Source organism: Juglans microcarpa x Juglans regia, chromosome 5S (assembly GCF_004785595.1).
Source record: "Juglans microcarpa x Juglans regia isolate MS1-56 chromosome 5S, Jm3101_v1.0, whole genome shotgun sequence".
Classification (NCBI taxonomy): domain Eukaryota; kingdom Viridiplantae; phylum Streptophyta; class Magnoliopsida; order Fagales; family Juglandaceae; genus Juglans; species Juglans microcarpa x Juglans regia.
In genome coordinates, this window is record NC_054603.1 from 4,372,958 (window position 1) to 4,444,113 (window position 71,156).

At 35.7% G+C, this 71,156-nt stretch overlaps 5 protein-coding genes, 2 long non-coding RNA genes and 2 pseudogenes across 8 annotated transcripts in view; 7 read left to right on the top strand and 2 right to left on the bottom strand.

Annotated features, from left to right (window-relative positions):
- LOC121266820 (L-type lectin-domain containing receptor kinase VII.1) overlaps positions 1-61 on the top strand; it is a 2,550-nt gene extending 2,489 nt beyond the window's left edge. Inside the window, exon 2 of the mRNA XM_041170649.1 lies at positions 1-61. This exon is cut by the window's left edge and continues 172 nt beyond it. The gene's annotated coding sequence lies outside the window, so the exon portion shown is untranslated.
- A 12,047-nt stretch (positions 62-12,108) lies between these two features.
- LOC121266821 lies at positions 12,109-13,761 on the top strand (annotated as a pseudogene).
- Positions 13,762-15,727: 1,966 nt separating this feature from the next.
- Positions 15,728-17,141, bottom strand: LOC121266822. Its single transcript, XR_005940920.1, has 2 exons — positions 16,021-17,141; positions 15,728-15,951 (listed from the first exon to the last, which is right to left on the bottom strand). It is a non-coding gene; the product is annotated as an uncharacterized LOC121266822 (long non-coding RNA).
- A 6,936-nt stretch (positions 17,142-24,077) lies between these two features.
- LOC121266823 lies at positions 24,078-28,283 on the top strand (annotated as a pseudogene).
- Positions 28,284-38,031: 9,748 nt separating this feature from the next.
- LOC121266824 (transcription factor bHLH162-like) lies at positions 38,032-39,355 on the top strand. Its single transcript, XM_041170651.1, has 3 exons — positions 38,032-38,241; positions 38,340-38,690; positions 38,804-39,355. Exons 1-3 carry the CDS (start codon positions 38,035-38,037, stop codon positions 38,873-38,875), a joined length of 630 nt encoding a protein of 209 aa, XP_041026585.1. The 5' UTR covers positions 38,032-38,034; the 3' UTR covers positions 38,876-39,355.
- A 3,703-nt stretch (positions 39,356-43,058) lies between these two features.
- Positions 43,059-43,728, top strand: LOC121266825. Its single transcript, XR_005940921.1, has 2 exons — positions 43,059-43,360; positions 43,439-43,728. It is a non-coding gene; the product is annotated as an uncharacterized LOC121266825 (long non-coding RNA).
- Positions 43,729-52,305: 8,577 nt separating this feature from the next.
- LOC121266826 (eukaryotic translation initiation factor 3 subunit D-like) lies at positions 52,306-55,712 on the top strand. 2 transcript variants are annotated; one of them, XM_041170652.1, is made up of 2 exons: positions 52,306-54,123; positions 55,472-55,712. In XM_041170652.1, exon 1 carries the CDS (start codon positions 52,411-52,413, stop codon positions 54,097-54,099), a length of 1,689 nt encoding a protein of 562 aa, XP_041026586.1. In that variant the 5' UTR covers positions 52,306-52,410; the 3' UTR covers positions 54,100-54,123; positions 55,472-55,712. The 2 variants fall into 2 exon arrangements, with proteins under 2 accessions (XP_041026586.1, XP_041026587.1); XM_041170653.1 differs by lacking the exon at positions 55,472-55,712 and adding an exon at positions 54,536-54,862.
- A 3,813-nt stretch (positions 55,713-59,525) lies between these two features.
- On the top strand, positions 59,526-60,672 carry LOC121266827 (VQ motif-containing protein 4-like). Its single transcript, XM_041170654.1, has 2 exons — positions 59,526-59,785; positions 59,824-60,672. Exons 1-2 carry the CDS (start codon positions 59,639-59,641, stop codon positions 60,421-60,423), a joined length of 747 nt encoding a protein of 248 aa, XP_041026588.1. The 5' UTR covers positions 59,526-59,638; the 3' UTR covers positions 60,424-60,672.
- A 3,535-nt stretch (positions 60,673-64,207) lies between these two features.
- Positions 64,208-65,018, bottom strand: LOC121266828 (protein RALF-like 19). Its single transcript, XM_041170655.1, has one exon. The coding sequence runs from the start codon at positions 64,673-64,675 to the stop codon at positions 64,325-64,327; it is 351 nt and encodes a 116-aa protein (XP_041026589.1). The 5' UTR covers positions 64,676-65,018; the 3' UTR covers positions 64,208-64,324.
- Between the last annotated feature and the right edge of the window lie 6,138 nt (positions 65,019-71,156).

A 71,156-nucleotide genomic window follows, 5' to 3' on the forward strand; every position in this document is an offset into this window, starting at 1 on the left:
ATTCAATAATGTGCTTTTATTCTCTTACAATATATAGTAATAGAAACATTACTGTTTGATACTCTTTTATGCAATTTCAGTCGAGTTTTTTTTTTTTTTATGAAGAAAAACAAATAGAATGATGTACGTCTAGGTTTTTTCAATGTATATGCTTGTGTTTCTTAAGATACGTGTTTTTAATTTTGTAACCAGTAGATTTATAGAGATATGCTACTCAACATCACTTTTATCACAATTTTTCCACCATTTCATTATGTGATATTAATAATTGAAGATTATTTGTTATATCCAACTTGCAAACCAATTATTTGATACCACATCATGATACGTTAAAAAGATGATGATCAAATAAATTAAGGGTGAAAATCGACATTATCGACGTGATTTTTTTACCAAAATCGACATCGATCGATGGATGGGATTTGCATAGAATAACCGACTGTACCAATCAATGGGGAGGAGAAATACCGGCCGTATCGACTCCGGCGATTCTCGATCGGTTCTCAATCCTCCTAGCAGTGAGGTTCGTCTAAAAGAGTAGAAAGAGAGTGTATTGCAAAGGGGGGGGGGGAGAGAGAGAGAGAGAGAGAGAGAGAGAGATAAATTGAGAATTGGAGAAGATGAGGGAGGGGAAAAAGACGATTTCGAATCGAAACGATGCCGTTTGGTTTAAAATCAAACAATGTCGTTTCACTCATATTTGTTTTTAAAATGTTATGTATAAAACGACAGCGTCATTTCACTTGTGTTTTGTTTTTTGTACACTAGGTATAAAACGACGTCGTTTCACTTAAACATAAGTGGAACAATGTCTTTTTAACTATGGTATATATGAAAAAATATATATTTATTTAATCGGCCAGTTCGGCAATTTGAACTAGATTAAAATCGAAACCGAACCAGTCGATGTCAGTTTTATCTATTTTATACTGCCGGCCGACCGGTTCTCCACCGATTTCAACCGGTTCTTGACTCAGACGATTGGTCTCTGTCAACATAGGTCGGTCCGACTAGTTCTTGTTCACCCCTAAAATAGATGATAAATAGAAGTTTTCTATAAGATATTACTCTTAGTGAGTAGATTTACTTTGGCATATTGTATAAAAGGCTTTTTTGGTCCCTTCTCCACTCATACAAAACTTGTGAGATTCCTAAAACATCCAAATATACAAAGAGTTAGGTAAGAGAATATCAAAGTGCTCAATCAAATTTTGTTGCTAAAATTAGTACTCTCTTAAAGGCTTATTGTATTATTTTTTCTGAACCGTTTCCCTCCATTTTTTATTGTTCTGAATGATTGTTGGGAACCCATGCAGTCCCTACTTTTTGTACTCGATCTGGTTCATCTTCAGTAAGATATATTTGCTTAAAAAATTAGTATTGCACATCATGATATTTATTCTATAAATTTTGTTATGTACAAGTAAGTTTGCATATCAATCTGCATACTAATATTATTGTCTTCATATTCTAAATTCAAATTAGTAATGTTTTCAATAAAATCTACTTTCTGACCAATCAATTTGAATGAATATGCGTATTAGTACACAAAATCGCTTATAATTAAATTTTTCCTTATTCTATAATGTTGTCCTTTGCATACTCTTCCACTTTAAGAAACTAAAATTGTCAAGCACAGAGAGAGAGAGAGAGAGAGATGGTGAAAGAAAATCTTGGCTTGGATTTGATCGTCATATGTATACAGGAGTATTCAGTCCTTCTGCAGCTGCCAATTTTGAGTTTTACCAAACTTTGATGATGTTCTGAAATGATTGTTGTTAGGTGAGAACTTTGTAAGGGAAAAAAAATGTTCTTAATTGCCATCAATTAATTTCCTTTGGGTCAATAAAATCTTAAAAAAAAGGAACGTGGTGCGTACGGGATGAGTTTCAATACCTAGAAACCACACCGTCTTTGTCAAGAATAGTAATGATATTTACACAATATATTTTATAATATATATTTAAAAATAAAGATATTTTTATAAAATAATATTATTTTTATAGGTATTTTATGAAAATACATCTCGCTTTAAAACTTAGTTGTATAAAATATTATGAAAAGTTATGCACGTTTATCATTTTCCTACCAAGATATCAAATGAGGCTTATGTGAAAAGTGAAATACTGGGTTGTTAGGTTTTTTTAGAAATTTCAGGGGTTTGAAGATAGACATTTTGTTTGGATGGTATGAAAACATTAGAAACAAGAAGCCTTCAATTAACGAAAGACAAAAGTCACTGAAATAGATTACCAGTGAGTGAGATGGGGAGAGGAGAAATAATGAGATGCTAATGTCTCATTGGTTGGTGTAAACCCTTAGATTTACACTGGGTCCGGTCTGAAGAGGGACCCATAATTAAATAGACTTGGGCTGAAAAATCTTTATTTTTAAAGCCCAGTTCTTTCAATCGGGTCTAGTTTCTCTCTCAAACCTTTGGAAGTCCAAATTAATAGGTCTTTCAACGATTAATGGTTTAACTTTAATGATCAGAAAACCATACATGTTTGAATTTTAGAACATATTGCAATCCAAACCCAATAACATTGCCTCTGACATATATTATATTATCTCATTGATCATTATAATGTGTTGTTCCACACAGATTTTCTCATCCATTTCCCTCTTTCCTCGGAAAACTGCCACTTTCAACCTTCTAATTATTGATATAAATAATCATAATAATAAATCTCATAAAAGAGTCGTGATAATAATAATCACTTCCAGCTCCAAGAAATTACACCGTGTTGCATGCCTAGTATAATCGGACGACAGATGCATAGAGCACACACTATTAGGAGAATATAATGTTATGATTATGAGGGTTGAAAAATCAAATTAGCATCCAATAATCTTATGACTTTTGGATCAATAGTTAGGTATTTGACAATTGGTATTGAGAGACGACATTACAAGTTTAATTCATATAGGAGTGACCCATAGGCTAGATTAAAATACATTGGTACTTGTAGAAATACTAATTTTTTCCTTATAAAAGGCTTAATAGGAGGAGTGAAGTAACTCCTTATAAAGTCCAGGATGAGTTTATTACTAAGCCTGTGGGATTTCTCAACACGCTCCCTCATGTGTGGGTTGGTATTTCTGATACCATCATCGTGAGTAGGTCGTAGGAGCTCATTATCAGTCATAGGTTAACCTAGCTCTGATACCATATAGAAATACCAATTTTTCCCCATAAAAGGCCTAATAGGAGGAGTGAGGTAACTCCTTATAAAATCCAGAATGAGTTTGTTCCTAAGTTTGTGGGACTTCTCAACATAATTATGTATGAGAATGGTGTTGAATCATTGAATACTTATAATAGATGAGTGAAGCTGTTAAAACTGAAAGGCTACCATCAGATCAATGTCGATAGAGTGGGTCACTGTGGACGTCGGATTCAAAAGCATTGCGGAATGTTATGATCCCAAGAGTTAAAGACTTGATCAGATTAGTATCTAACAGTCATATATAAGGCTTTTGGATCAGTGGTTTAATCTTTAACATAGAATAACTCCAAATTAAAATTGACCTGTGACATTCCTCTTCTTAAAAATAAAAAATTGGACATTTAATGCACATGCATATATAGAGTTTTTATTTTTTATTTTAGATAATATTAAATTACTGTGAAATTTATTTTAGATAACGTAGGTGGCATTTTGGACATTTAATGCACATGCATATATAGAGAGTTTTTATTTTTTATTTTAGATAATATTAAATTACTGTGAAATTTATTTTAGATAACGTAGGTGGCATTTTGAGTCCCTGATTTACAGTGTCAAGACATACATGAATTTTTCACTTCAATTTTAGAACATTTCCCGAGCTAGTTTCTCTCTCAAACCTTTGCAAGCCCAAATTAATGGGTCTTTCAATGATTAATGGTGTAACTTTAGACCCGGTTTAGATTCACAACTCATTTCACTACTATTCACTACTATTTATCAACTTTAACTCACAAATCTCACTACTATTTACAATTCATCTCAACTTATCTCCAAATTCAAACGAATTCTTAATGATTAGAAAACCATACATGATTGAATTTATAACATATTGCAATCCAAACCCAATAACATTGCCTGACATTGATCATTATAACGTGTTGTTCCACACACATTCTCTCATCCATTTCCCTCTTTCCTTGGAAAATTGCCACTTTCAACCTTCTAATTATTGAAAATAGTCTTAATAATAAATCTCATAAAAGAGTCGTGATAATAATAATAATCACTTCCAGCTCCAAGAAATTACACCGTCTTGCATGCCTAGTATAATCGGACGACAGTTACATACAGCACACACTTTTAGGAGAATATAATGTTATGATTCTAAGGGTTGAAAAATCAAATTAGTATCCAATAATCTTATGATTTTTGGATCAATAGTTAGGTATTTGATAATTGGTATCGAGGGACGACGTCACAAGTCTAATTCATATAGGGGCAACCTATAGGCTAGATTAAAATACATGGTACTTGTAGAAACACCAATTTTTCCTATAAAAGGCTTAATAGGAGGAGTGAGGTAATTTCTTATAAAGTCCAAAATGAGTTTATTCTTAAGCCTGTGGGACTTCTCAACACGCCCCCTCACGTGTGGTTTGGCATTTCCGATACCATCATCGTGGGTAGGTCACAGGAATCCATCATCAGTTATAGGTTAACCTGGCTCTGATACCATGTAGAAACACTAATTTTTTCCCATAAAAAGCTCAATAAGAGGAGTGAGGTAACTCCTTATAAAGTCTAGAATGAATTTGTTCCTAAGCCTGTGGGACTTCTCAACAGTAATACTATGTATGAGCATGCTGTTGAATCATTGAATACTTATAGATGAGTGAAGCCGCTAAAACTGAAAGATTACCATGGGGTCAGTGTCGATAGAGTGGGTCACTATGAACGTCGGATTCGGAAGCATTGTGGAATGTTATGATCCCAAGGGTTAAAGACTTAATCAAATTAGTATCTAACAGTCCTAAAGCTTTTGGATCAATAGTTTGATCTTTAACATAGAATAACTCCAAATTAAAATTGACCTGTGACATTCCTCTTCTTAAAAAAAAAAAAAAATTAGACATTTAATGCACATGCATATATAGAGTTTTTATTTTTTATTTTAGATAATATTAAATTACTGTGAAATTTATTTTAGATAACGTAGGTGGCATTTTGAGTCCCTGATTTACAGTGTCAAGACATACATGAATTTTTCACTTCAATTTTAGAACATTTCCCGAGCTAGTTTCTCTCTCAAACCTTTGCAAGCCCAAATTAATGGGTCTTTCAATGATTAATGGTGTAACTTTAGACCCGGTTTAGATTCACAACTCATTTCACTACTATTCACTACTATTTATCAACTTTAACTCACAAATCTCACTACTATTTACAATTCATCTCAACTTATCTCCAAATTCAAACGAATTCTTAATGATTAGAAAACCATACATGATTGAATTTATAACATATTGCAATCCAAACCCAATAACATTGCCTGACATTGATCATTATAACGTGTTGTTCCACACACATTCTCTCATCCATTTCCCTCTTTCCTTGGAAAACTGCCACTTTCAACCTTCTAATTATTGAAAATAGTCTTAATAATAAATCTCATAAAAGAGTCGTGATAATAATAATAATCACTTCCAGCTCCAAGAAATTACACCGTCTTGCATGCCTAGTATAATCGGACGACAGTTACATACAGCACACACTGTTAGGAGAATATAATGTTATGATTCTAAGGGTTGAAAAATCAAATTAGTATCCAATAATCTTATGATTTTTGGATCAATAGTTAGGTATTTGATAATTGGTATCGAGGGATGACGTCACAAGTCTAATTCATATAGGGGCAACCTATAGGCTAGATTAAAATACATGGTACTTGTAGAAACACCAATTTTTCCTATAAAAGGCTTAATAGGAGGAGTGAGGTAATTTCTTATAAAGTCCAAAATGAGTTTATTCTTAAGCCTGTGGGACTTCTCAACACGCCCCCTCACGTGTGGTTTGGCATTTCCGATACCATCATCGTGGGTAGGTCACAGGAATCCATCATCAGTTATAGGTTAACCTGGCTCTGATACCATGTAGAAACACTAATTTTTTCCCATAAAAGGCTCAATAAGAGGAGTGAGGTAACTCCTTATAAAGTCTAGAATGAATTTGTTCCTAAGCCTGTGGGACTTCTCAACAGTAATACTATGTATGAGCATGATGTTGAATCATTGAATACTTATAGATGAGTGAAGCCGCTAAAACTGAAAGATTACCATGGGGTCAGTGTCGATAGAGTGGGTCACTATGAACGTCGGATTCGGAAGCATTGTGGAATGTTATGATCCCAAGGGTTAAAGACTTAATCAAATTAGTATCTAACAGTCCTAAAGCTTTTGGATCAATAGTTTGATCTTTAACATAGAATAACTCCAAATTAAAATTGACCTGTGACATTCCTCTTCTTAAAAAAAAAAAAAAATTAGACATTTAATGCACATGCATATATAGAGTTTTTATTTTTTATTTTAGATAATATTAAATTACTGTGAAATTTATTTTAGATAACGTAGGTGGCATTTTGAGTCCCTGATTTACAGTGTCAAGACATACATGAATTTTTCACTTCAATTTTAGAACATTTCCCGAGCTAGTTTCTCTCTCAAACCTTTGCAAGCCCAAATTAATGGGTCTTTCAATGATTAATGGTGTAACTTTAGACCCGGTTTAGATTCACAACTCATTTCACTACTATTCACTACTATTTATCAACTTTAACTCACAAATCTCACTACTATTTACAATTCATCTCAACTTATCTCCAAATTCAAACGAATTCTTAATGATTAGAAAACCATACATGATTGAATTTATAACATATTGCAATCCAAACCCAATAACATTGCCTGACATTGATCATTATAACGTGTTGTTCCACACACATTCTCTCATCCATTTCCCTCTTTCCTTGGAAAACTGCCACTTTCAACCTTCTAATTATTGAAAATAGTCTTAATAATAAATCTCATAAAAGAGTCGTGATAATAATAATAATCACTTCCAGCTCCAAGAAATTACACCGTCTTGCATGCCTAGTATAATCGGACGACAGTTACATACAGCACACACTGTTAGGAGAATATAATGTTATGATTCTAAGGGTTGAAAAATCAAATTAGTATCCAATAATCTTATGATTTTTGGATCAATAGTTAGGTATTTGATAATTGGTATCGAGGGACGACGTCACAAGTCTAATTCATATAGGGGCAACCTATAGGCTAGATTAAAATACATGGTACTTGTAGAAACACCAATTTTTCCTATAAAAGGCTTAATAGGAGGAGTGAGGTAATTTCTTATAAAGTCCAAAATGAGTTTATTCTTAAGCCTGTGGGACTTCTCAACACGCCCCCTCACGTGTGGTTTGGCATTTCCGATACCATCATCGTGGGTAGGTCACAGGAATCCATCATCAGTTATAGGTTAACCTGGCTCTGATACCATGTAGAAACACTAATTTTTTCCCATAAAAGGCTCAATAAGAGGAGTGAGGTAACTCCTTATAAAGTCTAGAATGAATTTGTTCCTAAGCCTGTGGGACTTCTCAACAGTAATACTATGTATGAGCATGATGTTGAATCATTGAATACTTATAGATGAGTGAAGCCGCTAAAACTGAAAGATTACCATGGGGTCAGTGTCGATAGAGTGGGTCACTATGAACGTCGGATTCGGAAGCATTGTGGAATGTTATGATCCCAAGGGTTAAAGACTTAATCAAATTAGTATCTAACAGTCCTAAAACTTTTGGATCAATAGTTTGATCTTTAACATAGAATAACTCCAAATAAAAATTGACCTCTGCTATTCCCCTTTTTTTTTTTTTTTTTTTTAAAGAAAAAAATGGATTACCTCAAAGTCCTAATCCAATATCAATACCGTCCACATACATTAATGTAACCCTACTCTTACTTGCTGCAATAATTAAGCTCCGGAGCCTAATTGGTTTTTCTCATTTGAGCTTTGAAATTAGGATCCTGCGTGCATCAATTAGGCGTATGAACAACCCCTTAACAGAATTTGTTGTTTCTGGGTGATCAGGTTCTCTCCTCATAATTGGAGCATTTGACAACCTAAAAGTTTTGTCCCTGCAAATACCAAAGGATGAGTACTAAAAGTATTCAAATGCTTTGCTATTTTGGACATTTAATGCACATGCATATATAGAGAGTTTTTATTTTTTATTTTAGATAATATTAAATTATTGTGAAATTTATTTTAGATAACGTAGGTGGCATTTTGAATCCCTGATTTACAGTGTCAAGAGATACATGAATTCTTCACTTATATTTTAGAACATTTCACGAGCTAATTAAGGAGTGGTTTGGATTTAGAGATGAGTTGAGATGGTTTGTAAATAATAGAATAAAAGTTAAATATTTATTATATTTTGTATGGAAACTTAGGAAAGTTGTTTTGAAATTTGAAAAAGTTGAATTGTTTATTATATTTTATGTAAAAATTTAGAAAAACTGTAATAATGAGATGAGATGAATTGAGGTAGATTTTGAATACATACACAGCCTTCCATTGAACCGAGAGTTCTTCTATTTTTAAATTGTTGTGTAGAATATACTATTCACATATATCATTTATATAACAAGAATTGATTTGTAAAATTAAAAAATTAAAAAATTTATTTTTTAAATCAAATAATGCGACATAAATACTTTACTTAAATACTTTAATTAATGTATTATCTTATAAATAAAATTTTCCTTCTACCAAATTAAAGAGAGCATAAACGTCTTAAAACATGACACCAACGTCCTTATTTGTCATGAAAGCTTTCTTGACGTCGATTTTGCATTAATTTAGGACCACAAGGCTGTGCAGTTGGGACTCGGGAGTTGTCACCGGAGAGATCTAGTACCGTCGATTCCTTGAGCCCTTGTTTAAATTTGAAGATAAGTTGAGATGAATTATGAATAGTAATGAGATGGATGGTGAATAGTAATAAAATTTATGAATTAAAATTGATGAATAATAATAAATAGTAATGAGATGAATTGAGATAGATTGTGAATCCAAACCAGAATGATGCTATCGGGTCACACATACGGTTTGGGCCAATATTAAAAAGAGTTTCTAGTCCGAGTAATATACACCAGATTTTACTTTCCTCTCAAATGTGACATTTTTATCACATTAAATGAGATGATGATACTTTATTTTTAAAAATTATATAAAGATTAATGGGTAATGCTGAAAGTGCTATGTGAATATGATTTTTTTTCGTTCTAGTACATATAAAAAAACATTACTACGTACGCGTACCATAGTTATTGTTCTTTAAACAAGACCAGCCTGGCATGCATAGATTAATTAAAAGGTCTTTTTGCAATGAGTGCACTACAGAACAAAGATAAACACAGTTATCCCTTTAATTTGTTATTAAATAATTTATGTTGATCTTATCTGATCTTTAATTAGAAGGGTAGTTTTATCATCCATCATGTATAAGTTCTGAGCATAGTTTGATTGGTTCTTTGCTGTACACCTGTTTAGATATGATATCACGTGAAGAAATTCAATGACCAAGTTCTTCTTCATTATACATGAATGCATAATTTGCTCGTATGAGTCATCGATCAAACAAAAGATTATGATGGTATAAATGTAACATTTAGTCTGTAAATTTTATATTTAACCACTTTTCTAAAATTATAAATATTATTTATTTTTTATAAAAGTAAACTTATAAATTGACGTGTCTTTACATGATATGTTAAAATTAATAATTTGATTTATCACATTATATTAACGTTAATTTATGAATTTAATTTATTTTAAAACATTTTTTTTTAAACATTTACGGATAATGTGAGAGTTGACGTTATGTTTCAGGATCTGCTGGTAGAGGAACCTGACAAATGAATTGTGAGCAACGTGTCGATCTTATTCATTACGTTTTGAACAAGTTGTCGATATTAAAATGAGAAGCAAGTATTGTAAAGAATGTGGATCATGTTTAGCAATATTGTTAATATCTTTCATCCTTGCTATATTCAACTCTTTACTTTGTCCTTTTATGTTTTGACAGGACAGGGTAACAACTATCGAAATTTATCAAACCGAGGAGATGTCTAGTAAGGAGTTGTGAGTTTCATTCATCCACTTGTAGATGTTAATATGTTATCGTGTATACATATATAGATAAAACTTAAGAAATCCATAACATCAAATTGGATATATAATGCTGCTGACAAAGCAAAGTTTAGTTTATCTAAATGTGTAGTTAGATATAGTTTTAAAATATAAGGCATCGTTTAGTTATACAATTTAAATGAGATGAGATGAGATGAGATGTTTTATTAAAAGTTAAATAAATATTGTTATAATATTATTTTTTACTATTACTTTTATTTTAAGATTTGAAAAAGTTGAATTGTTTATTATATTTTGTGTAAAAGTTTAAAAAATTTATAATGAACATATGAGATAAAATGAGATAGTTTAATTCTGTATAATTAAATTAGCCATAAATCTCACATATTTTTTATAAAAGAAATGTATAATATACTATTCAAATGTAAAATTTGTGTATTTTAAAGTTATTCCTTATTTAAAAGAATTTGTGAAATTTGTATATTTTAAAAATTTCAAAGCTTATTATTGTCCACAAGATTTTAATTATTGACCGAAGTAGGACACGACACGTCCAATGGGAAGTTGCGAATAGAGAGAGAAAAAAATAGGTACCATTCACGCATACAAAAGACGTCGCGTTTTTTGGTTTCTTTTGTTTTTGGTGCCAACAGAAAATGAAATAATTGGAGTTAGGTGAGTGACGTGTGGGTCCCGTCCATTGGATAAACTCACACATGGCCCTACCTATTACCAGCAACAATGGTTGTCCCGACATCATGAAGATTGAAGATAGGACATCACTCTCTTCGATTAAATATTATAATTTCTTTTTTTTCCAAACAAATTACATTTTGTTATTAGAAACCCATATGGTGTAAAAAGTTATCTGAGAATCGGAAAATCGGTTCGAACCCGTTCGTTCAGTTCAGTTTTGTTTTGGACCAATTCATTCGCATTTTAAAAATCGATTAAAATCAATCTGATTCCGATTTTACATTTTTTGGTACTGGATCGGACCCATTTTTATATATATATATATATAATTAATTTTTAATATTATTATATATAATATTTTTTATATTATATATAATTTTATATTATATATAATTATGTATGGAATAATGTTATATTATAATTTATAACATAAAAGTTAAATCTTAAACGAATATTTGTTTGATCATATATTTTAAGAATAAATATAGATAAAAGTCACTATTGAAAGCATCTATTTTGTACATATAATATGACATCATTTAGACCATACATTTCCCTAAGTAAATGTTGAAAATAATCAATAAGAAGCAGCCATGCAATAAGTACAAAGTGTGCACTACTACAATAACTTCTCTCTAGTATTATTCTATTAATAATACTAATACCAAAACTAGAAAACCAATCGAACCGAAATCAATAAAATCAAAAATACCAATTTAAGAAAATAATCAGTACGATATCGATTTTTAAAAATATAAAATTAGTATATACCGATTCAATTTCAAAATTTATACAAATTCAAACCTTACACCTCTAGAAACTTATTAAAATAAAAAGGATTGATAGTTACCGTCTGAGTGTATAAATATCGTATAATTGTTTTAAAAAAATAAATAAATACGAGATATATATAATAAAAAATTAATTTTTTAATATGTACTTCATTCATTTTTAATATAATTGTATAATACTTACATAATTTACTATTATATATAAAATTAATTTAAAATAAAACACGTGAATAGTAGAGTATATCCGGATGGGATTGGTGTGGATCGAAATTATTGAACCGTGACTGACGTGGATCCTTGCTGTTCACACCACATGGGGAATAAAAACTAACCCCACATGCGCGGCGGACCGTTCTTCTCTGTTGTCTCTACGTGGGTCCCACGCTAAATCCATTCTTTGGTCTTTATAAATAGACTTTAGCCCCTCATCACATGGTCCATCCCAACCGGTTCACACATTTCTGCTTACTACTAACTCGAGTCCTCGACCATATTTGTTAAACATCATGGTTGGCCTGTCCCTCGCTCGACTTCCGGTGGACAACCACCGGGATTGGAGGTATAATAATAATAATAATAATAAAAATCGTAAATTTATGCCGCCTACGCAGGTGGCGGCGAGTTTTTCCGATATGATTTTTGGATTTTTGGAAGAAGGTGATCAAGATTTGCCGGAAAGTGTTAGCAGTGAGGAAGGGTCTTCGGAGATGGAGAACGGTCTAGAGGTGGAGGAAGAGAGAGAGAATAATGGTAACAACATGGAGGAGGATAAGAGTTTCTGGGAGAACCAGCACCAGATTTTGCAGGTAATTAGGATTTTTCTTATATGTTTCCATAGCACTCTGTAATCGTACGTTACAATTAATCCTCCAAAGCTAGAAATTAAAAGCTCCTTGGCAACCTTATTAAATGAATTATAACCTTAAGATCTTGAATAACGTCAAAGCTGATTTCTTAGCCAGTTATCCAATTTTTGCTTATTTTGGTAGATTTGGTTAACTATTTTGGGTCCATAAATCTTACATGGAGTACTGCTTTTTGCACGAATGCATGAGCGTGATCTCATCGATTTCTTTGTAATGATTTATGTCCGTGTCACAGTCTACCCTACACAGGAGCAACTCTCTGGAATCAAAGATTAGGAGTGCAACGAAAGAAGCACTGAAGGAAATACGGACTGCGAATACAGTCTGTGCTTGCGGCAGACCCTTGGCAACCGGCTGCCGGAAATGCCTGATGGTGGAAGTTTCCGGTCGCCTCCGAAGTGCTGGTTACAACAGTGCCATTTGCAAGTCTAAGTGGAGAAGCTCCCCATATATTCCATCAGGTAAATAAACAAAGATTGTTTGAATACTTAACACAAAAGAAGTTCTATTGAGATCATGACTTTGTATCCTATGATTATTTTCAGACCCACTTTCCCATTTCTTTTTGTTTGATTACAAATTATTATTGTTATTGTAATTCTTAATTTGTGGCTACTTTTGCCTGAAGTTATTATTATTCTATATGCTACAGGAGAGCACACCTTTTTGGATGTCATAGAAAACTCTAGTACTAGTTCAAAGAAAGGAGAGGTGAGGATTATAATTGAGTTGAATTTCCAGGCCGAGTTCGAGATGGCAAGAGCAAGCGAAGACTACAACAGGTTGGTCCAGCGGCTACCGGAAGTGTTTGTCGGAAAAGTCGAACGACTGAGTAACATCATCAAGATTGTTTGCTCAGCTGCCAAGAAGTGCATGAAGGAAAAGAAAATGCACATGGGCCATGGAGAAAGCACAAGTACATGCAAGCAAAATGGCTTGGTTCATGTGAAAGGAAAGCATCCACCCCACTCTTGTCAATGGATCTCTCTGTCCAGTTGCCAAAGCCAAGGGCTTCCATGCTGACGGTAGATTTGCTAGAGAAGTTGCCTAACGTGCATTGTTCAGCAGTTGAAGTTGTGTGATTGTAAGACAAGAGTACTCTTTTTTCTGGCTTGTGATCCTAATATGGTCATGATGTTTCGACTACTTGGAGGTTTAGGATTATATTTGTACAGACAAAGGGATCTCTAAGTAATAGAACCAAATACTTCGTTTTGGTTTCCAATACAGGCTGAATTTCGGATTAACTAATATTTCTTTCAAGCACGTATTGCATTAACCCCAAAACAATCGTGGTTTCTGATAGAAAATAAAATATAACATAAGAGAAGAGAGAAAGAGGGAAAGAGACTTTGAGGGTTACATTTTTGCTTTCTCAATAATTACTAAATATAAGGTATACATCCCTATTTATAGAGAAATGACATTGAAATAAGATAAGGTAAAATATTTTGAACATTATGAAAATCAAATCAAAGTGCTTTGGTAATTATGAAAAACAAATCAAGATAATATCAAATCAAATTATTGATTTGATATAATTTTCAACATCCCCTCAAACTCAAGGTGGAGAATTTTGAAATCTTGAGTTTAAAATTTGAAAGTAGTCTTCATATTCATTAATTGATTGTCGATGAGATAATGGTGCTAGTGATGAAGTACCTGAAAATTGAAACATCAAATTTATAGTTGTGGCCAACAATGGGATATATATGGCCTTGGTCAATTATTGGACCAAAATCAAAAGGCCAAAATTGAATCTGGGGTTTCAAACAATGCTCACAACATATCAAAATTCAATAAAAAATGCCTCACAACCAATAGAGATACTCTAAATGATGCATTGATTTGAGACGATACACAATTAACCGCGATGAAAATCTTGTGAGAGGTAAAACTAGCAGAAGAATAAATATTCTATATGATTGAGTCTTGCGTTAGCCAAAGGCTCTTATACTATGATAGAAAATAAGATATAACATAAAAGAAGATGGAGAAGAGAGAAAGAAGGAAATAGACTTTTGAGGGCTACATATTTGCTTTCTCAATTGTTACTAAATACAAGGTATAGATCCATTTTTTATAAGAAAATTACATTGAAATAAGATAAGATAAATATTTTAAACATTATGAAAATCAAATCAAAGTGATTTGATAATTATGAAATCAAATCAAAATAATATCAATTTGATTTGATATTATTGATTTGATATAATCTTTCAACAGTTTCTTTGTGGATTCAACCCTCTCGGTTCTCAGGCTATCGGTATTCTACAAGTGATTCCATATCAGCAGTGATAAAACGATCTAAAACTCTTTTTTTAAAGGATCTAAAACTCTTTAGTTCTTCATAAAATGTTGGTGTCTCGGTGATTTAATGCATATGTTCATGAGGAATGTATCTATATAGAAAAATACTATTTATGACCTTTATATTTGTTGTCATATCCAAAAATGATGAAATAAGGTAGAACTGTCACGAGATCAGATTCCACTCACAGATTATTTGCCACTCGTGCTAGCAAGCACACAGGACTAAAAAGTCTAATCTGGATGATGCCTCTCCCCATGCTTTTTTCACTCGCTGTAAAAGCTAAACCAAACTTTACCGATTCAAATGAAGCATAGCGCAATGATCCCTTTTCATCTCTAGCTCATCTCCTCGATATTTCCCCAAACAAGACTTACTGTAGCACCCAAATCAACTTCGTTAGGATGATCTCCGCATGTATAGCAGCCCAGCCAGCTCATAAGGAACACAGGACTACAGTGCCTCCTTCTCTTTTCTTTCCTTTCTGTTGTTTCCTCAAATAACTCTCGTTATAGCACTAACTACAACTTGAGGTTGCTCTGCACACACAACTTCAAAATACACCCGATGGTAATTTGTTTATGACTACTAAACGACTGGGATTCGGATACTTTGAACCGTTGGGTATCATAAACGAATTGCAAGCATAGAAAGTTGGTAAGGTATATTCAGCTATGAGCTGCTTCTGCAGCTGTTTATGAGCAGGATTGGCATTCGCATCTTATTTCATTTCCACTACTAATTAATATATAAAGGTAAAGGTATCTTTAGAAGATGAAGAATCTGTAAGGAGAATTACAAGACAAGCATATTTATAATTTCAGTACAGTCAAAACAAAGAGAGTGAAAATGTACAACTGACAAGCAGATTCTGAAAGAATCTTGACAATGGTACAAGCAGCTGTCATGTGCAAGTGCACTGGGAAAGTCTTTTCACTGATATGAGTTATCCACATTGATCAGTTACATACATCAGAAATAAGGTGCAATAACATAACGTTTACAAAAGAACCTTTCTCACCTTCGCTGAAGCTAGTTCATGAGCAGCTCACAATTCATCAAAATAAATCTGGAAGTTGGCCTTTCCATCTTAGCGGCAGCAACTCCTGGAAACCTTAGATATTACAGGAAATTCTATAAAAATACATAGCAGAACATGTATCTTTTGTTCCCACCAAAAACTATGTTCAAAGTCGCAGTTCGTTTCCTCCCATGCATATAATCTTCACGCATCTTTACTTGTATGGTTGAGGACCTGAGGTAGCCACTCACCTAGTAATGCACATACTTACGAACTCACTATAGCTGATATCATTGTTGTCTGGATGGGTTTTGCATCTATACCATATCTTGGACGACTTATATTTAAAAGTACATACATATTTGATAGCTGCAAAATCCCAAATTTTGATCATCATCAGGGATTAATGAACTTGTACCCTTTGATTTCTGACATGCATCAGAAACACCATCCATTTCAATCTCCCGTATCAGTAGCTGAGATTGAATATTTCTTAATATAATTGCTTGTAGACATACTGAACAAAAATATGTGATTAAGACCTCCTATTAAAATTATACCACTTTCAATTACTTTCAACCAATAAGGAGTTTTAGGCATAGATGTTGATAAATTCTGAGATTCAGTAATATACTGGAATATAGAAGATGGGATAAAAAACCCATACAGCATATTGCTTGTTTTGAGTCTGCATAGGGAAGGTAAGAAGTATAAGTCTTCGCCCTTTGTCTCTTTCTAATACAAAATCACCTCTTTACTTCTAACTGGGTAACATACAACACAAATACAACCAATAAGGAAGTTGGCAGTGTCAAAATATGAAAAATTTTAAAAATAAGTCTCACGCTGCACACCATTTTCAAACAAGAAATATGAAATATAAGAATAAAAAAGTAAAATCATATATTTTTAAGTAGTGTGCAGACTTCTGTATAGCACGACTCGTTAAGACATATAGGATTTAAGTAACTGTTCATAACAATACCTCCAAAGTCCATTGTCGAAATGAGGAGTCCCACCCTTTTCCCCAGACTTGCGAAACAGAAACCTAAGCTCTGTACAGGCTACAGCGCGCATACCCTTAAGCTCTGAAGCATTCTTGGTTAACGCCACAACATATTCAGAAAGGAATAAACAAAACAAACCGTCAACCTCATATTATAGCAGAACATCGTTTTTTCCCAAACCTAATTGAAGAAGACTTCGATTTCGCCAACTACATCCTCCTCCATGGCATCATCTTTCTTTTTTCAATAGATTATAGGCGTTTGTGAGTAAAATAAAAAATAAAATAATAATAATAAAATAAAATAAAATAAAAAATAAAAAAAGCGCGATGAACGGTGCAGTGAAAGTGAGACTGAAATTTTAGGATAAGGCCCATAGTCTCGTGATCCAAACTATGCTTGACGGCCCAGACGGCATCAATACGTTTATAGTGAGAAGAAAACCAATCTCCACAACTTTGCAAAGTCCAAGTCCAAACGGATCAGGATTAGTCTCAAGTATCCCAAGTTTTCCGTATAGTAGAAATATATGTACTTGCAAGAATGTATAGAAAAAAGCACTCACTATTTGGTATGTTAAATTATAAAATTATTTTTATTATAATTTAATATTAATTTGTTGAATTTTTTTAGTACTTCTCCGTTATTAATATGGCATGTAATTTTAAGAGATGTTTAAAAATTAAATTTCTTTGGCAAGTTATATCTTGTCTTGTCAGTCAGACTAGCAAATAAAATAAATCCAAAAAGTATAATTCCAACCAAACTCATGAAGATGAATATCCACATCAACCCATTAACCTATCATATGACTACTAATAATTAAAATGAGTAATGCTACACAACCTTTCATCCTCCACACATCATATTTTTTTAAAATTTTAAAATTTTTTAATATTTTTTTAAATTTTTTTTTGAGTTTATTCTTTTTAAAATAATTTAATTTTTCTATTTATTATTTAAATATTAAATATTTGATAAAAGAAAAAAATAATAAAAATTTAAAAAAATGTAATATGTGGAGGTTGTGTGAATAGTAAGAAATTGTGTAGATTTTTTGTAATTATAAAGCCATTTTAATTTGAATCATAAGTTGCAACTGATCCCAAGCTAATATAAACGAAGAATATGTAGGTAGTGTAGCACAATCTTAAAAGTTAAATCTTAAATGTAACACCCCGTATTTCAGTGTATTTTTACTGAAGGATTATTTTTTATTGTTCAAAAATTTATCCTCTTATTTTAAAATTGGTTGGATTTTTAGTAAGTTTATTTTTATGATTTTAATTTGGTGAAAATTATTTTTATGTGCTTTCCAAATATTTATTTATTGTTATGCATTTAAATTGCTTTTAATATTTAAATTAATTACTGTGGGATTTAATTATTTCAATTTGACTTTACCATTACGTTTAAATTATTTTATTTAACTTGTGGTTTTAAAATCATCTCCGTTGGATCATTTTTGTGACCCAAGTTATGATGATTGGACCTCATTTCTTTTCCCTCCTTTTTTCTTCCTCTCCCCCAGCCCGCCACCGTCGCGCCGCCGTGCACGACACCGCCCAGCCGACCAGCTCCCCCTCCCTCCGGCGACCTCACCTCCCAAATCTCAGCCCCTACCTAGCCGCCGGTAGCCCACACGCACCCCACGAAGCCGCGGGCCACCTTCACGCCAGCGCCGCCGTGAGCCGGCGGTGGCCCTCACCGCCCAGCCCGCTAGCTTCCCCAGCCGCCGGCGACCTCACCCCACCAACCTCACCTCCATCCGTGCCGTCGTTAACCACCAGTAGCCCTTCGAAGCCGCGACACTCTTTCCGCCGTTGCGCCGCCGTCGCACAGCCATTGGCCACCATCTTCCTACCACTTCATCCCCGACCTCTTGGCAACCCATTGGACCCAACCCCACCTCTGATCCGTCACCGGTGAAGTTCCACCATCTACATTTCCGATTTGGGCATTTTGGTCTTCTACCGCCCATTCCGCCGCCACCCACGGCAAACCACCGCCACCATTGGCTTCACCGACCTCTCTAGGCCCTACCCTACCATTTTTGGGTCTTCGTTTGTCCTCGTTGAAAAGTGGGTATCTGTGACCCACGGCCACAGTGTATTTTACACTGTGGTGTTGCTCAGAAATCACCACTTGCAACTTCGAGATCCTCCGGAAATTATTATATTGCACTGTAAGTATTTTCCTTAAAGAACTTTCGTGATTTAAATATATTTTTGCACTAACACATATTATCTGTGAATTGGTTTGTTTTGCCGGACTGAGTCCGAGGAGTTTCGGGGGTCGGATGGATTGTGGACGGAGTTGTGTGTTTGTTTGCATTGTGAATTGTGGTTGTTGGTTGTTGGTTACGGCTTGTTCATGTACATCGCATATTGCATGCATGATCATGTTTGTAAAGAAAACTGGGTTTTCGCATGATTGCATACATGTTCATGTGTTTATTGAAATTGGATTTTCATGTGAGTAAAAGGAAAAGAGACTGTAGGGATGGTGGTAAGCAGGGATGGTGGTTGTGTCCCGCCTGTGATTCCCGCCTACAATGCTCTGTTAAGTATTCATTGTGTGTAAAAGAACTGTAGGGATGGTGGTAAGCAGGGATGGTGGTAGAGTCCCGCCTGTGATTCCCGCCTACGGTGCACGCGATAGGAATGGTGGTAAGCAGGAATGGTGGTTGTGTCCCGCCTGTGATTCCCGCCTACGGTGCACGCGGTAGGGATGGTGGTAAGCAGGGACGGTGGTAGAGTCCCGCCTGCGATTCCCGCCTACAGTGTCCGATAAATGGATTGTTTGTGTGAATCATTTTATGGGAAAATGTTTTACGGATATTTTGGGCCAAAATGGGATTTTTGGCGTGTGTTGGAAATAATCATTTTTCTGGGAAAAAATGATATTTTATGGCTAAATGTATTTTGCTATATTGTTGGTTGCATTAATGTATTTTTATCCCGAGAGTTGTTTGGTTTATACTTACCTGTGGTACCATTTTATGGTATCGCAGATTTTGATGCAGATGATGATGACGAGCCTTAGTTTGGCTCCGGTGGAGGAGTGATCTGGGATTGCTCCTGTTTAGTGAGTTATGTTTTTATCAATTTATGTATTTACCTTTTGTATTATATTTGGGATGAATGTATATTTTTTAAAGATAAATTGTGTTTAAATATTTGTATTTAAATTCTGGTACTTATTTGACTATCCGCTGCGTTATTTTATTTGTACACTGTTGCATGTACACACACTGGCACTTCGTTGGGATGTGTGACCGTGTTGTCACCATCCTGACGTCACGATTCCCTTGTTTTTTGTACGTGGGAGTCGGGGCGTCACATTAAAGAAGGCCGGTGTAAGTTACAAAATGGTTGATATAGTCTCGTTTATTTTTACAACTCTTCTCAACTCGTCTAATAATTACAACTTTTTCAAATTTTAAAACAAAAATAATATTAAAAATATATATTCTAATAATATTTTATTTAACTTTTAATTTTAATTTCAACTTATCTCATCTATGAAAAAAAAGGAGGCAGGATTAAAGTAAAAGTTTTGATAATTTAAGGGTCATATTATGACAAGAATAATAGTTCGAGGATATCATGAAATTTTTTTAAACACGTCAAACTTTGAATATGATATTGTATAATTACATACAATATTGATTTATTATCTCAGATATCAAAAGCTATAACTGATCTTGTTGTAATTAGTTGTCTTAATACAATAAAAGTAGCGAAATGAAATATGATAAACAAAAAAGGAATAATCTTTTTATGTTAGGACATATTGAGTGTGTGTGGGGGTTAGGATTTTTCGAAGTTTTTAGATGATTTTGACATTTTTAAATCATTATAATGAATTTTAAGAAATTTAATATTCAACATATTTTGAATAAAATATAGATGAATACTCTTTCAATAGAAAAAATCCAAAATAGTTTAAGTAATATCAACTTAACCATGAAAAAAATATAATTGAAAAACAAAATTATCGTAAACTGATGATTGTACGAAAGTGCACTCTAAATACTCTATTGTTGGACAAAAATACTAAAATATGAATAGAAATCATAAGAATTAATTTGTATTCTTAAACTTAAGTTCTATTTATTTTGATATATTCTTAAATATATTTTTATGTTTAATTTTAAAATCTATAAAAAAGAGGAGATTGGTGGGTTGTGACACACAAAATTTAAAGTGATTAATAGTGGAATAAATCTTAACTTTATCAGGCTGGAGCATGGCTTTCGAGGGATAACGATATTTGAAGTGAGAGGACTTTCGAACATAGCAGACTTTTCAAGGAGCAGGACTTTTAACATGTGTTGGCCAAGACTTTTAATAGAAGCATGACTCTTTTCAACAATATGACTCTTCAACGCGTGGGAACTTTTCAAATATAGTAATATTAAAGTTTTGGAGGGATGGAGGGGGCAAAGAAAAAAAAAAAAGACTATATTTTTTGTGCACTCACGGAGAACTAAAGCTTAGGTGAAGTTTAATGCTAAGATTGATTGGTGAAAATATTTAGATTATGTTTCAATTCACATATTAGGCTTTATTGTTTATGATTATATGATTGAATTCTATATTTGATTTGGATATAATAAGTTTGAGACAATTATATTAAATCTTGCTATGGTTTAATTGTGTTGAGCTATATGATTGTGACTTAAACAGATTTTTCATACCATTGATGTGATCTTTTGCTACACTATTGTTTGTGAACATAGTGTCATCTTTAGATCTGATATTCATTTTTATATATGAAAATTGTGGTTTGTAAATGGAGGAATAGATTATAGAATTAAATTTGATAAATTAGATGAGTGTATTGTCATATATTCTAATTAGGAATTTTGTGTTATAATTTATAATTGTGTGTATAATTTGGATTGGAAAAATCAAAGTATTGGATCCGGTTGATGGAAGCTCGAAGCTTTACTTGCATTTTTATCCGTATCTTAATCTTATTTTAATTATGTGTTTTAGGTAGATCTCAAAATACTTTTCAGATTCCTGTAATCTTGTCATTGATATTTTCCTTTAAGCTTGTGTTCTTGTAGTGTTTCTTTCGATACCTTGAATTATACTATAACACTGCGTAGTAGTTTGGGCGTAATCATAAACGCTTAATGCATGGTTTGGTTTCACAAACCTTTCAAACTATCTTATTTTATCTCATCTCAACATCCAAACCCTATTCAAACACAAATATTTTTCAATTTCAAATTTTCAAATTTTTTCATCTAATTATTACCTAATCATTGCAATTTTTTCAAACTTTCAAACAAAATATAAAAAATAATTCAACCTTTTCAAATTTTAAAAAAAATAATATTAAAAAAAATATATTCTAACCTTCTTTTAATTTTATAATTTTTTATTTAACTTTTTATCTCTTATTTTTTAAAATTTCATAAAAATATTAACTTAATCAATTTCACTATTATTAACAAATTATATCATTACTATTTACAAATGATGCCTTAAAATCATAAAAAAATATATATATAAGAAAAGAGAATGGCAAGAAAGAAAACCACTATAGTCTATAGTCTATCCCCCCCCCCCCCATTATTTAATTATAACAATGATCAATCTAAAGATTAATATTCCTTAAAATTTGTATTTTTCTAACAACGGATTAATCTAAAGATCACTAATATTATAAAGTTAGGAAGGAGAGTAAGATAATTGAAGGTGTATAAATATTATTATTATTATATTCGCACACTACGTATCCGTGCGAAAACCGTACCGTGAACCGTGACTCCGCTGGCTAAAATTCCAACCGTACCTACTACCTCATTATTACCCGATGGAGACAATTCGATTCCCCCCTTCCCCTTCCTTCCTTGCCTTTCCTTTAATCAGACGAATTACTCGCCCTCTCTCTTTGGTCTCTCTCCTTCTTTTATGACTTTAGATGCGGTCCCCGCAGCCACACTCTAGAGTCTAGACCACATCTACCGCTTTTACAGATAAAAATAAATTTTATACATCATTCTATCATTTTATTTTTATCTTATTAAATAAAATATAATATATTTATTATTATTAAATAATTATTTATTATATATTTTTTTATAATCTAATGATAATAAATATAATATATATTAATATAATCAAAATAGAATAAAAATATAATGTATAGCATTACTCTCACAGACAGACCTCAATAAGAATATCGAGTCCATGGAATCTACTGCCTTCATTTCCCTTCGTATACAATACGTCTACTACTTTACAAACCCAGGAAATATATATACAGCGTAATTGTTAAGGATAAAAGGATACGAGTTTTACTATATATCAGTAACTGTTTCTTTTACACATTTCATATATGATGTAATTTTTTTTTATAAGATGTGTAAATATTTTTTATAAAATGTAAAACGTGAAATAAGGATTGATAAAAAGAATTTTTTAAAACGACGGAGGGGAAAAAAATCTAACAATCTTTGTATCTACTATTGATTGCTAAAGCAAGTGGTCAAATCTCACCATCACTTGAGGTGAGCTTGTGTTTCTTTTCAGGCCCTCTTGCTCTATACTTTATTGTGTATGTATGTTGGGTTGTTTATGCATATGGGTCTCTTCCTTATTTGTAATATTTTACTGGATTTATGATTGTTTTGGCACAATTATCTTCTTTCTTGCGTGATTAATGGGGTTTACAATCATGGCTGTTTCTATGTTTTCAATATAAATGAATTCACTTTTTCCGCGTTTTGGGCTTTTATATATTAAAATTAAAAATTCTGCTGTTGAAGATTTTTCATTGTTTTGTTTAGTGGGTATTTGTGTGGTATTTTTCAGGCTTTTACCCAAGGGGATGTTCACGTTGTTCATAATTCTATACCACATATTTTATATATTTTAAAATTATTTTTTATTTTATTTTATTTTTATTAAATTATTTTATTTATTATTTATATACCATATATTTATTATAAAAAAATAAAAAAATAAAAATATACATGATGTATAAAAATAGAAAAATTTTATATATTATACTATTATTTTATTTTTATTTTATTAAATATGATGTGATATATTTATTATTATTAAATGATAATTTATTATATGTGTTTTTATTATTTAACGATGATAAATATGTTATATATTATTTAATATGAATAAAATTGGAGGAGAATGTAATTAATAAGATTAGTAGTAAGAATAATATGTAGAATTCTTCTCCACGGAAGGCGTAGTATTTGCCATTTGACTTTGAAGCCGAAAAAGGGTTGGTTGGGTTTGGTCTTGATGAGCAGATTCTGATGTCTGGGAGGTCTGTTCGGTGGTGGACTATGATGGGTTTGAGATTTTGCTTCTGATGGAAATGAAATTAGTTTTTGGCACCGTCTCGTTCATGATTGGTCTTCAAGGAGTTCAATGGTTCTTTTATTTTCATGGAGGAAAAATTTGATTTTTAGCAGTCAAATTTTCAATGGTTGTTGATGGGTTTTAGGAAATTTGGTTTCTGGAGCTTCGATATTCATATAGTATTGTTTGAGGTTGACCCTTCTTCTCAGCTGGAGGAGAAGAAGAAGAAAAAGGAATTCTGTGGGTTTAAGGTCTTTTAGAGTTTCAACGGATTACCGTGACGCAGTAATGGCAGAAGAGGCTAATTCTTGGATTAGGAGAGCGAAGTTTTCTCACACAGTTTGTCATCGGTTGGACTCCTCAAGATTGGCCTCTATTCCATTCTCAGTAGAGCTTGACCGATATTCATGTTTGAAATCAAGTCCCGGAACAACTTCTTCTCGTGAGAAATCTATCCCTAGTGATTCAAAGATTCAGCGGAATCCTATGACAGTCGAGCAGAGATCTTTGTCCCCTTTACCTGAAACTGTGCTCTATGACGCGTTCAAGGAAGCAAGGTCTGAGCCGAAGAGATTCCTGTCTCCCTTTCTCACTGACCGAAATTCAGGTTCGAAATCAAAACCCGGAACAACTGCTAATGGTGAGAAATCTATTCCCAGTAATTCAAAGATTCAGCGGAAACCTATTAACAAGCAGAGATCTTTGTCCCCTTCACCTGAAACTGTGCTCTCTGATGCGTTCAAGGAAGCAAGATCTGAGCGGAAGAGATTCCTGTCCCCCTTTCCGAGGAGAAGGGAATCGCAGAAGGGATTATGAAAAAGTTTGTGAATAAGGATTTCCCAGAAATCACGGCATCCAATTCGAGCTCTCCGTCGAATACTAGCCCGCTTAGCTACTTGGCTTCGCTGAAAGTCAATGAAAAATCGAAGACCCGGAAGGAGTTGTCGTGGGCAAAGTATTTTGATCATGGTGGAGGAAGGGTTACTGCTGTAGAAACTGCAGATGAATGGACTGTTGATCTGTCTAAATTGTTTTTGGGGCTTAAGTTTGCTCACGGGGCTCACAGTCGGCTTTACCATGGGATATACAATGATGAACCTGTTGCAGTCAAAATTATTCGGGTTCCTGATGATGACGAAAATGGAGCCTTGGAGGCTCGACTAGAGAAGCAATTCAATCGGGAAGTCACTCTTCTATCTGGTCTCTACCATCAAAATGTCATAAAGGTTATCAAACTTTTCCTTTTGTCTCCTGTGATATGTTATTCCGTCATGCATACATGCTTCAGGGCAGAAACTGTCCTTTGGCTTGTTCAGTTTTTAATATTTTGATCACGAATTTGCCAAAGGTTTAAGCTTTTAATTCATCACGGCCAAAATCATCATTATTGTGGACAAGTTCTAGGATGCTGCCTTTTTAATACCTTAATACTGATGTTATTTTGATCCGTGAACACAGTTCGTCGCAGCATGCAGAAAGCCACCAGTTTATTGTGTCGTCACAGAATATCTATCGGAGGGCTCCTTGAGGGCATATTTGCATAAGCTTGAACCTAAAACGCTTCCTTTACAGAAACTAATCGCAATTGCTCTGGACATTGCTCGTGGAATGGAATACATTCACTCTCAAGGTGTAATTCATCGAGATCTTAAACCAGAAAATATCCTTATTGACCAAGACTTCCACATGAAGGTCGCTGATTTTGGTATAGCTTGTGGGGAGGCGTACTGTGATTCTTTAGCTGATGACCCTGGGACTTATCGCTGGATGGCACCTGAGATGATCAAACATAAATCCTATGGTCGAAGGGTTGATGTGTACAGTTTTGGGCTCATCTTGTGGGAGATGGTGGCTGGAACAATTCCGTATGAGGATATGAATCCTGTACAGGCTGCATTTGCTGTAGTAATTAAGGTTTTTTCCTCCTTAATTTCATGTTTCTTACAATATATATGTCTAGATTTTCAATGCATATATGTAGGTCTTTTGTGTTTATTCTCTTTTAAGTATTTTCTGAATTTTTAGCTGTGCTAAGTTCTACATGGAGAGAATTCATTTTTCTCCTTTTCGTTTTGTCTTTGTTGTTGTTTTCCCTCTTTTCAGTTTGTTTACCTTGCTATTAGATTTGAGTCTTTTTCGGTTTGAAGTGATTTCACACTTAATGGAAGTAAAACACGTACAACAAATCACAGATTGACTGTGTTCTATCTGTGTCATTCATTCTGCAACCAGATGATAACCATGTTAACCTCATTGAAAGTATTGGATGATTTTGACATATGACGAAAATTGATTTTTAATCGGAACTTAGAATGAGAATTGAAGTTAACTGCAACATATTCTTGTATCATTTGGTCATCTGGTTTTCTTCCCATGTTGCCTTACTCTTGTGGAGAACAATTTGACGGGTTTTATGGACGCAGTTCTAACACCAGTAAAGTTTGAATTTCCAGAATTTGAGACCTCCTATCCCCGGGGACTGTCCGCCTGCCATGCGAGCTTTAATTGAGCAATGCTGGTCCCTACAACCAGAGAAAAGACCAGAGTTTTGGCAGGTTGTGAAGGTATTGGAACAATTTGAGTCTTCACTTGCCAGTGATGGAACCCTGAATCTGGTACAAAATCCTACTTGCCAAGATCATAAGAAAGGACTTCTCCATCGGATCCAAAAGCTTAGTCCCGTGCATCCTAATAGCTCATCAATGCCTAAACCTAAATTCACATGAATCTTTCGTAGGACCTGGCTTTGTAGCTGACCAGACCGTTGTAATTAGAAAAAAGGTTTGTTTTCTAAGCCTAGCTTATTGTGTTATTCTATATTCATGTGACAATGAATGAATAGATTGGTAGTGATGCATTGTCTTTTATTTAGATTATTAATTTAAAGTGAATGACAAACAAATCAGTGTATCATGGCCTTGTGTTTATTTATTTTTTTTTGAGTAAGCTTTCATTAAAAAAAAAAAGAAAAGAAAAGAAAAGAAGAAGAGGATACAAAAGGATCGGGTGAGGGACCCCCTTAAAACACCCCATTACAACCAATACAGTATATGAAAATGGAAATAAAAAAGGGCAATGAAGCCAAAACATTAGTCTGGACCCATGTTTCTCAATTGGACCGAGGAAGAAATCGCTAAACAGGCAATTTCTGATGCAATACCATGGGTCCATGGGGATTACGTTATTGTTGCTGAAAGCCACATTAGGTGGTGATGGTTGCACTCAACTGCTTCAGGGCATGGAGAAGTGCCTGTACACTTCTCCATGCCCTCACCTCCAGAGCCTTGATAAATGAAGCAAGAACTAGCACCCTCTTCCAACAGATGAGAGAACATTGGGCTGTCTGTTTATCATGATGGAGGAAAAAAAATGAAGTGTTGCCAGAAGAAATGGCAGCAGATTGGGGATTTTAACTTTCGGTCGAAAGGGGTAAATGGGAGGAAGATAAGGGAAAACAAAGGAGAAGTGCTGAAAAACATGATGGCGACCAGGAAAAAGTTGGAAATGTGAAAATTGGTGAGAAGAGGATGAGAGGCTGTGGTGACGGGTGGTGCATGGCTGTCATGTGAGTAGGTGGCGGTGCATGATGGTTATGCGCCAGTGGAAACTTATAGCTGGAGGCTGGTCTTGGAAGAGTGGAGGGTGGCGAATCTGAGGTGAGGGTGCAGTTGGTTGGAAGTGGGCAGATTATAGTAAATCTAGCCTCCAAAGACTAGAACTAAGAGACAAAAAAACAAAACTAAGAAACAGAGAAAATGAGGACGAAATGAGAGATAGAGTGGAAGAAGGGTAAGGAGCTAGAGCTTGAAGAGAGGGAGGAGGAAGGCTTCAGTTTGGTGATTTTCTGAATGGGGGGAGGCCTAATGAGAGGTTCACCAGAGAGTGTACTGCTGGCCAAAGAAAGAGGTCCTTGTGTATATTGCTGTAAAATGTAGCATTTTTCTTTCGTGTGTATCTCCTTTCTCTTCCACACTGGGTTCATTACTGTGCATCTTACAACTTTATTTTCATTCCACTTTTCTTGAATCATTGTAGATTTTGTTTTATTGAATTGCCAAAAAAAGAAATAGAAATAGAGGACTGAACCCCAAATTAAAACAAGACTGGTTTTATTAATTATTAGTAATAAGGGAGTTTTGAAAAAAAAAATATTTATCAAGTTTCTTACTTCAAGTTTTCTGTTCTGACGATATACATAACTCAAAGGCAGAAAGAGAGTACAAGTGGTGTCAGACTACACAGTTGTCATTTAAATGAGTGATAGCTGAGTGAACTAGTGGTGTCATAAAATCTAGGCTAACTGATATTTTTCTGAAGAAATAGATGAGGAACGTGCATGGGTGCGTTGGGGGGGGGTCGGGGGTTGAATGGTTGTAGGGGAAATTGATGCTAGTTAGAAAAGGAGCTACTTTCCATGATGCTTGTTTTTTTTTTTTTATTGCAAATAAATAATCTCAAGATAGTCCATCTTTTGTATCGATAGCTGATCGTACCTTTTGAAATTGAAATTTGGGGTGCTAATTTCATATGGCACTTCATAAGACATGTTGACATTAGGTTTCGGTTGATGGCTTCATCCCTATGCAATAAAGTATGTTATCGGCTACCCATAAAAAAAATAAAATAGAGTAGGTTATCAACTTGGTGATTGTGGCAGTGGCCCTGTTCTAGTTTATTTACGTGAATGCACATCAAATGTTATGGTTTACTAGACATGTTACATTATGCAATTTGCAGGCAATTCTTTCTTTCTTTCTTTTTTTTGAAAAAGGTGATGATCTAACATCTCTATTCATATTCATATTGGGTTTGCTTGTGGTTACCTTTAATTTTTATTATATTTTCATTATGCTCTTTTTCTTTTTCTTTTTTTATGTGGGTGTGTGTGTCTTTGCATTTTTCTGTTCCATAAAGGCAATCTTCTTCTGCCTTGCTAAATTATACGCGTTACCTATAAACATATCTTTCATGTAAATGAATGTATAAGAGCATAAATAAACATATATATGCATGGTCTGCACAATATCTTTTCATTTCTTTTCTATGATGTTTGCCATATCAAATTATGGGTACTAGCATCTAAGATCGGAAAAGGAAAAGGGACAGGAGATGGCAGACATTCTCATGTTATCTTGGTGTCTTTTCCACAACCTTAATGCTACTATCATGTGCTGAGAGGATAGTTTCATTCTAATAAATACGAGAAAGATAAGAGGGTAATTTCACATCTAATCGCGGAGTTTGTGTATGGAATGAATGGGTTTTCTGGTTTTTGGTAGTCATGAAATTCCCCTGTTATCCTTAACTCTTTTTTGCCAGAATCACTGTGGCTCCATCACCTCCAGCAAGATATCCCAACATGAATTGTTACAGCTTGGTGAGCATGCATTTGTAGCTCACATTTATGGCACTCACATAGCATGCATGAAGACCGATTAAGAACAATTTTTTTTTTTTTTATTGGCATCGGGTGTCCGAGAACAAATTCTCGACTAATGCTAGGGTGCATATATTCTCAGCAAGGAGTTTCTTGCAAGTGCAAGAGAACAATTACTTTGTTGAAGTTGTTCTTTGATTTAGATTTTGTCTTTCAATTCTGTTGACTTGTGAATCTTGACACAACATGAGTCACATTGATGCCAGTTGAATCGTCTCAGTTCAAATACAATGTAACTGCCGGACCAACTTACGCCTCGTTTGTTTTCACAGATGAATTGAGATTAAAATTAATAGTTGAATAAAATATTGCTAGAATATATATTTTTAATATTATTTTTGTTTTGAGATTTGAAAAAAAGTTGAATTGTTTATTTTATTTTGTGTGAAAATTTAAGAAAATTATAATGATTAGATGAGATAAATTGAGAGGAGTTTGCATGCCTCGAAAGGGTGGTGCTTTAAAATGGTGCATCTTTATTGAGAAGGCATGCCAAGATTCGCGGTAAATTTCTTTGGAAATGTTTTACTTTTTATTTCGGGATGTATAGGCTATGTTTAGAGAATGTCTCATTTACTCGAGAGAAGAATCGATGAAACTACAAGGTACGGTTAATGGTCCCAGTGGAGTTAATAATCCAGAGGCACAGGGTTTGATCTGTTTTCATAGCCCGCAACTATATATAGACGTATCCAGGCTCTATATTCTATATTTATCTCAATGCAATTTTAATTAGCTTCAAAAATTTTAGTAGAGTTGTCTAAAATAAGAGAAATTATGTTGTGTCGTTTGCAAACGTGCACGTTGCAACACAATTGTGAATTTGGTTGAAAAAGCTTGTAGTAAGGGAGGGGCTTATTTGTCTTTTCCCAATCGGTGGGGATAATGAGGTTGAAAAATTGTTTGTAAAATTATTAGAGTAGTGCTTATATACGTAAAAAAATTACATAAAAGTAAATTTACAAATTAACTTGATTTCATGTGATTCGTTAAATTTACTATACAATAAATGTAATTTGATGTATTGTCAGTTTGTCGATTTATTTTTAGAGTATTACTACTATGATGTTTCATTTATTCCGTTCATTTTGTCACATTGACATGGTGACACGTGATTTCATATTAAGCAAATAAAAAAATATATATTCAAAACAAAATGACGAATGGAAACACTAAAAAATAGAGATTGAAACTTAAGGTTTTCTCTACTCATATATGTTTGTGTTTTTCATTATTTTTTAATAAATCAAGTGGTATCATGTAGTAGTGCCAAATCAATAAAGAAAAATGAACGGTATAAATGGGACAATATGGTAGCATTTTTTTTATTTGTATAATTCTTTTGTAGTTAAAATAATTATCTTATTAATGCAGACTATTTAAAGCATATAGCAATTTCAGAAATATTATTTTAAAAAAAAACGAATGCAGTAAATGGTTGGTGAATTCTGGCAATGGTGTTTCACCGTGAAATCACCTATTTCTCTTCCCTACTTTTGTTTTGAGTCCTAAAAGAAAATCTTAACAAAATAATTCTAATTATTTTTTCAATCTATCATATAATAAATAGTGTGGAGAATGAGTGACTGACTGACTGACTAATAAAAAAAAAAGAGTAGAGCAAGGAGGTGGTACCGTGGTAGTGCGCTGTTAGGTAAGATAAAAGTTAAAATTCAAGAATCCAAAGGCCCAAGTTTTAGTTTGTGCACTCACTTCTCAGAAGTTGTCTACCTACTATATATTGTTATTTAATTCCCAATCGTCTTTTTGTTAAGGCTGTAATATTTTAAGGTTAAGGGGTTGTTTGTTTTTACAATTATTTTTATTTTATTTTATTTTATTATTATAAATTTTTCAATTTTTTATACAAAATAAAATAAAAATAATATTAAAAAAATAGATTCTAATATTTTATTTAATTTTTAATTTTTATTTCAATTCATCTCATCTGTAAAAATAAACGAGACCTTAAGAAAGTATTTTATCTAATCTCATTTAATTATTACAATTTTTATATAAAATACAATAAATAATTCAATTTTTTCAAATCTTAAAATAATAATAATATTAAAAAAATAATATATTAACAATATTTTATTTAACTTTCAACTTTTATATCAACTTATCTCATCTCAATTCACTATTTAAATCTCCTCTAAATATTTTTTTTTTGCAAAAAAGAAAATCTTGAGATTTAATTGGAGATTGATCAAATTGGTAAAAGCCTCGTCATTCGAGAGTTTTATTTTTATTTTTGGAAGAAGGGTTGTTGTGGAGGTACTTTTGTGTTTTATTCGTTTTATTAGTGTAAAGGATGAGAAGCCAATCATGCTTTTGCTTACCAAACCATAAAAGGACAAAACAATAGTGAAAATCCCCACCTCACCATATTATATATGGCACATATGGTGCCCAAAAAACCATTCTGTTTTCCAATAAAAAAATAATGCAAAAACCTTCTAGAAAGTTATAAGAAAGTTGTTGTAATATTTATTCTCAATTGAATACATATTATTTCTTGTGAGATTGAAAAAATGTCTAAGATCGCGTTTATTTCTTATTTAGACAAAAAAAAAAAAAAGGTTCAGTTTTACCAATCAAGTACAAGACTCATTTCTTTCATTGTTGTAGAGAGATATACTTTGATAAAAAAAATAAATATAAATCCATAAAATGCCGTGACTTTAATCTTGTACGTCATATTATTAAATTACTTATATTATCAAATAAATTTAATATATTACATTAATTTATAAATCTATTTTTATAAAATATTTTTGTGATAAATCACAATATGAAATCTTGGTGGTAGATCTGATAAGCATTATCTTGACCATGTATATATTAAAAAAGCTGCACGTAGGCATCAGTACTTATCTTGATCAACGTGAATTGAAATTGCTTCAGTAAAGTGTGGAGTCTAAAGGCCCTCGAATAATTAATCCGTAAAGACGAGTTTCCAAGGAACCCGATAGACACAGACTACGTGATAATATATGTCCACAATGTGGCAATCATGACCCACTTAGAGATAAGAGATAGAGATAGATCAGCTAGCTAGGTCATGATCTTGATTTTATCTGCAACAGTACTTACTACTGCTGACGCAATTCATCTTTCAAATTATAATTTTCTTATATATAGCTAGCCTGCATGCGGCAATATTGTTGGAAAGAATTGATTAGGGCGAATATGCATGCATGGAAATCCAGTACCAGTACTACTAAAGATTTTTAACCCTAAAAGAACTCCACAAAAAAATATATATATATATATGTATATAGCAATCCTACCAGGTTGTAAAAAACATCGTCTGATGATTCTCTGGAGGCATTAGACGTTAAATTCCAAAGTAGGATGGCCCATGTAGTTCCTCCAAAGGAGGAGGAGAGTAATTGTCATCTTCAATTCTGTCTCAAAGATTACCACCCATTATTTATTTTGTGGCTCTGCCAATAAGTCCCAATTAAAGCTACTTTAGAGACTACGTGCTGATATCTCCTTTTTCTCCTTTTTTGATATAGTGCTCTTGACGTTTTCTGCCTGCCTGTAAACGAAAACCATTCAACTATATCATGAACACATGCAATCTTAGGGTTGGCAATTGACCACGTCCACTCTATTTTTCCTTTTTCTTTCCTCACCAGCTCTCTCACAGAGAGTCACATGCCTGATGTTTGAAACTGATGAGGGCGTAATATATAGTATGTATCATCTACGAGGATGCTGTATTAATATTGGCCTGTACTCATGTCTCATCAACCACGTGTGGCATGAGGCCAGGCCGATCAATAGAACTATATCACAAAAGTAGTGTGTGTATATATATAATTTACATGAAAATGGAGTTGGTTTAGGAGTTGGTTTACCAGAAAAGTGAGAGGTGGTGACAAGGTTAACAACTGGTTGCAAATTATTCTGGTTGGAAGAATTGGGTTGTGCTGAATTTGCAATTGCCATTTATTTGTTAAATTCCTCTGGAATAAAATAAAACTTTGGTTGCTCATTACTATTTGAATTGTAGGCCTCTAGAATGGTAATGGCAGTATGAGCAGATAGGGGTGGGCTCCGACTCCGACGGAGTCGGAGTTGTCGTTTCCGACCTCCAGCTCCGAAAAAAGTCGGAGCTGAATTGCAACTCTGACTCCGAACTGGAGTCGGAGTCCGACTCCGATCGGATGTCGGAGTTCCGATCACAGTTCGCAGTTCCGATAGGATGTAGGAGCTCCGACCTCCGATAGGAACTCCGAACAGTGGTCGGAGCTCCGACATCCGATTGGAACTCCAAACTATGGTCGGAGCTCCGACTCCGAATTTAATTTCCGAACTCCGTTCGGAAATAAATTTCTAGTTGTTGTTTTTTGTTCTTTTTTTTTTACTTAAATTTTGTTGTTCAATTTCGTAATTCTACCAACACCTATCTTACCAAAATTGATGGTGCACTTTTTGTGAAAACCATTTTAAACGCTCAGTACAATCTTCCACACACAAATTAGAAGTGATAGGCAAATAAATTTTGGCAGAACTTGGAAAATAAGTCTTTTCATACCCATCCATGTCAACATACTCTGATCATCGACATAAAGACACTACCAGCAGTTGGGTGGTTTCACTGACTTTGTTATTTGTTTTACATGTAAAGAAAACAATGCAAATGAACCAGCTTGACTCTATGCACATCTCTTGACTCTTACACATCTCTTACACATTTTATCAAACACTATGCATGCATACAAAACAAATTACAAACACATCATACATTTCATTAAACACATTTCCTTATTACAAATTTACAAAATCAATTCATAAGAATCACAACAAAATATCAATTCATAAGAGAGTGAGAGACATTTACATAAAATTAATTGATTAAACTGCTAAATTTAATTCTAGGGCTCGGAAGTTTGGAACTCGTCACTCTCATCGTATGCTGAATCTCGGCTTGAAGTCGCATGGAGGAGTAATGACGAACGGCGGCAACGGAGATGCTAGATGCGAGAGAGACGTGAGATGCAGCACGGCAGCAGATCGCGGACGCAGCAAAATCGCAAATGCCAGATGAGAGAGAACAGAGAAGTGAGAAGGAAGAAAGAAGAAGGGAAGGGGGGCTCCTGCGTTTTGGCCCCCTCCGTTCCATAAAACGATGCCGTCCCACATTACGTTTCTTTTTTTTTTTTTAAGAAAACCCCAGATGTAAAACAACTTCGTTTTACATCTGGGTTTTTGTTTTTTAAATTTCAGAGTCGGAAGTCGGAGCTCCATAGAGCTTCGAACTCCGACTCCGACTCTGAAGCTAAGTTTGGAGCTACTCCGAACTCCGACTCCGAAATCCGACCACTCCGACTTATCGAAGTCAAAATCGGAGCGGATGTCGGGCGGAGTCGGAATTTCTGAAATTTTGCCCAGCTCTATGAGCAGAAGCCACATTTCTTTTTTCCTTTTGTCCATTCCAGCCAGAGGGATAACCATGGAGTTGGAAAGATTTGTCCACTGTGTGACCATTGTAGCCACAATGAGTACAATGTAGGGCAGACTTCTTTGGTTTGTCCTTGAAAGATTTCGGCTAGTAATTCTGCTGATTGAATTGCTTTGCCATCAAAGCATGCATCTCATTATATGTAGCAGAATTTGTAAGTTGCCTCTGACTTTCTTCTTGAAGCAACAGAGAGAAAACCTTGGACATGCTTGGTAATGGAACCATTAGCAGCAATTGGCTTCTGATAGATGCATAAGAATCATTTATCCCCACCAAGAATTTGAGTACATAATTAGATTGCTGTCTGATTTGTAGAAAGTTGAAAAGTTCACAAGTGCATGTTGCCATCTTTCCACATGTGAATGTTGGAAATGGCCTATAGTTGATGTACTTATCCCAAAGGGTCTTAAAGGTACTGAAATATTCAGTAACAGATAAAGCACCCTGACTGATGCAACTCAAAGATTTCTCAAGATGGAAAACCCTTGGTCTATCACTCTTGAGATATCTAGCTTTAAGCTCATTCCAAAGATCGACAACAAATACCACAAACAACAAGTTATTTTGTATTTCTTTTGAAATAGAATTCATCAACCAAGAAAGAACTAGATTATTTGCTCTTAACCATGTTGTGTGTTTAACGAGTTGATCAGAAGAGGGAGGAACAATTGAACCATCTATAAATTGTAACTTGTTATTGACTGTCAATGCAATGACTATCAAACGACTCCATGCAACATAGTTCTCTTTATTGAAGATTTCTGATACTAACAAAGCACCAGAATTGTCACTTGGATGCAGATAATATAGACTCGAGGAATCATTTGAAGGTTGATGAGAGGGTGATTAAATGGAGAATAAATAAATGGAGAAGGATTAGTAGGAGGAGGATTAACAGGAGAGGGATTGAAAGGAGGAGGATCGCCATAACTCATTTTCAAGAATTTGTTCAAGAAAATGCAAGAAAACTTAAAGATAATTGATGCAAGAATTCCAGAGCAGAATTTCGCAAGGCAGAATTTGAGAAATCAATCAATTTAGGTTGATGAAGCGTTGTATGTTTTCAATATGATACCATGTTGAGAATCAAATGAAATCTTGAATCTGAACTTGGTGAAGACAAAAATATCAAAAATAGAGAAGGCAAGTGAACTTGGTAAACAACTGAATTGAATGAATTGAAACTTTACATCAAACTTGAGTCCTCTTTATAATACATCAACAATATAATAACATAATTAACTGAAATAACTAACTTTCCTCTTCTGACTTTCTATCTATTTTAAGTTTTTCTTCTTTCCTTTTTAATTCCATGCTTTCAATATGAGATGTAACACTCCAACACACATAATTCTAAGATCAAGTAGTTCTACTAAACAGGTGGTCCTTGATCATTTAGCTTTTGTTTGATGATCAAATGTTCTTGATCATTGATCTTTAACTCGACTTTTTTTTTTCTTTTTTGGTTTGATCAGTGACTAGAGTACTACAGAATTTCAATTTCAAAAGTAAACATAGATTATTCATGTATGGAGCATATATGCTACAACAAACAATGCATTAACCAACTAGCTGAGCTTACTTCCATTCCAATTCATTCAAGCAATATTTGCAGTACCCTAGCAAATTTCCATGGATCGATGAGTTAATTAATAATATTTGAGAGCTCACATATATATAGAGGTTTCTATTGCATTTTAAAAATTCTACCTAATTAAGAAAAGATCAAGTTCGTTCTAGTCGACTATCATGTATACCTATATGGAAAAGCATAACACAAAGGTTAGATGCATTTTCCACACTCTAAGTAGCAAGTGTTTTATATTTGGTGTCCCAAATTAGGAAAAATGACATTGCAAATTCCAATTATATATCACTTTGTTTTTAAAATAGCACCCTTTGTCCAAGTCTAACTACTGCTCATGCATGAGACGACAAAAATAGATGTTGTATAATATATATATATATATATATATATATATATATATTTATAGAGGATACTCATGATCATTTGGCGATAGTCGCGCGCATGCAGTAGGAGGTGCAATGTGCATGCATGCGTAAGTTTTGTATTTCGGAGTACATGCAAGGAGTAGTAAAACAACTATTAGTTGAAGGGTACTGCAAGAAAGAGTATGCCATTAATATGTAATGATTTTCTTTTTCTAACATGATCATATAATATACTTTAATTTGAAAAGCAATGTGATTAATTCAATTTCCATGAAATTTAACAGCATTTGATGATATATATATATATATATATATATATATACACATTGTGTGTGTCTGTGTGTGTAAATTCAAAAACTTTTCGAAATAGTCAAAGCATTCACACGATATGATCTGAAATATTGATTGGCCGGTGTTAATAGCAACAAAATGAAAAGAAAACCGTGTTAAATATGGACTAATTAAGGCCTTGATTGTTTTCAGAAAATTTCTCAATTTATCTCATCTAATTATTACATATTTTTTAAATTTTTATATAAAATAAAATAAACAATTTAACCTTTTTAAATCTCAAAATAAAAATAAGATTAAAAATATATATTCTAACAATATTTTATTCAATTTTTAATTTTAATATCAAAAAATTTCATCTCATATTATCTCATCTCATGATTAAAAATAAAGAGGCCCAAATCGATTGTAGTTCTACCTGATCAGTTGATATTATAAATAGTAACAATAATTAAGGTTGTTAAAGCCGAAATTCATACAGTTATCGGTTTAATTTCTAAAACGTGAACGGTCAAAGATGGTCGCATTGGCCTTGAAGAAAACGAGCATAGCTTACCCCACCAGGCTCTCAAATCAGCACACTTTTTCCAGAGGCATGTAATGATAATATTTTACTTTCACCTTTGGCTTTATACTCTGATAAAAAGCTTTCAATAAGTTAATGACCAATATTATCTGTGGAGACGCGCGTTTGATTATTTCTTCTGCTGTTGACTTGGTGTTGCTCCTCATAATATTACTGATGGAGAACAACCCTAGTTCATCCAGATCAAGTACTGATCGCAAAACCATTGAGCGAAATAGGAGAAACCAAATGAAAGCCCTTTACTCCGAGCTTAATTCTCTTGTACCGCATCAAAATTCAAGGGTCTCTCTCTCTCTCTCTCTCAATAAATTTACATATACACTATAACGTCTGCTCACAGATGAAGAAATTTTGATATATATATGGTACTATATATGCAGGAAGTTACATCACTCCCAGATCAACTGGATGAAGCTGTAACCTATATAAAGAAGATGCAGATAAACTTGGAGAAAATGAGTGAGAAAAAAGACAGCCTCATGGGCATTGATCAAAAGCCAAATGCAGGCACAAATGGTTCTGGAATGACGTACTCGACAGTGCAGCTAAGATCACCACAAATTGAGATTAGTGAAATTGGTTCGGCTTTACAGGTTGTTTTGATAACTGGGTTGGATTTCCAGTTCATGTTCAATGAGACCATTCGCGTGCTTCATGAAGAAGGAACTGAGATTGTTAATGCCAATTTCACCATTGTTGATGATATGGTGTTTCACACAATACATGCTAAGGTAGCCATTAATTATTATTGCTTTTTTTTTCCTTCCTTCCTTCTCAATTACCACTTTTTGTGAAAGATTGTCGTGAATTTGTAATTTGTTTTTGGTATCATCTTAACATGTAGGGTGGGGAGTCGGCATTGGGTTATGAAGCTGCAAGAATATCTGAGAGACTAAAGAAAATTTGTCAGTATTAATGATGTTGATCGTATAATTTGAATTTATGTTTCATCACCGTGTGCTTAATTGTATCCACTTGCGATCGAAACAAGCAATCTGTTCATGAATATCAGTGCAATATATTTCTGATGGAGAGGTAGTACTATCTTAATAAATCAAATTGGACAAATTCGTTCCTGATTTTCCACAATATCCATCAATCACTGAGCAGTACTGTACAGTTGTTAATTAGGGTATGCTGAGTCTGAAGATTTTCAGCAAAAACTTGTCATGCATGTTGTGATCTCTATTCACATATATAATGCTTCAAGCTGCCTTCAACAAGATCAAATCAGCTGGATGATATACACATGAGTACAAGATCTAAGTTCAATTGAAAAACCATATATATAGTACTTGTTTATATAACTAACTAATTCCCTATCAATTGTGTTTCCATTTAGTCATTCATCATTTAATTAAACATGTGTTTGACTACATATATTACAAGTTGCTAATTAAGCTTGTTGGTAATTGTGGATTTATTCTGGTTTAAGAATTCTTCTACTTGCAGTATGGATACAATATTTCTTCGCACTGCTGACACGATAGAATTTGATTTATAGGAGAAAGTTAAAATTAAATTCGCTTACAAATTGATCAAATATTTATTTTATATGAAATGAATGTCTTTCACATTGAGTACTAGTACTTACGAAGATAATTTCTCTTATTGTAATGTATTTGGTGGTAATGTCATTTGTTTTTTTAAAGTTCTTTTTACCTAGCATGCTTTAGAAACTTTCACATTTCCTTGTAGATTATGTTTTATTTATTTATTTTTTTAAAAGAAACTATCATCATTCATTCATCAAGAGACTTACATCTATGAGTGGATATATTTTGGGATGTCCTCATATCAAACATGACATCATAAATTAAAATAATACATTTGAAGCTCTATCAGTATACTATTTCTTTTTGTGACCGATTTGTAGATTATGTTTTAAATGTCAATGAAAATGAGCTTTTGAGAACTTAAAATATGGAGGAATTAGTTGTCATTACTATGACAAAACATTAATTAGGAATAGCTATTGCGTGGTTAGGCACACAATAGCTATTTTTAGAGATCAAGAAGGCGATCGAGCCATATATAGGCATAATTGCTTTGAACTCTAGGAATGAATTAATGTTCTGATGAGTGATGTGTGTTAGTTATCAGAGATGATAATTTGATAATAAAATGATTAGGAAGATTAATTCTACAGGTTAAAGGAATAATTCTCAAAATACCAAGTATAAATGATCAGACTTATATATCCAGGCTGTAACTATTGAAAACAATTCAGACTTAACAAGTCTCAGTCAAATGCAGTCTTCAAAGGACCAGTACTTTCCTTCCTAACCAAGATCCCTCATATCACGGCACCACTCCTCTTGACCGTTGCATAAATGGATTCTGTACAAAAGTCTAAGTTGATTGAAAAATATAGATTTTATTATTTATTTTATATCTTAATAATAATTAAATGCTTCAAAATAATGCACACATATATAAGATATCGGTACTTACTTATTAGTAATTTTGGGAATATATCATGCACAACCTCATGTATGTAAAGAAGAAAGAAAGAAGTGTATATTGGAGAGGTGCCTTAATGTGTGTGTGTGTTTTTAGTACTCTTGTTGGGTATTTTATAACTTTCTTTCGTATATTTATCTAATTGAAAAATATTTTAGTTACAAAGAAATCTTATAAAAGTAAACTCATAAACTGATGTGTTTTAATGTGATACGTTAGATTATAAATCTATTTTTATTATAAAGTAGATCTAACGTATCATATGAAATTATGTCAATTTTTAAATTTATTTTTATAGAATCTTTTTATACATATAGCACTTCTCAAACTAATTATCTTTCATGAGCACATATTTAAAGTGGGATCTTATAAATTATATATATAAACATTAAAAGCTGTACTGATCAATCATATATTTATGAATATTATTATTGGTAATGGTATCAAATAATTAAACCTAAAAATCAATATATATGGCGATCTTTGATCAAGGTATAAGAAAATGTAACAGAAAATGAGGTAAATATGGTCGTCTAGCTAGCTATATAATGTTCAGAATATGTGTCAGATTTTTCCAGCTTGAAAGTTTCCAGCTTTTTGCGATGGAATTACGTGGAAAGTTGTACTTTAAATAGTAACATACATCTGTACAATTTTTTTCCCATCTAAAGAAATTTTCGTGGAAGTTTCTGAGTATTTTAATAACAAAGAAGACGGGAATTTTTTTTAAATTTTATTTATAAACCTCACTTATATATTGAGATGAATATTGCATGAGCCTTGAGGACAGAATTCGGATGAAGTTTATACCGGAAAACAAAGGAAGTTCTAAATGATAATAAGGATTGAAAAATTGAAAGGGGAAAATATAGTTATCCCTTGAAGAACGTACGTTTTACACAGTATATAGCATAAAATGAGAGAAGATGGTCCATATATAGTTGGAGGCTTCAAGCTAGGAGTTGTGACTTGTGACTCTTGAAATGCAAATGCCTACATTTACTATAAATTTTATTAATTGAAGTCCTATGCTTCATTTGCTTTTCAGTTCCTTAAAACCATTTATCGTAAGTCCAAGCCTAAGCCCAAACCCAAGCCCAAGCCCAAGCCTTGTGGATCTCATTGAGCCCCTAAGTACAACCTCAATGCTACCAACTGACAAATGGATCCAAAATCCCATGGTCTGTAAAGTTCGTTGGGCTGCAAATTCCAAATTTGATTTACGAAATTGGATTTATTTTTTTAATTTTTTATTCGAATTTTAAGAAATATAGACACATAATATTTATTGAATATTTATAAATGACTAAAAAACTTACTAAAAGAGCCACATGAGACTTCCTTTTTGTTTCTATTTTTATTAAAGCGGTTGATTTATGATGCAACTTAAAAATGTATAAGACATGCGAATGTATGTAATCAAAGATATAAAAATTGAGATAAACATAATTATTTTTCAGTACATCTAGGTGCAAACGAGTTGGTGGATGAATTGGTGAACGAAGCTAAGGTGGACGGTCGCTGTCAGAGCTATTTTAAAAAAAAAAAAAATGAAGAGAAGAAGAAGACCATCGCCTTCAGATCCACTTCGTCCTTCTCCCCTCCCCAAATTCCATATTAGCACCTCAAATCCCTTTGTCTTCCCTTCAACCGGTCTCCTCTGCGCTCAACCCATAATGTTGAAACATGAGTAGAGTGACCTGCAATTTGTAGCGAAGCTGTTGGGATTTGTTGGATCCCCAGAAGTTCCTAAATCTCTGTCAAGGTCAGTCCTCTGCTATTGTATAAAACTCTTACAAACTCATCGCAGCTTAAACTTCCATCATTGTTTGTGTCAAACACTTGGAAAATTATTTCAACCGCATTGTCAGAGATGGGTACACGCACACCTGATATTGCATAAATAATTCCATTGAAGTAAAATAAAGCCAGGAGGAAACAAGAAAGAAGGTCATTGAATAAACATTACTGCAAAAAATCTGAATCAAAGCTGTACGTACATTTAGCAGTAAGGAAAAAAAAAATTTGAGACTGTAGGAAATTTTTCTATGCATTCTGCAAATTTTAGCTTTCTATGGTTCTTACTGAATTGTCCATGTTTTAAATGTGTATGTTCTAAAATTCTAATGTCTAGTTTATATGTAATTTTATTAAAAGTCATATCCAGGGATCAAGTTACTCATGAGTTGATGCATCATATGATGTCATACCAGTCAAATACTACAATTTGATGTTTAATTAAAGAGCGGTACTACTCTGCCGCCCGAATAGCATCGCTCAGTTTGACAGCTAGTTGTAAAACTAGTTTTTTTTTTCATTTTTCTATTCACATTTTTTTAATGTATTTAAATATTTTTAAAAAATAAAAAAAAATACATCAATATATTTAAAATTACTTTTTTCATCATTCGGTAAAAAAAAACAAAAAACAAAAAAACCGAGCGGTCAAACCGAGCAGTAACATTTGGGCGACATAATAGACTTTTCCTTAATTAAATTGAAAAAGCTACTTTGCCTCCCAACTTTGACCGCTCCATTTGACCGTTGGTCAACTTTTTTTTTTATTATTAAGGAAGTGATTTTAAGTGTATTGGTGTATTTTTTTTTTATTTTTTAAAAATATTTAAATGTTAAATTGATAGTTAAGTTCACTTAGGAATAGAATTACATTGATCTCACTTTAATCTGAATAATTTTTTTTTACGATTAACTTAATTTTCTACTGTTTTTGTTGAGTCAATTATATATTCTTCCTCTCTTTTATAAGAGACATGGGGGAGAGTAAATGTTTGGCCAATATATTTATAATCAATAGTTTTTTTTCTTCACCTCTTTCTTGCTTGTTTGCCTAGTATATACTGGTTATAATCACTTCCAAAAATTATTCTCTAAATGGGGAAAGGGAAAGAGCATGCTGAGCACAAGTATGAAGTTACAGGTATTGGTAGGACATGTTTTATTTTTCTTAGTTGAATTAATTAAGTCCCTCACATATGTTTTTCTGTTTTTTCTGCAGAAATAATGGTGTATATTTGTATAAAATGGGATTGGACAACACTTTGGACACTTGCAAGCTTGAAGATTTATGAAAATACTTTTGAATGATGGTTTTGTCTTTTGTTGGTGTAGTTGTTTACACTCAAGTTAGAGATGTACAATACATTATTTATGTTTTAGTTTGGAAACTGAACTAGTGTATTTCATTCCATGGTTATATGTTGAGTTGTAAGTGTTAATTAATATATGTGAAGTAAGGAATATGTTATTTATATGCAATGGAATGAGGTGCTGCTTGGACAGCCCAAACTATATTTTGTTAAAGTTAAATCAGGTACTTGAATGAGGTTTTGATTATATGAAATGAGTGAATGAATTTGCCATGTAATTACAAGATGGTCTCTTTTTGCCATGCCATTTGCCATGATTGGTCTCTTTTTGCAGTTGAGTCTCCCACTTATAAATATCAAGAGTATTGATGCACATGCATCTTCCCAGCTTACTACAAAGCTTAGCAATCTTAGCAAGCATATTAATTTTCTCACAACTATCACACTTCCCCGGTTGATAAAAACCTTAGCAAACCTGAACATGAAGGCCACAAAAGTCCCACCATACACAAAGACAAAGTCACTTACAAGAAAGTTCACAACTAGTTGGTTGAGGTTATACATAGCAAAGGCCACAAAAGTATGATATACAAAATCTCCTCTCGTAATGGGGTTTCATTGTGACCGTATGAAATACAATGAAATTAATATAAAAATAATCCAATACACACGAAGTAGTGTGCGTTTTGCTAGGATATATGCTTCTTGCAGTTGAATAGCGAGTTGGTTGTTGTGGACCTCGAACTCCCTTTTCAAAAGTTGTTCCTCTCTTTTCCAAAGCTCCTCCTCCATCATAGCAATTCAGTTTCTATCTTCTTACTCCTCTTCAGAAGTTGTTCCTCTCTTTTTCTTTGTTTTCACCACTATCTGCCCATTTGAAATAATTATATTATGATAATCCCTAACAGCCACAAACAAACAACCAGTACTTAGTATCAAAATTCTATACAAACCAATGAAACGACAATTAAGTATACGGCTCTCAAAATCTCTAAATGATTGTCAATGAATGATGCAGCATACGACTCTCGAAATTTCTAAATGATTAAAATAATTTTTTTTTTTTATCGGTAATCAAAGGTAGTATATTCATAGAAATAGGCATAGCCCAGGTACATAGGAAGTATACATGAAAACACGCCTAGCTAGAGGAAACAATAGAAAGAAGAAGATCATGGACATTACATCCGTTACAAACTATAGTCCCCACCCATAGGAACAAAGTCTTAAAAAAGAAAACTTTAAGCTCATTCCTTGTTCTCTCTTGATCATCAAAACATCTAGCATTTCTCTCCCTCCAAATGCACCAACACAAGCATATTGGTACCAATCTCCAAATTGCCGTTACCTGAGAATCTCCGTGTAGTCCTGTCCAATTTGTGAGGAAATCCATCAATCTCCAAGGCATAACCCAAGACAGTCCGACTCTTGAGAAGACATCATCCCATACAGCCTTAGCCACCTCACAGTGTAAAAGCAGATGATCAATAGACTCCCCCTGCTTCTTACACATACAACACCAATCTAGGATAATGACCCATCGTTTCCTCAAATTATCTATGGTGAGAATCTTGTCCAAAGACGTTGTCCAGACAAAGAAGGTTGCTTTTGAAGGAGCTTTTGTCTTCCATATACTCTTCCACGGGAATTAGACAAACTGGAGTTCTTGAGCTTTTGATAAAAAGAACTAACCGAGAAGATACCTTTCTTAGAATGATTCGAAAGCAACTTATCACTGGAGCCCCCTAGAATACTTGCGGAATATAAAGCCGCAAAGAACTCTGTAAAAGACTCCAATTCCCAGTCATGGGCTGCCCTAATAAAGTCAATATTCTATTGAGGAGTGCCATTTGCTGAAGAATGAAGAAAGGCAATCGATGCCTCCTTAACTCTTGCAAATGCAAAGATGGCAGGGAAAGTATCTCGTAGACAATGGTTACCACACCATATATCAAACTAAAAACGGACACGCGAACCATCGCCTACAACAAAATGTTCATGTTCTCGGAATGTCCCCCAAAGACTCCTAATGTTTTTTCATAAACCCACTCCATAAGTGTCTCGTACCTCATTCGAACACCATCCTCCCCAAGCTTCCCCAAACTAAGAATCTATGACCACCCTCCAAAAAGCCTCCCTTTCATTTTGGTACCTCCTCAACCACTTACCCAAGTGAGCTTGATTGAATTTCAGCAAGTGGCGAATCCCCAAACCCCTCCCAGAAATTGGGGCACAAACTGTAGATCAATTAATCATGTGGAATTTGAACTCTTCCCTCAATCCACTCCATAAGAAATCCCTTTGTAACTTCTCAATTCTATTAGCCACCTTTGTGGGAAACGGGAACAAAAACAAGAAATAGGTGGGTAAGTTAGAAAGAGTGCTTTTAATCAAAGTCAACCTACCACCTTTCGACAAGTAAAGTCTCTTCCAAGCAGTCAATCTATGCTCCACCCTTTCGACTACATCATTCCAAATCCTTTCAGATTTAAAAGAGGCACCCAACAATAAACCAAGATACTTCATAGGAAGCGAATATATCTTACAACCCAAGGTAGAAGCAAAAATCTCCACATCGGGGGCGGCCCCCACTGGCACTATTTCCGACTTAGCGAGATTAATGCTCAATCCTGACACAACCGCAAAGCAAAGGAGTAACGCCCTCAAATCTTGGACTTGACTGAGGTGTGCACCACAAAAAATAAGTGTGTCATCAGCAAATAACAAATGAGAAATGTTAAGATCACCATTCCCTATTGAAAAACCATGACGTAACCCACCATCCACCATCCCCTCAATCATATTGCTGAGAGCTTCCATGAGAAATAAAAAAGTAGAGGGGAGAGCGGATCTCCCTGTCTCAGGCCACGAGAGGAGTTGAAGAAACCCACCGGAGAGCCATTTACCAAGATGGAGAAATGAGCTGAAGTGATACAAAATTCTACCCATTTCTGCCATTTCCCCCCAAACCACTTCTTTCAGGTAAATAAAGAAGGAACTTCCAGTTGACATGATCATAAGTTTTCTCCATGTCTAACTTGCAAAGTAGCCTAGGCTCTCTAGACTTAAGCCGACCATCCAATACTTCATTTGCAATAAGAACCGAGTCAAGGATTTGTCTACCTTTGACAAACGCATTTTGCGGCTTCGAGATTAGTTTTTCCACCACTGAGCTTAGTCTATTTGCTAGCACTTTAGAAAGAATCTTGTACATCCCATTCACGAGACTAATGGGACGATAGTCCCTCACATCCCTAGATCACACCTTTTTAGGAATGAGGGCTAAAAAGGTGGCATTGAGGCTCTTTTCAAATCTAGCATTAGAATGAAAATCAAGAAAGACTTGCATAATATCTTCCTTGACCACCTCCCAACAAGCTTGAAAGAAACCTAGGGTAAACCCATCCGGATCGGGAGCCTTATAATTTGCCATACTTATGATAACATTGCCCACTTCTTCTTCTGTAAAATGCCTTTTTAACCACCTTGCACTGTGCTGATCTAAAGTGGTAAAAGGCAACCCATCCACTCTCAGTCTCCAATTATGCTCTTCTGATAATAATTGTTGATATTATTGTTGAATGTGGTTTTTGATAACCGTCTGATCCGAAGAAGCTGTCCCATCTACTATCAGTGTATCAATAGCATTATTCCTCCTGTGAGAGTTAGCCATCCTGTGGAAGAATTCCATGCATTTGTTCCCCTCCTTAAGTCAAAGTACCCTTGATTTCTGCCTCCATGAAATCTCCTCCATCAAAGTAACCCTTTCAAGATCAGCAACTACCTGGTTCTTACGGATTTTGTCAGGATCAGAAAGGGATTTGGCCTCCTCCTCACCTTCCAAACCCTGTAATTCCTCTAAAAGAGAGCGCTTTTCCTGAAGCACATTGCCAAAAATTTGTTCATTCCACTGCTTGAGGTCCTGTTTCAACGCTTTTAGCTTTTTAGCCATAATGAAACTTGGAGAGTCCTGAAAACTATAGGAAGTCCACCAATGTCTGATCCTGTTTACAAAACCGTCAGTTTTAAGCCACATATATTCAAATTTAAAATACCTTCTACCCCCATGGATGCCTCCACAATCTAAAATGATAGGGAAGTGATCAGAACATAAACGGGATAATCTTCTTTGAGCCACATCCGGAAAGTGTGACTCCCAATCGGGTGTTAGCAAAAATTTATCAATCCTTGACCATGATGGGCAGTTACGGTTGTTGGACCAGGTAAAAGTGCCTCCTGATAATGGAATGTCCATGAGCTCCTGTTCTGAAATAAAGTCACCCCCTATGCAACTCGGTAGCTCCCACCAACTAATGACTCCCGCCAGTTATTCCCACAAAAATCTTCCCTCTGAATCAAGATTAGGGCCATAAACCCCCGCAAAAGCCCACTTAAAGCCGTCTTCTATGTTAGCAAAAGAGCATGACACCGAGAAATCACCCACACACTCCTCCACCCTTTCCACCACCCTTGTGTCAAACATAATTAAAACTCCCCTAGAAGCACCTTTTGAAGGTAGGTTGGACCACCCAAAATGTTGTCCTCTCCATAAACTGTGAATTACTTGTCTAGTAATAACTTCCAATTTAGTCTCTTGTAAGCATATGATGTTCCCTTTCCACTGGCGAAGTAAATTTCTAACTTGGAGCCTCTTATTAGGATCATGCAGCCCCCTCACATTCCATGAAATTATTTTTGGTTTCATGGGACAACCATCTTCCCCCTTCCCTTACTACGCTCCCGAGTAGAGCTTTTATCACCTCCATCATCTTTCATTGCCCAATCTAGCCTTTTGAGTTCCTTTTCCCTTTTTTTGGCCGAAGCCAAGGATTGGTCGGACTTTGCTTGGGCATTGACTGTCTCTACGGCTGTAAGTAAGGCCATAAATTCAGCTTCAAAATCCCCATAAGAAATTCCTACCATGTGCTTAATGTCCATTGCTCTCCGGATAACCCAGTCTAACACATTGGGATGAAATGAATAGAGTGGAGTAGGTTCATCCTCCCCATCCCTGTTAGCCATAAACAGAACCAAAGAACCAGTATTTTCGAGAAAATCGGACTCTTCTACCACCTTTTCCGACGCAATAGCTACTGTTTTCGCAGCCAGGGGAACAGAAAATAGCCCAGAAGGAGCTGGCGTCTCTGTCTGTGCCACTGCTAGGTCCGAAAGTTCAACTACATCCAACAAATGATTATGAGACGGCACCGATAGAGTATTCGTCACCAGAGGCTCAGGAAGTAGGCCAGAACATACCGGCGGCAAAGTCTGTGCCACCATAGAAGGTGGCGGCCCCTCCGAAAGCACCCCGTGTTCCAATGAAGCTTGCGTAGGGCCGCTGGCTTCATCGAGGACTTCCTTGGAATGGGTTGGCGTATCAGTGGCTGCCGACGTTAGAGTCACTGTCATGAGGGACACTGTCGGGTTCTATTTCAGTGAGGATTCAGGCGAACCAAAGACCCCGTGTTCCAACGAGGCTTGCGCAGAGACACTGGCTTCATCAAGGGCTTCCGTAGTGAAAGTAAGCGTATCAGTGGCTGCCGGCGTTTGAGTCGTCGGGTTCTTTTTCAGGGAAGCCAACGTTTGAGTCGCCGACGCGAGGATTCTGGCAATACTAAGAATCGGATCATCAACTCTGCAACCTGCCGACACCACCTTAGGTAGCACAGAACTCACCGGCGGGCCCACCACCGCCACCGTCGAACTCGCCTCCACCGACGAGGAGGCCTGACCCGCCACCAACGGTAGCGACGACACTGGGCTAGCTCCGTGGGCTTCCCTGCGTCTCCACGCAGGCTTCAAGCCCTGGGCTACGGGATTAGCTAAATCGATGGGCTACTGGGTAGACTTGGCTTGCAAATGAGGCCCACCAGAAACGGTTCCCTTCCCTTTAAGCCCATACTCAAACACAGGTCCGTTAAAGAAGCCTTCACCCTGGACCCCTACAAATATCTTCTCCCTCTGAAGTCCTTCCTCAACGCAACGTTTTAATACACCCATATTAAGAATTAACCCACCCACTTGCTTCTCCATCTCTGCCAATGCTAGTAACAAAGTTTCCAAACTTGGCCTCGACAAAGGCCTGCGTACACTTGCTTCTTCACAGGGCCGCGTCTTCACCAGAGGACCTGACCCCTCTGTAGGTTTTGGAGCTCCAGACAGAGCCTCCTTGTACGAAGAAAAAACTTCATGCCCCTATGGTAGTGGAGGAGGCAGCGTCCATGGGTGGTTCCCTTTGTTATCCTTTCCCAAAACAAAGGAGGTTGAGGTTGCAATTGCAGCAATTTCCTTCAACAACTCACCAAAATTCCTCCAACTATAACACCTTTCCTCCCTTCCGGAATCACAAGTGAGCCGTGCCGTTCCTCATGACTGAACTCTGATAAGGAGAAGAAACTCCCATAAGAGTTGCGTTGTCTCTGAATCACCAACACGTGAGAACCAATTCTACGCGACCTGATGAAAACAGAGGGGCCCTCTGAAACTATATCTTCCTCTACCATGCCAGCCAGCCACCCCAAGGAGTCTTACTCAATGAAGATGTGATTCACCGCGCGACAACTGCTCTTGGTGATTCTCCACCACCTTGCATTCATCTTCATAATCTCAAAACATTTTTTATCAATAACAACATTCCTGCTCGACCCCATCACAAAATAACTACTCATAAAATCTTGAAAACTCTAGGCTAACAAACACTGGTCTCAACCAGCAAAAACAGAAAACTAATGAGAAAACCAATGAGAAAACACAACATTTTTCCTCAAGAGTACGGAGAGAAAAAATTTTAGAAGTGTCAACATTCAATTGATTAAAAATAATTCCAAAGGCAAGAATTTACGATTTGAGCTCTTTTTGGTTGAGTGAAATATTTATGAAGTGCATAAGTCTTGGTAAAGCTAATTTTGCCACCTAATTTCAATAGCCACCTTTTTAAATAAAAAACCATATATCTAACTTTCTCATTTCACTTCACCAAGACCAAAATAACAAGTTGCAGGGAAGCCATTATCTTATCTCACGATTTCCAATACTTATCTTGTCCATCCTTTCCGAGCCTTCAATTCAACTTAAAAGGTTTACAGGCACCTCAAGCCTTCCAGTATTTTAGGCTCTAAAATGACTCCATATATTATTTAGCTTCTCAAAAAAGCCTAGGCATCAACTCCACCTTTTACTCAAAAGAATTAAATTTGTATGGGAACATGACATCCTTCTATTAATTGCATTAAGAATACATAAAACATGTCTTACACTGGTAGAAAAATATTCAGTATTAAAATATATCAAAATAAGGCATTTCCCTAAAAACAGTTATAAAAGAGTAAAAATTAGCAGGAACTCAGTCTCAAGACTAAGATTATTTACAGTACCATCGATCATTCCCTCCCCTATGTAGGAGCTGAAGTTAGAAATTCCATCATATAGTATCAAAATTGGTTAGCTCCATTTGTATGCAACCCCACAAGTTTCAATCTATGATGTTAACAAGCTTGTAACTTGTACTTGGGTTCCTATCATGCTAGTCTGTCTTGTTGTTTCACCTAAAAACCTATGTATAAAAATTTAATGCATGCAAGAATCAGTGTTTTTATTTGTTTCTACAACTAGTGGGTAGTGAGGGTCACTCGTACCACGGTGTCCTTGTTTCTAATCCTAAAACCAATCTAGTGTTAGGTCTAAAGGTTTGTGTCCTGGTTTCTAATCCAAAAGGCCTCCTCCTCCTACCCAAATTAAAAAGTCATCCAACAAATACAAATTAAAAACCTAATATTTTCAACAAATACACAAACGTGCATATCCAGAAGACAACCAAGGATTATCAAGGGATCCCCTTTAAAAATACAAAAAATTGGTTTCAATCAAAATACAATTAGAGATTAGAGTTTAAGCACATAACAAGTAAAAACAATCAAAATTGATTTCAAAAATCAGAGAGAGAGAGAGAGATAGAGATACCGATGGTGATTGAATTGGCTAGCAGGTTGAGGACGAAGAAAATCACAACGACAACGAAAATCCCAAGATGAGGCTGAGTCTGCGGCTTGCAGAAGCTTGGGGGGAACTTCAACGAAGGAGAAGAGCTTCTAAGGGAATGGGGAAGAAGGAGAAGGGTGAAACGCACCATTTCAATAATGTCTTCTTTTACCACATTTTAATCTTTAATTTCATCTTCCGCTAAAGTAATCTGCATCGTTTTATTATCCAAACCCATTCCATGTCATCTTCGGTGCACATGCGCCAATCCGCCTTCGAGTAGAATTTTTTATTATTTTTTAAAGAGTGGGGCTACTATGCCGCCCCACTCTTACTGCTGGGCGTGCCGCCCAGTGGTTTTGTTTTTTTTTCACATTTTTTATTACATTTAAATATTTTTAAAAAATAAAAAAATACACCAATAAATTGAAAATCACTTCCTTAACCACTAAGTAAAAATAAAAAAATAAAAAAAATTTGACCAGCGGTCAAATTGAGCGGTTATAGTGGGACGACATAGTAGACTTTCTCATTTTTAAAAAAACAACATACACGTGCAATAAACATGCGTATGAAAACCACTTTGATCAAGACTGTAATCGAGCATTTTCTTTGTCTTATCATTTTCTCTTATCCAAAAGAGTAATGATATATCTATAATATTTTATACAATAATGTGTTAAATAAGATATTTTATACAATATATTATTTTTATAAGATATTTTATAAAAATATCTCTCATTTAATATATTTTTATATAATAATAATATATTGTACAAAATATAGTGAAAAAATCATTTTCCTATCCAAAAACCCTAGCGTCTCCTAGGGTTTCCCTCCTTTTTTTTCATCGCTTGCCAGTGGCACCCAGATCCAAAACCTCAGCGAGACAAAATCCTTGATCATGGTTGTAGGACTCGACGCTGGATTGGTCCCATTCAATCCCGAAGGGTGGGGCCCACCCGATTCCACCGAAACCACCACTTCCGTCGCCGCCGGCAGCACTAACAACCTTCCTCTTAACGTTCCCTTTGCCCCCTTCTCCCGCTCCGATAAGCTCGGCCGGGCCGCAGACTGGACGCGCAACTACAACAATCCGGCCCGCCCCAAGAACCCTTCCGACTCCGTCTTCGACTTCTCCAACGACGAATCGTTCTCTGCCTCGGCCGACGACGACTCGTTCCGACTTGTCGACGGCAAGCCGCCTCCGAAGCCCAGGTTCGGTCCGAAATGGCGGTTCCAGCAGCAACGCCAGCTCCCCCAGCGGCGAGACGAAGAGGTCGAGGCCCGCAAGCGCGAGGCCGAGAAGGAGCGAGCCCGTCGCGACCGGCTATACCACCTCAACCGTCCGAACCCTAACGCGCCGCGCCGCGAGGCCGCCGTGTCCAAGTCTTCCGTGGACATCCAGCCCGAGTGGAACATGCTCGATCAGATCCCCTTCTCCACCTTTTCCAAGCTCTCTTTCTCCGTTCCCGAGCCAGAGGATCTCATCCTCTGCGGCGCGCTCGAGTTCTACGACCGCTCCTACGATCGCATTACTCCGAAGAACGAGCGCCGCCTCGAGCGTTTCAAGAACCGCAATTTCTTCAAAGTCACCACCACCGACGATCCAGTCATCCGTCGCCTCGCCAACGAGGACAAAGCAACGGTCTTCGCCACCGATGCAATTCTATCCACGCTCATGTGCGCACCGAGATCGGTGTACTCGTGGGACATTGTTGTTCAGAGGGTTGGAAATAAGCTGTTCTTCGACAAAAGGGACGGCTCGCAGCTCGATTTGCTCTCGGTGCATGAGACATCGCAGGAGCCATTGCCGGAGGCAAAGGATGATATCAACTCAGCGTACTCCCTCAGTGTCGAGGCCGCCTACATTAACCAAAATTTCTCGCAGCAGATCCTGATTCGGGACGGGAACAAGGTGACCTTCGACGAGCCCAACCCCTTTGCAAACGAAGGGGAAGAGGTCGCTTCTGTGGCGTATAGGTACAGGCGTTGGAAGCTGGACAATGACATGTACTTGGTGGCGCGGTGTGAGGTCCAGAGCGTGGTCGAGGTTAACAAACAGAGGTCCTTCCTCACTTTGAATGCGCTCAATGAATTCGACCCGAAATACTCTGGAGTCGATTGGAGGCAGAAGCTTGAGACCCAAAGAGGTGCTGTATTGGCCACCGAGCTGAAGAACAACGCGAACAAGTTGGCTCAATGGACCTCTCAAGCTATGCTAGCTGGCGCGGATTTGATGAAATTGGGGTATGTCTCGCGGGTTCATCCTCGCGATCATTTTAACCATGTGATATTGGCGGTCGTTGGGTACAAGCCGAGGGAGTTTGCGGCGCAGATTAATTTGAACTCTTTGAATATGTGGGGAATTGTGAAATCCATTGTGGACCTTTGCATGAAATTGAATGAGGGCAAGTACGTGCTTGTGAAGGACCCGACTAAGCCGCAAGTTAGGATCTATGAGGTGTCATCTGATGCATTTGAGAATGACTATGTGGAGGAGCCGCTGCCAGAGGACGAGCAGGTTCAGCCACCGGTGGAGGATGCCGATGCTGGCGAGACAAATGCTGCTGCTGTAAATGATGTCGAATAGAGAGGTTGATGCTCAAGCTTAGAGGTAATGGTTTTCAGTCCAATTCACTTGCCACATATCTGTTTTCTGTCATTATTTGAGTAATGAGCATGATGGTTTAAAATTCCTCCTAATAAAAGCTGAAAAAATAATGGTATTAGCCCTGTAGGGTTCTTGTTTCTAACCAATGCGTAAGAACTCTAGATGAAATAGAGGATGAAATAGAGAAATGATATTTGCTGTGGAGTGCTCAAGTGCCGCTCAATCCCTTTGAAAAAAAGTAAATAAATACGAGATCCACATTAAGAAAAAAACAAAACTAATTTTTTAATAATGAACTCCACTCTTTTTCAAAAAAATTGTGCGGTACTTGTGAACTCTACGACTGTATGTAGCATTACTTGAAATATATCAGATAAGGTCCTGACAGATGCGAAAGAAAATTATTGACTTGCAGAATGACTAGAGAGTGCCGAGCAAAACTCTTAGGGATTGTTCCATGGATATAGTTGCGAGTCTGTGACTAATACTATTAAATGGAAGTTACTACTTCACTTACTCTTCAGAATACCGGATGGTCGTAGAACAAACTAATGACAATGTTCAAAATGGTAGTTAAAAGTCACTGCTACAGGTGATCTGAGATTGCCACTTTTCCTTTTTCTTGGAAAACTCTCATCGTCTGTGTGGTTGGTTTTGGTTGTTTGGATTATGATTTGTTAGCTGAAGTATGCCCTATGAGTCTGCATCAGATTCAAAGTTTCCTTTGGCGGATTTGATCTCCTGTCTTATGCCTCTTAACATATAGTCATATTCGCCACACCCCCCCCCCCCCCCCCCCCCAATCTCTTTTCTCTTCCTTGGAATCTACAACATATAATTTTTGAAGCAGGAGTTTTTATTCCTGCGTGTAATGACCAAAAATTAGTAGCTGAAAAGGTTATGTCAATTAGGAGAGGCCCAGACTTTGCGTGATGTCTTTAGGCCAAGAACTTGTGACATAATCCCTTCGGTAAGGAATCCTTAGTTGGATTAATTGATCTCTCTGGCATTAGATAATTTGGAATTTAATGGTCTCAAACACCCCATCTTCTTTCTTCTATAAAACGTCTTCTTTCCTCTTATCTTGATTCGTCAATTGAAAGGGTTAAGTATGCTACTTGACACTATTTTATATCTCTGTTTTGAAACTTTCCTTTGATGCTAAAATCAAATTGCACATATTATTAGTCAGGTAGGTAGTATTAAGTCTTATTTTGCAAGATTTAGAATAACAAGCAACCAAATTGAACCATATTTTGCCAGTAATTTCCATTGCTTTCTCGCAATGTGCATGTATATCCCAGAATACAGTTATGTTGTTGAATGCTATATCTTCGATTTGTTTTTGCAGATCAAAACCATTTATTCCGAGGAGCAAGAAGTGATTGTAACCTATGTTGCCGCGAGAGAGATTTCTGCAACAACATCGTGCCATAGTAGTTTCTTGTTTTGCAAAATGTCGTTGCTATTTGGCGGAAAGACAAGAAGCTTTTATAGCATGCATTTTTGGAGACTTGGTTGATTCAATTACTTCCCATTTGAAGGATTTTCTGCGGGATCTAGAAATGAAAGCTACACAATTTGTTTGTTCAGATGCCATGTTTTGGTTTTCACTTCACATTTCAACTATCTGGATGAATTGTGTACTGTTCTAAATTCTCCTCAGGGAGAGAGAGAGAGCCCTGGGCCCGAGACCAAAGCCCATTAGTGATGCAATATAAGAAGCCCATCAGTTCTAGTAATTGTAAGTAGAGTCACCCGAGCCCAAAACAGATGGCCCAAAAGGCAAAGAACTATGCTTTGACTAAGGGAAGAAAAAATAAATCTCTAGCATTCACCCCGGAAGTTCGTTTGCCCTGATGATCAAATGGTAAGATTCTAACAACATAACTGTCCCTATAAATTTCCCTTCAAATATCAGATCTGATGAGTCATATTTGCTACAAATTTTGCGTCTGAGAAATGTGTGCGTGTCAATTCGGTGGAATCAAAATTTTCGAAAACGTGCTCACTCCCAGCGGGTGCATCTAGCACTCCCAACTCATTAATGGAGTCTTCCATGACAGCACCACCTCAGGTCCCCAGTCGGTCTTATTGGAACTATTTGCATTTAGAATGTGGTCCCTTTCAACACTTTTTAACCGGCATTTGCTTTCTCAATTCATCTAAAGAATGAGCATTGGATTCATCTCTCTTTTTCACCTTTTTCCCTGTCAGTGTAGCTTAGGTTCCTCCCAATAAGTATCAAATACAATGTGGATGTTTGTCTCTCTGACTTATGCTAAAGCCAGCCTGCGTTTGACAATTAACATTGAAAGTCTCAAAGGTTTGTTTGGATGACAATTAAAACATACCAAGACTTATTAAAATATATTCTATTTTGGCTTTTGTATTTGTCTTTTGTGACAGAAACCAAATCAAGCGATTGGTTGAATATTTTTAGCGTTGAAATATGTTTTTAAGTGAAAGAAAGGAAAATGTAAAAATTTTATTTAGTATTTTAGCACAAGATGAGTTTGGAATTTGGAATTATTTTATAAACTAGATCAGCAATTCTACAGAGTCTATGGTAGTTCTGTTGTCCATTGCCTGCTCACTTGTGGATGACAAAGGAATGTTGGTCCAATAGGGTTCTGATTTGAGAATAAAAATATATCAAAGGTAGCCAACCTTTGATTTGATATAAAAAAATAATAATAATAGCAGAGAAAAGAAAAGCCTTTTATTAACTAGGATGCATGCATGTATGGGTTGGGCAATCAGAGATTTGAAAGGAACACCATGTTTCTTTAAAATTGCCTTAGCAACCCAACATCTACCACATTAGGTTGAACAGTAACTCTTGGAGTTGGAGCATGATGATTGCTGCTTTTTGAGTGTGATCCGATTACTGCTGAGAACAGAAAGCTCTATCTAATAATGCAGTAGTTCTATAGAAGTTGATTGATGCTTGGATCTCTTGTTTGCTGAAATGCCCAAATGAATGCATTTTGAGTCTGCCGTGATTGCTGTGTTTTACCCTAGTCCTCAGGTTCAATGTTTCTGTAAGCTTGTGCATTACCTAGTTTTTCTCTTATATTTATTTTCTCATACCTAAAAATCTACAGTAAGTGTTAAAAGATGAATAATACTACATACAAATTTTAAATATGTAAGTTCATGTAGGTGTAAAAAGTCGAGTCTAATATAGGAAAGTGTGTTTTTTTAGTAGATCTCATTTTTCAAGAGATTTGAATGCCTTAACCTTAAACAAATCTCTTTTTTTTTTTTTTTTTTTTTTTTGTTCTTGTATTTTGTTGCCACTGTGCATTAGAGCTAATGGGTAAATGAGTTGTTTTCCAAAATGTTTTTGTTTTCGTTCTTACCTTCTTATTTTGTTATATTTTCTCAGCTGTCATTTCTTTTCTGCAGATCGAAACAAAAGGGAAAAAGAGCAGAAACACAGAGCACGGAAATCCTTGAAAATGCTTAAAGAAAAGAACAAAGTTTGAAGTATCCATCCAAATGAAGAAGTATTCAAATATCTAGCAATTTTTCTCTGTAAATGACCAGACAGCAAGTACTCCAGCTTAATAGTTAATATATATACTTATCATTTATCAATAAAAATAAAAATTATAAGATGGTAAGTGTTGGGTGGGGACACTTTCCCTGCAAAATATCTTAAATTCTCTGCCAATAGACATAATAATTTATACATGACAAAACACATATAATATTAACTTTGTTTTTAAAAAGAAAAAAAAATTTATTAATTAGCAACTCTAGTGGGAAACACACTCAGTGTACTTTATTCTTAGGGAGGATCCACAAGAGATGTTTCAACATTTATAATCTGTTTTTACAATTTATTTCATCTAATAAGTATAATTTTTTTAAAATTTATATACAAAATAAAATAAATCATTTAACTTTTACAAAATTTAAAATAAAAATAATATTAAAACTATTTATTTTAATAATATTTAATTTAATTATTAATTTTAATCTCAATTAATCTCAAAAGAGGCCTAAATCTTGTTTATTTTCTTATTTGTTCAGATTATTAAATAAAAACAGATAGACTTTGACCAAAAAAAAAAAAAAAACATTATTATGATTAATGTTATTTATTAGTTTTATCTATTAATTTAAAGGTGATGCTACAGTTACCGAAATTGTGTCCCGAATAGAGTCACTGAATAATACATTTTAATTTTTAATTTTTCTTTTTTTTTATATACTTTTTTAATCATCATAAATATTTTAAAAAAAAATTAAAAATTCATAATATTATCTTAAAAAAAAACTCAACTATTTGAGTCCCGATTTCGGGATCAAAGCATTTCTGTTAATTTAATGCCGTAGTCAGACTGCAAGTCAATTGGAAATTTTGAACCTCTTTTTGACGATTTCTTCTTCTCTCTCTCTTCTCTGAGAGAGGCTACATAGCCCCCACCCATTTCTCTTTCTCCAAACACCACCGTTGGTACATCTCCTTTTTTTGGCAAAGCTTAGCCAATGGTATGCCCCCAGCTGGAGTTTCCCTCTAAAGCTAATCTACTCAACTACTCTCCTCCTAAAGCGCGTATTTTCAGTTCCTGGTTGGGTCAATTTTTTGACGAGTAATAAACTTATATACATTAATATTAGCTATAAAAAATGGGTCTCTATAATTTTTAATTTTTAATTTTTTTAATGATTAAAGAATTATTTGTTAATGGAGTTTTAAATTTAAAAAAATATTTATGGATATTAAAACATGAATGAAAAAAAATCAATTTTTTTTAACTCTTATCAGATTCATCTCATGCTCGGTGGGTGTAATACTACTCATTGACTATTAATTATTATATTTAAGTCAGTAAAATAAGAATATATTATATGTAAATTTTCATCTTTTATAAACAAATCTCAATTCAACTTGGACTTGATTGCACAGTAACAAAACAATAATTCATTTGCTAAAATAATAATACTAGATATAATTTTAAGATATATAAATTTAGCATTATTCTTTTTTTGAAAATAGAATTAGAAATAGTTTTTTTTTTTGTATAAATTCAAAAAAAATTCCTTTCTTTCTAAAAAAAATACATAAGATTTACCCAATTTAAACTGTATAAATTAATTTTCAGATTAATTTTCCTGCACTGAACAATTCCTCTCGATAGCATTCTCGTAATAGAAACTGGATTGGAGGATCGAAGACTTTTTGATTTTGTACATCCCAATTATAATTATGAGTTAAAATGTCACAGTTGGGCTTGACATGTTTAGAACGTAACTGAACAGAGTAGTGTTGTTGGAACGTGTTGTGCACACTCCTAAACAACGTGTGGAGTAAAGCCGCAATAAGAGGCTCTCCAACTCCAAAGAATACCCCCAAAACATTTCTTACCAAACAGAAGAAAGTAACAAGTCTCTCTTCCTAATCTCTCATCAAAGTCTCTCTCTTCTCTCCGTCTTCTTCTTCCTCGTCTTCGTGACTCTGTTTTTATCTGTGTGCGTGTTTGTGGAGCATCTCATAGAGTCATCAATGGAGTCAATCTCTCCAAGATACCATGAATCCCATAAAGCAAACCCATCTCTGTTGCCATCCCCAAACAGCCACAGCTCCAACTGTAGCAGTAGCACCACCACCACCCACAGCAATGGACTTCAACCCACACCGCCCCAACCCCACCATCACTACCGCACCAAAACCAACACCAAGCTTTCAGGCCCATCACCAGATCCGAATCTGCAAACCCATACCCGACCACCTTCGTTCAAGCTGATACTTCCTCCTTCAAACAAGTCGTCCAGATGCTCACCGGATCCTCCGAAACCGCCAAGCACGCCTCCTCCTCTACCAAACCCACCACCAACGGTCCCGCATCCGACCCGCCTTCCAAGACCCACATCCCGCCGATCAAATCCGTTATGCCCAAGAAGCAACAATCCGGGTTCAAGCTCTACGAGCGCCGAAGCTCCCTTAAAAACTTCAAGATCAACCCCTTGATTCCCGTGTTTGCTTCAAACAACTCCGGATTCTCGCCTCGCAAGCCCGAGATCCTCTCCCCGAGCATTCTCGACTTCCCGGCGCTCGCTCTCAGCCCCGTCACGCCGCTCATACACGACCCCTTTGACCGATCCGCTTACATCTCTCCCCAAAGCAACGCCAATGCTAAGTTGGACACGGTGGCTGAGGAGAAAGCAATCAAAGAGAAGGGTTTTTACTTGCACCCCTCACCGGCGACGACGCCGAGGGAATCGGAACCCCGGCTTTTGCCTCTGTTCCCAACGACGTCGCCGAGAGTTTCAGGTTCTTCTTCTTCTTGAAATAATTGGTTTTTAACGTTGCTCTAGATTTATGTATTATATTGGCATTGAGGAGGAGGATAAAGAACGATATATATGTACTGGGATGTTTGCGGAGAATGAGAGCATCTTGCTTCAAATTGTAAAATGTCATGTCACTCCGAGAGAAAAAAAGGTGAAATGTAATCCCTCTCTCCCCCTCCTTCTGGGGTCTACTTTGTTACGCTTGGTTGCCGAGAAAGTTGAGTGAGAAAAAAATAATCTTGACTACTCTTTCTTCTTTGAAGTGGTTTTTGCTTATGGTTTTTTTCTTAACTTGCTGAAATTAGAGAACTCAAATGAATTTTTAAGCCAAATAGTTGTGTGAAGCTTAGTTGAGTAGGGTTTGTGATTAATCTGCCAAAAAAGGGAGAGTAGGGATTGTGTGATGGGTTGGTTTGGATAGGGAGGTGATGATGAGATGAGAAGCGAGATGATTTTGTATCCAAATGAGCCCTAAATTTCTTTGGATAATTAATGAAGGACGAAATCTGAAACCCCAAACGAGAAAAAAAAAAGTCACATCCTGTAAATTTTTTTCTGGAACGCCAATGATAGCATGAGAGAATCATAACTCATATAGCTGTACTCTCAATTCTTGTAATCAATGCTAAAATGAATACTGATATCCAATTCGGAGACATTATTTTTAGGTATTAATGAGCATTGTACGAAGTGCAGGAGAGAGAGAGAGAGAGAGAGAGAGAGAGAGAGAGAGAGAGAGGGGGGGGGGGGGTGTTGTTCATATGAATCATATCAATTTTAAAAGCAGCTTTGGGCTAGCTGTCAAAGAAAGGAGTAGAAGAATGGGCAAGAAATCTTGAACCTTTTGTTGTCATTGGGAATGAGGGAAAGGTGCCAAGAGCGCAGCAGGCAGTCATTCTATGTGCTTGTGTTTAGAAAGCTCTTGTATTTTCATACCATTTTGTGCTGTGTACCAAACTACCACTGTGGTCTACGCGGCATTCAGTTTATGGATCTGAGGTAGATCTATAAGGAGGGTGATGAATAGAAAAGGAACCCACCATTGGATATGTTGGATCTGTGCTAAAGATTGTTCCTTGTTGCTGAGTTTTACACTCTCAAGCTAGGTTGAGCGCATGATCTCTTGTAACTTTAAATGGAGAAGTGTGACTTTTAATTCTCTTGGGGCGTTGGAGAGGACAAAATTGGGGTGTGGGGGTATAGGATAAAGAAATAAATCCATTGCTCTTGATGGCCAGACTGGTACCATTGCAGCCACAAGTGGATGAGATTTTTGAATGGGTCCCATTCAATTGAGCAACCCACAAGTTGAGTTGTAGAGTCAATACCCTTTGATACAAGGCTTTGAATTGCTGTAAAAAGCAATCATGAAAAGGTTGTTCTTTAATTGAATCAAACGCTGTTTTAAGTCTGCTTTTTGACTCGAAAAGAGACTGAAACTGTAGTGAATGGGGACAATAGAAAAGGAAAGCGGAGAGGAAGTGGGTCTTGTGATGATGAAAGGAAAGAAAAGAGAAACGGCAGTGATGAGAATGGGAAAGCCATAAAACATGGCGTGGGAGTGGCCTCCTTGTGTTTGTTGTCTCTGTTTCTTTCCTGTGGGTCTGATTTCGTAGAATTTTGCAGTCTATGGTTGGTTGGTGGTTCATTAATTTACAACTTTGAATTGTCCATGTGCACTGCTTGTAAAACTCTCTGGCATTTCCTTACTCTTTGCTCTCTATCATCACTCTTCTCCATCAACATCGCATCCAGATCAGCCGACCAATTGTTGACTATGCATCAACAATAATGATCATCGGTGTGCACGTGGAGGTGACCAAGTACAATTATTTGCCAAACGTCTGTCATCTCTTCGTTAAAAAAATTTAAACACGGACAAATTTCAGAGTGTAGATTTGGTCTTTTTTAAGCCCCCCCGAGTCCGCAGGAGTCTTTCTTCTTCAAGTGCCCTTTTTTCTCTCCTGTTTGTCCGTCTGCCATTCAAAATGAAGAAATACATCGCTCTTGATTAAGGGGGAAGCACGAAGTGTTGGTGGAGGATGGTTGATGGAAGAGAAAGTCATTGCACTAAGTGCCTTTGCCTATGGCTGTGGTGTAAAGAAATCATACAAAAGTACCGCTCCCACTAAAAAAGAGTGAAAAGAGAGGAAAAAACAACTCTTTGCGATAGAAAACTTGCAAATTTCAAGCCTCTTTTAAGGATTCGTATATTCTACGCATGTCTTTTTATGTCGGCTTTTTCGTTCTGAGACTACAAGTTCAGGACCACGGTTGCGTGGCATATTGAAGTCTGCCTGCAAAATACCTCTATTCAGATCAGAAACACAATGACTGACTTAACTGGATCATGGCCATTGATAACCTGACCTAAAAGGGACTCTTTATTCTTTTGAGTAGGACACCTATAATCTGAGTTTATACATTTGATATGGACCCAAGTTATGAATTATTAAAATTATTGATTAGATTAGGGTTCTCTAGAGTTTTAAGGTTCCAGAAATAATTCTAACCAAAGTTTTTAAATTAAAAGGATTGTAATTTTACCACTTTTCATCATTTGGCACTTCTAACAGATTATAATGTAAAATGTCAAATTGATAACCAGAGTTGGGTAAATGTTAAAGTGTATATATTTTAACCATTTAAACGGGCTCAAAAACTACTACGTCCCTTGCACTGCTGACTGCAGAGTGAGGTGGCTGGGCCGCAAAGTTCGAAACCAACATGGAATGCTAGTGCTAGGTCCGTCACATATTTGATGTGTGCGTGTCAAGCACCTCGCATTACAATTCTGGCCCATCAACAGCTAATTGGGCAAAGAAATTTTTAATATTCAAAATAGCACGCGAGATATAACCCAAGGAGACGACGGATCCAGCAAGCTGTACTCCAGAACAGATAGACCAAATGAGGTAGAAAGTCTTGCGTTACCACTAAAGACACTAACAATGTACGTACACGGCTAGCTTGGATCGCATCGAAGGAATTCATATCCATTTAGGCCCGGGGAGGATTAATGTTTGGCTCCAAAACGTCCATGATCATCGTATCTTGCGTTGAAGAACAGCATCTTTAATGTGTGTGTATATATATATATATATATATATATATATATATATATATATATAGGGTGTCTAGCTAAGGTTTTGTCATCGATTGGACTTTTCGTATTTCAACTGAAATTCAGCATGCAATTAATATTTATCGATCGCCTTTTGGCTTTGCAAATTTAAAAACAAATTAAAACGCCTTTTAACTTTTAAGGCAACCCACGGCCTGATTTAAGGCCATTAATTAGGGCCAGTAGTACTACTAGATCTTTATGATCTACAGAAATTAGTACACAACGGGAAATATAACAGTTTATACACAAAGAATATTATCGTGATGAATCTTCAATGAATATGCTGCATGCGCGCATATATGGTTGCGGAAAGAGCCAAGGGTGGAAGAAAAACTGCTGTAAAAAACCTAGCTAGCTAGCTAATTCAAGCTGCCTCAATTCGTTAATATTATTCAAATCACACCATACGTACGTTCTGACCTTTTTTATAAATAATTTCCTCCGTCCGTATGATACACACACATATATATATATATAAGAAAAGCAAGGTGAAAGAGGAAAATGAATTGAAGGAGGAGATTGCAGAAGCAATTCAGGAAAGAAACCCTTTTTGCACCCACCTCTCTCAAGTCACGTAGATACATAATTAAAATAGCACATACAGATGATCATGAACCAAAACATATATAAGAAAATTATGAAAAAGAAGGATAATTTACCAATATTAGAGTTTTTATACGTAGTAAATCTTATCGACGATCGTCAGCTTTTCTGATCTCTCTTTCGTGCATGCTTGCAGTTTATTATATTCTTCGATCTTCTTCTTTTTGATCAATCAGTGATCCTGGCACAATGTGTAATGGCGTTGCAATTGCGCTTATAAGGATTAGCCCTTTTCCTCTTTTGACAGTTGTAGTAGGAGTTGCCGCGGCGGCCGCATGGAACCGAGTTGGCCTTCAGAGCTCCATAGCTGATGTACTTCCTGCGCTGCGCAAGATCTCGGCCATGATGAGAATCCAACAGCATCTCATTCTCCTCGCCAATGCAGTCACCCACTACGCCATTGCATGAGCCTGTGCCAACTTTGTTGATACCCCAGCCGTCGGGCGCATGGACTGTAGACGACTCGGCCACCACGGCCAAGGCAAGGAGGAGGAATATTAGCCAAGGCTTATATTCCATTTTCAGGTACGTATTGCGGAAAGAAATGGTGTTGTGAGCTTTGTAGCTAGGGGAGAGAGAGAGAGAGAGAGGTTGTAGGCGATTGATGTCTGGTCTCTGCCCTTCCTGTAAGAGAAGGGGAAGACGAGGATATAGATACAAAAAAATGTGGGAGGGTTGTAAGGTTAGCTGAATAAAAGAGGGAGAATTTCTTGGTATCGGAGGGTGAGATTTATGGCTATGTTATTTCTGTGATTTAACGCAATTTCGGGTGCCCGTTTCTTGTGCCTTGTTTTTCTGTTTTCTGGTTTTGGTGTTTATAAATAGTTATGGCTCTTTAATTTTGTTGGAATGGATGGATCATGGATCGACATATGTTTAATATATATATATATATATATATATATATATATATATATACATACATACATACATAGCTTTGCTAAAGAATAGAGGCCAACTATTCTTACAACTATCACTGCCTCTATTTAGAATGTAGAAAAAACTGATCTTTCTCCTTCAGGTTTCCTATTTTATGGCCATTTAACGCCACATACGGAGGTTTAGCAAAGAACTGTACGTGAAACAACAGCAAGATCGTCGGCCTATTTTATACAACTTCGACGAGCTGGTAATTGTAATTGCCCGATAGAAATTTACCGGTGAAATTTTTATTGACTTTAAAAACCTCAAGAAAATCTCATGAGTTTTCACGAATCGATCAATTGTATAGGTCTTAGTCTGTCAACATAGACAGTGTTATCACTCACTATAGTGTCAAAAATGAGATTCTAATTATTTGAGGTAGTTAGAAGTGTTAGAATGTGTTTTGGTCTGCGCCATTAGACTCAATCAATTATTTTACGGCACAATAAGTTTATTTTCATATTTTCGGACGAAACGCTTGTTTGAAACTATGAAATTATTTTTAGGGGCACTTCGAGATTGAATTTCAGTAAACGATTTTCACTGTAGGTTAATATGAATATTTAGGAATTTTTAGTGCTAAGTTTATGATTCACTTTTTTGGAATGAATAGTAACATCGGTAAGCGTACTAATTGTAGTGTTTCAAAATCACAGTGTGGAATGTCTAAATTAGATTAGAGAAGTTTTATTTGGACACTTGGCAAGATCTTAGCCACACTTAGTGAATAATATTAAATACTTGGCACCATGAGGAACGTTTGATGGATTTGAAGGAATCAAGGTGTCAGATCATGCCACCTAAGCAAAACTTTGTTTCATCTGATCAACCAAATTGTGCCAGATCAAATAGGGTTTCAATCCTAGTGAAGCCCTAAATGGTGAGAATCCAATTGAAAGCCCAAAAGTATGGTTGAAATCGAAATCTTAAACGATTTTCCCAAACTCTAAAGTTGGCCTTCAAACCCTTTCTAATCCGATTTCTAGCATTGTATTTAATTACTTGATTAAATCACTTTTACATGCTATTAATCCTTCAAATTTGTGTTAGAACATCATTATCCAACCTTTTTAACCTTGAAAAATTGATTGGACCAAGTGATATTAGATTTGAGCTTGATAGCAACCCAAACCCTCTTAAAACCCCAAAATTTAGGCCCATTAAGGCCCACGAGTTTGGTCACCATAGGATTGCTATTTGGATATGTTTTGCATCCCTACTTGGTGTGACGCCCCGACTCCCACGTATAAAAGAACAGGAATCGTGACGTCGGGATGATGACAATACGGTCACGCATCCCAACGAAATGTGCTCAAGTGTGGGTGCAACATGCAAATGTGCACAATAAAAATTCGCAGCGGATATTATAATAGTCAACTAAGTACCAGAATTTTAAATACAAATATTCAACACAATTTATCTTTAAAGAGTTATACAGTCATTCCAAATATATTACAAAGGCAATATATAAATTGATAAAAACATAACTCGCTAAACAGGAGCAATCTCAGATCACTCCACCAACGAAGCCAAGCTAAGGCTCGTCATCACCATCTGCATCAAAATCTGCGATACCATAAAATGGTACCACATGTAAGTATAAACCAAACAACTCTCGGGATAAAAATACATTAATGCAACCAACAATATGACAAAATACATTCAGTCATAAAATACCATTTTTCCAAGAAAAATGATTATTTCCAACACACACCAAAAATTCCATTTTGGCCCAAAAATATAGTTTGTCATTTTCCCAGAAAATGATTCACACAAAACAACCCATTTATCGGACACTGTAGGCGGGAATCGCAGGCAGGACTCTACCACCGTCCCTGCTTACCACCATCCCTACCGCGTGCACCGTAGGCGGGAATCACAGGCGGGACACAACCATCATCCCTGCTTACCACCATCCCTATCGCGTGCACCGTAGGCGGGAATCGCAGGCGCGACTCTACCACCATCCCTACAGTTCCTTTCCACACAATGAATACTTAACCGAGCACTGTAGGCGGGAATCACAGGCGGGACTCTACCACCGTCCCTGCTTACTACCATCCCTACCGCGTGCACCGTAGGCAGGAATCGCAGGCGGGACACAACCACCATCCCTGCTTACCACCATCCCTATCTCGTGCACTGTAGGCGGGAATCGCAGGCGGGACTCTACCACCATCCCTGCTTACCACCATCCCTACAGTCTCTTTTCCTTTTACTCACATGAGAATCCAATTTTCAATAAACACATGAATATGTATGCAATCATGCGAAAACTCAGTTTTCTTTACAAACATGATCATGCGTGCAATATGCGATGTACATGAACAAGCCATAAACAACAACCAACAACCACAATTCACAATGCAAACAAACACACAACAACTCCGTCCACAATCCATCTGACCCCCGAAACTCCTCGGACTCAGTCCGGCAAAACAAACCAATTCACAGATAATATGTGTTAGTGTAAAAATATATTTAAATCACGAAAGTTTTTTAAAGAAAATACTTACAGCGCTATAATATGATTTCTGGAGGATCACGGAGTTGCAAAAGGTAGCGACTCAGCAACAACACAGTGTAAAATACACTGTGGCCGTGGGTCTCAAATATCCACTTTTCAACGGGGACAAACTAGGACTCAAAATTGATAGGGTAGGGCCTAGAGAGGTCGGTGAAGCCAATGGTGGTGGTGGTTTTCCGTGGGTGGCGGCGCAAGGGGTGGTTTTAGGCCAAAGATGTACAAATCGGAAATGGGCTTGGTGGGGCTTCACCGGTGACGGATCGGAGCTGGGGTTGGGTCCATTGGGTTGCTAGGAGGTCGGGGATGAAGTAGTGAAGAAATGGTGGCCGGAGGTGGCGCGACGGCGGCGCAACGGGGCAAAGAATGCGGCGGCTTCGTGGGGTGCGTGCGGGCTACCGGCGGCGAGGTAGGGGCTGGGATTTGGGGGGTGAGGTCGCCGGAGGGAGGGGGAGCCGGTCGGCCGGGCGGTGTCGCGCACGGCGGCTCGACGGCGGCGGTCTGGGTGAAGGTGACGGACGCACGGGGAGAGAGAGGGAGAGAGAGGGAGCTGGGTCGCGCGGGGAGGGGGAAAGCAGAAGAAAAAGAAAAGAAAAAGGAAAAGAAAAAAAGAAAAAAAAAAAGAGGAAAGAGAAAATGGAGTGAAAGAAATGAGGTCCAGTCCTCACATCTTGAGTCACGAAAATGATTCAAGGGAAATGATTTTAAAACAACAAATCAATTAAAATAATTTAAACGTAATGATACAATGAAAATAAAATAATTAAATTCCACAATCAATTAATTTTAAAGAAGAACAATTTAAATGTATAATAATAAATAAATATTAAGAAAACATAACAATTTAATTTCCACAATTTAAAGATCATAAAATAACCCATTTAAAATATCCGATAATTATAATATAAGAGAATAAATTTTGAATAAATAAATAAAAATGCTTCATTAAAAATGCACTAATTTACAGGGTGTTACATCCTCCCCCCTTAAAATAAATTTCGTCCTCGAAATTTGTAGAGTCAAACATCACACTAAAACAGGATACATGATATAACCAGAACACGCTTGAGACAACATGCTATCACCAACGCCCAAAAGCGTAAGTAATGCTCTCTCAAATCTACTTCCATAGGCAATTCCATCATACTCACATTAGACTTCCAATGGCATCTTACGTCTAGTATTCTTAGGGTGGCTATGTTATCCAAAATCTCCATTTTTACAAGAACCTTAATACAAATCGAATAAATTCCAATGATTAATAACTCCATACAATAATCAGTGCTAACCTCAATCAACTCCTATGCTACAACTTCTAAACCTCCATTGAATTCGACCTTCAGTAACCTAATGCCTACTCCCAAAGTTAATCATCAATCCACCAAAAGAAAGTATAGCCTCAAAATTTAAATTCCTAGGTAATCTCAAGTCACAATTAATTCATGTAGATAATCACAATAATTATTGCCCACCTTCATTCCATTGAGTAACCCACTTCGACTACACACTCCGATTGATTCACCAAAAACTCTAAGCCAAAATCTCTAGAATTTAATACTATTGTATTTATTCATCTTCAACACCTACCTAAGACACTTCTTCCAAGCCAAAAATGAGACAACGACCCTTGTATTCTCCGAAATGTATACACACTCACCACTACTACGCATCGATCTCATGCACACTTAGCTAGAACCAATAATCCTCCATACGTGCAAGCGATCCATCACTACCATTTCTATTATCCGGGCCTATATCCTCGAAATCAACAAGAATCATTTCTTACGTCCGCACCATCTATTATTCCTTAAAATTAATACGAATTAAATCCTCAACCTGTCACTGACTTCGAGCTAAAACCAATCATTATCTGAACTAGATCAACATCTTCAATCCTCAGAAAATACCCAAACTAGATCATTACCTTCCATCTCCAAAGAAGTTCTCTACTGAAAAATTCTCATATTTAGTAACTCAACTCTGATCAATCCCATTTTAATTCAGCCATTCAACTCTGCAATTCTAAAACCTTAACTAGATAAAAATCATTTCCTGAAATCTTGAAGATCAATGACCTTAATTCTAAAACATTCACCTTATAAAACTTGTAAATTCTAAAACCTCAAATGTTACCAAATTGCTTATCAAGGTCGACAAGATCGAAAATTTCTAATCTAAGTAATCCCTTAATTGCTTGTTGAACCTACCACCTTAAATCCAATAAACTTATTTCCTAAAAACTATGGGACCTCAAACCTTAGATGACCTTCTGAAAAATCTAACCTTGAAATTCGTTGAACTTACAACCTCCTACTCCATAAACTCACTACATAATTTTTTTTTTTCTTACGGAGGCTACGACCTCAATTAACCTAAGCGATTTAAAACTATTCCCCTCCTTAGCAGCAACTTGAGTTCCTACTCCAAATAGTTCACCCAAACCATGTCGTTCCCTTCAATCCACGATATAATGAAAACAACCCAAGCCGATAAAAGTTCAAGCCGACTACACTAAATATTCAAGCCTAACAATGGCATTCACAGTCGTACCATCTTCCTGCCATAGCACAACCTTTAACCCCACTTCAAATCAAGCAAATTAAAATACAATTGTAGCAAAATAAATTAAAATACGACAATACAACATAAAATAAAATTGAATAAAACCAACAATAAAATATCATAAGACAAAATGAAAAAAATAATGAAGTAGTACACAATAAAATAATAGAGACAACTAAAATGGCCTACCATAAAATAACATAGTTAAACAAAATAAAGTAACATAAAATAAAATAAATAACCAACCAAAGTAACAATAAAATAATATAAATAGAGCAATTAGAATAATATACTTTAAATTAAATAATTTAACTTACAACTTTAAAAATAAAAATTTCTGGTACTTTACCTAAGGGACATGTGGGTTTACCCAGAGCCGAACTGTTCTGATACCATTTGTGACACCCAGACTCCCACGTACAAAAGAACGGGAATCGTGACGTCGGGATGATGACAATACGGTCACGCATCCCAACGAAATGTACTCAAGTGTGGGTGCAACATGCAAATGTGCACAATAAAAATTCGCAGCGGATATTATAATAGTCAACTAAGTACCAGAATTTTAAATACAAATATTCAACACAATTTATCTTTAAAGAGTTATACAGTCATCCCAAATATATTACAAAGGCAATATATAAATTGATAAAAACATAACTTGCTAAACAGGAGCAATCTCAGATTACTCCACCAACGGAGCCAAACTAAGGCTCGTCATCACCATCTGCATCAAAATCTGCGATACCATAAAATGGTACCATAGGTAAGTATAAACCAAACAACTCTCGGGATAAAAATACATTAATGCAACCAACAATATGACAAAATACATTTAGTCATAAAATACCATTTTTCCCAGAAAAATGATTATTTCCAACACACGCCAAAAATCCCATTTTGGCCCAAAAATATAGTTTGTCATTTTCCCAGAAAATGATTCACACAAAACAACCCATTTATCGGACACTGTAGGCGGAAATCGCAGGC

What these genes read in the sequence shown, in the direction of transcription:
- LOC121266826 (XM_041170652.1), top strand. Translation starts at nt 52,411, where the DNA reads ATGGTTGTAGGACTCGACGCTGGATTGGTCCCATTCAATCCCGAAGGG.
- LOC121266824 (XM_041170651.1), top strand. Translation starts at nt 38,035, where the DNA reads ATGACCAATATTATCTGTGGAGACGCGCGTTTGATTATTTCTTCTGCT. An exon ending in TACCGCATCAAAATTCAAGG is followed by an intron (nt 38,242 to 38,339) that starts GTCTCTCTCTCT and finishes CTATATATGCAG; the next exon opens with GAAGTTACATCACTCCCAGA. An exon ending in TTCACACAATACATGCTAAG is followed by an intron (nt 38,691 to 38,803) that starts GTAGCCATTAAT and finishes CTTAACATGTAG; the next exon opens with GGTGGGGAGTCGGCATTGGG.
- LOC121266827 (XM_041170654.1), top strand. Translation starts at nt 59,639, where the DNA reads ATGGAGTCAATCTCTCCAAGATACCATGAATCCCATAAAGCAAACCCA. An exon ending in CCACACCGCCCCAACCCCAC is followed by an intron (nt 59,786 to 59,823) that starts CATCACTACCGC and finishes CAAGCTTTCAGG; the next exon opens with CCCATCACCAGATCCGAATC.
- LOC121266828 (XM_041170655.1), bottom strand. Translation starts at nt 64,675, where the DNA reads ATGGAATATAAGCCTTGGCTAATATTCCTCCTCCTTGCCTTGGCCGTG.